Source organism: Ictidomys tridecemlineatus, chromosome 4 (assembly GCF_052094955.1).
Source record: "Ictidomys tridecemlineatus isolate mIctTri1 chromosome 4, mIctTri1.hap1, whole genome shotgun sequence".
NCBI classification, from domain to species: domain Eukaryota; kingdom Metazoa; phylum Chordata; class Mammalia; order Rodentia; family Sciuridae; genus Ictidomys; species Ictidomys tridecemlineatus.
Genome location: NC_135480.1, coordinates 22,192,140 through 22,260,882, shown reverse-complemented (window position 1 = coordinate 22,260,882; position 68,743 = coordinate 22,192,140). Strand labels below are relative to the sequence as shown.

Sequence of the window (68,743 nt, the reverse complement as noted above, 5' to 3'; positions counted from 1 at the left end):
CCCGAGTTGCATGGCAAACCACTGATTTAATCCTGCATCTTTGGGAAATAAAAAACAGCACTGCCTTTTAAATATTTATGTCAATCGGAAAGCCCATTCACATCCCCAGGCTTATTAAAACATGAACAAATTGTGCGTCTTGGTATCAAAGAAGTTCTTCCTGCCCCCTGACAAGGCATCCTTGTTCTCTGAGTGGACAAGTCCCCACCACCAGCTCTCTCATTCCTCTGTCCTTCTGGTCACAAAGGTCTCCTTTCTTATTAAGTGATGCTAAATGTGAGACCAGAGCTGCCCACTCTAAACACCTGTTTGGTGATGGAAAAACTAGACAAAGGGGCTGATGTGTCAATGAGAGATAAAACACCCCTTGTTCATTCATTCAACAAGATTAGCTGAATACGTATGTTGTGCAGGACTGCTCTGGGTGCCGAAGATACCCGGATAAAAATCCCTGAAACAAAGCGAGCGTGGGGTCTGAGCTAACTCAGGTTTTCAGAGGGGCATACAGGACTGGGTATGTTTGCCTTGACCCCGCTCATGTCTAAGTGGGCAACGTGAGAACTGTTGAGCTGTCTCTGCGGAGTGGCTTTGTCCTGTTCCTGCGTAGCCACCCATAGCAGATTCCATTTCTCCAAACGCTGAAATGGAATCTGCAGAGCCAGAAGCAACTGATTTACTTTGTTCTCCAAACTTAAGACCCTTTCTGGAGCCTTCTGAGAAGTTGTCTGGTCTGGAAAATAGCAAAAGAAAATTAAAAAATGCAACAGGGACAAGAAGTGCCGCCGTCGCTCGAGGCCCTGCTGACGCGGGAGCCAGGCGTGAGCAGTTTGCACTATATTTTAAGAAGAATTCGTAAACATGTCCACGAAGGTTACCTCCATCCCCAGGCACTGAGGGTGACTCAAGTTGGGCAAACTGTGGGATGGAAAAGCAGGGACATCAAAGTCCAAATAAGTTAAAAAATGGTGCTGCGCTCAGGGCTGTAACCTGGGGCTCTTCCAATGTTTCCACTCTTTAGCAAGCCCCCCCCCCATGAGCCAGAAACCTGAGTCCCCCACCTTTCTCTCCCCGCTCCATGATTTTACTCCCTTAGTATTAGGATCTTATACGCCTGGCCCCGCTGCCTCTCCCGTCCATGTTCCCTTCACCTCCCCCGGACATCTGTGACATGGCCCCTCCACTTTGACCTCCACCTCCCACCCCATCCCATCCCCTGGAGCCAAGTCCTCCCTGGCCAGCTCTGGCTCTTCAGAGCACTTAAGGCAACTCTGACCATGATTTATCACTGAGTTTGTGTAAACTCTGGCCGCCTCCCGGCTTCAGTATCACGTCTTGAGTCCAGGGTCTGCGCCTGGCTTTGCTCATCTCTGTCCCCTGCACTCAGCACAAAGCCAGGAAGGAGCCTGAAGTGCATTTTGACCCATGCTTTATAAATGTCACCATAGAAGTTAGCTCTTTTCCTACATTTGTCTCTGGCTCTCCCTGTCCTGATCTTAACCACTGAGCCACATCCTCAGCCCTTTTAATATTTTGAGACGGGATCTGATTAAGTTGCTTAGGGTCTCTCTCTCTAAGTTGCTGAGGCTGGCTTTGAACTTGCGATCCTCCTGCCTCAGCCTCCCGAACCCATGCTGGGATTATAGGCATGAGCCATCATCCCTCCCTGGCAGAATAAGGGAGTTTTTTAAAAATAAAAAAGATAATTTTTGCATGTATAAAATTAGTCCCCCCAACAAATGCTAAAGAAATATATCAAGACTGTGTTTGGAAGGATGAACTGGCCTATTCTAAGCTCATATGGGGTGGTGAAATATGCACACATGTGTGGAGTGAAAAAAGTGTTCCCAGGTAAGAATATAAATAGGAAGATGGCGAGGATTTTATCTGATAACTTACTACAATACAAATACATCCAACCTAGCGCCCTGGAGTCTTATAGTAAATACTTGTGCTGTGCAATGAATATTTGCACAAATGCAGGTGACCTTCTTTATCACACTCATGGTTCTATATCCACATATTCAAGCAACCAAGGATTGAAAATACTTGAAAAAAATTGCGTCTGTACTGACCATATACAGTCTTTTCCCCTTATTATTTCCTAGCCGATAGAGTGAAGCAACTGTTTATAGAGCACTTACATGAGGTGTTATAAGTCATCTAGGGGCAGTGGGAAGTATATAGGAGGGTATTTGTGGTCATTTTATATAAAGGACTTGAGCATCTGCAGGTTGTGGTATGGAGGCTCCTGCAACACCCCGGGGACACTGAGGGATGACCGTGTGGCTGAGTATTTGTGTGCCGAGTGCAGGGGTGACAAATTAGCCATGCACACATGCTAAGAGGATGCAGGAGAAAAGATGAGCACCTTCCCCTCCCAGCCTTTTCTCTGTCTCTCCTGCTAAGGGCTTCTTCTGGGTGACCCTGTGGGCTCCCCCGAGAAGGTGGTGGCCCAGGAAGTGGTCTGCTGTGGTCAGTAAGGCAAGTGTTTGGCTCTTGCCACAAGTCCCCATTTATACCCACTTTGTGTGCTCAGACTCCAAAAAGACCTGGTGCTGCCAAGGTGTGGAGAAACAGGCTCCCTTGTATACGAGGGGAGGGTGAGTTTGACTAACTGTTTGCAGGCAATTTAGCATTCTCTTTCAAACATCCAAAACATATATCCTTGAAGGTGGCAAATTCTCTTTCAGGAATATAGCTCATGGATATGCTTGAAGCTGTGTACAGAGAGGGATGTATAAAGATGTTCATCGCAGTGTTATGTATGCTAGCAAAAACTTAGAGCCATTAGATGTCCTAGGAAATGGTCCAACACATCGTGATCCAGCCGGTGGACATGGCTTTCTCCATGTGCCACCCTCTTGACTTTCTTCCTGATTCAAGAGTGTCCTTTCTCGTTGTAAAAGAAGTCAAACTGGACTGGGAATGTGGCTCAAGGGGTAGCATGCTCGCCTGGCATGCATGCGGCCCGGGTTCGATCCTCAGCACCACATACAAACAAAGATGTTGTGTCCGCCGAAAACTAAAATAAACAAATGAATAAATATTAAAAAATTGTCTCTTTCTCTCTCTCTCTCTCTCTTTAAAAAAAAGAAGAAGAAGAAGAAGAAGAAGTCAAACTACTCCACTCCCATAGCATGTTAGATGTGTTTGTAAATAATGACATAAAAAGTACAATGCCCAATCTCAGTTCATTCTAGGAAAAAGAAAAGGGAGAGAGGGTGCTCCTTCTAAGTGTTCTTTTCTATTTATCTCTCAAAGACAAATAATTATCCGGCTCTCTATGTCAACAGTGTTGGGGTTGAGAAACCCTAGGTAGAAAGGTGCCTGGAATCTACTAAGTATTTATAAGTCTGTGAAATATGATCAGGGTCTGGCACATGGTAGTTGCTCAATAAATAATTCTTAAACGATTGAAGGAAAGAGAAAAAAGTGGCTCTAAGTGCAGCAATAAGAAGCCCAAGATGCACTGTCAGAAAGGAAAGCAAGGGCTAGGGCTATAGCTCAGTTGGGAGGGTGTTTGCCTGGCATGCACAAGGCTCTGGGTTCAATCTCCAGCGCGAGCGCGCGCACATACACACACACACACACACAAAGAATCAAAGTGAAAAACAATGTATATGTTATTATTACTTTGGAGTTAAAGAGGCATAAGTAAATGAATACACTTGTCTATGCATAGGAAATTTATCTAAAAGACTATAGATAAATCCCAATAATAGCTATCTGTGAGTGAGACAGTGTAGACCAAAGAGTAAGGAAAGATAGTCACCTTTTATGCCACAGGGTTTTGAGCTCTTTTAGATTTGTATCATGAGAAGACAGTGATTCTAGAACAAGTACCACCGCCAAACACAGTTTCATAAAAAACCAAAACCAAAACCCAGGACTGCCTGGTGTCCCTCACCAATGACAAGACTTGGCTGTAAAGAGTGGCATTGGAGTCATGTGCGCGGAGCCTTCTGGGTGGGTGACAGCTGGATGTTTTCACAGCAGACAGGGGACCCCTCCTTACCTAACAAGCGCCCCTGGCTTGGAGCTCATTCTGTTGGCCATCGTGTCAGCCCTGGGGAGGCCCCTCCGGGCCCTTCTCTTCCTGCTGAGGAAATAGGCTCAGGACAGTGCCTCGCTGGGGGACACGCTGCAGGTGCCCCTCCTGCTCTGCCCACGTGGGGGCAGGTAGTGCAGTTACCTCCTGCTGGGAAACGGTGTCTGAGTGGCATTTCCTGCCTGCCAGGGGCACCTATCCTCTCCTGGTCCTGGGGCGAGGCTTAGCACGTGGTCCCGCCCCCGTTCCCCCAGGGTCTCTGTCCAGCTCCGGCCACTCCCGAGAAGGCTGACCTGGGGCAGGAGCCACTTCCCGGCTGCCCTGTGGTCCTTGGCAGGCCTTGATTGCACCTCAGTCCTCACCACGTGGCCACAGGTTGCCCACGTGTCCTCGGGATGTGGCAGCTGGCCACTCCCAGGGATGAGCTGAGGAAAGACAAGAGGCACCGGCTGTCCTAAGCTAGGCTCAGACGTGAGATGCCGTCACTTCTGCTGTATTCTCTGGCTCCTGCAGACCCACCCCGGCATAGTGTGGGAGGGGACTACACGGGGTGTGACTACCGGAGGTGGGGCCATTGGGACCATTTTAGAGGATGGTGACCACAGTTCCTGGGATGCATTACTCTGGAAGCCTGGATCCCGTCTTGGGCTGATCCCTGGGTGGGCGGGCAGGAGGACCCCCATGAATGCTCTGCTCACTGTATTCCGACTTTGCAAGGCACGACTCATGCACTCAATAGCATTTCTCCACCCTACACAGTGAGGTTGGTGGTGATATCAGCCCCATTCTGCAGAATGGGCAACTGAGGCTGGTTAAGTCCATTGCCCAAAGCTGCACAGGATACACCAAGCCTCCACTCTTGTCTCCAGCCTTGCCCTGTCTCCTACCCGCTCCCTTCCAGTGGCAGAGAGGGCTGTCCAGCAGGGAGGACGTGAGCTTCCAGGCCACCAAGTCCTTACCAAGCAGGTGGAGAAGGCGCGGTCCCAAGGCGAAAAGCGACATCGCTCCTTGAGCGAGGACAGAGCACAGACCTGAGGCTCCACTTCTGCCTGGAGGCCTGTCCTGGTGCAGAGGTTCTTGGCCATAGAATGAGGCTGGGTTCAAGTGTGGCGCTGCTTCCCAGCAGGACCGGGTACCAGAAAGAGCCTGGGCCACGGGCGATGGCATCACAGCTCTGCAGTCAGATCCACTCCTCCGACCTTGGGCGAGCATTTAGTGTTCCTGTGTCTCTGTTTCCATACCTGTGAAATGGGACAGTCACACTAAGCTTCTTTCTTTGTTTACACCTTTATTTTATTTTTTTTATGTGGTGCTGAGGATTGAACCAGCACCTTGCACGTGCCCCAGCCCAGCCCCAACACACTGAACTGCTAAGCCAGTTGTGAGGAGCTACAGGAGGATAAGAAGTGAGGGTGTCGGGCGTGCCGCTAGTTTCTTGGGCTCACTTCTTGGTTTTCTTTAGTCTTTTTTGATCATTTTCGAAAGTCTCAACTCTCCTTCTGATAACAAATGTTCTTTGGACTGAATAAAGGGACCCTCACTTTAGACTGTTCCCCCTGTGGCCTCTCGGTCCCCAGACTCCCCTTCCAGATAGTGAAGACCTTCGTGGCACTGATGGGTCCCCCACTTCTGCGTCTTGATGAAGTCAGTGCTGAGGCCCAGGAAGATGGGGCCGTGAGACCCTGGCTTGTTCTCAGCCCGTGGCTGCTCTGGGGGGCCAGGCAGGGGGCCGGGCAGGGCGAGCCTGCAGCTCTCCAGTGGAAAAACCCCGGGCTGCTGGGAGGTGGCGCAGTGCTGCTGGCTTAGTCACTGTGGGCAAGGCCTGGAGGAGGCAGGAGTCTAGCAACAGAGGTCCCCTGGGGAGCAGCTGCTGCTGTCCTGGCTGAGCTGGGGGAGGGGAGAAGAGGCACTAGTCATCAGCAGGATTGGAGAGGGTCCAAATTCCTCCCAGCTGCTCAGACCTGAGGTTTGATGAGAAATCAGGCCCTTGTAACGCGATTGTTCAAAAATATTTGCTGTAAGCAGTTATTGGCTTTATGCAATAAAGGAAGCATTTTAACTGTAAATAATAATAATAATAATAATAATAATAATAATAATAATAATTAATATTTGGTTTAATAGAACCAGAAAAGGACAGCATCTAAATGTAGAAGCCTGCTCAGGACAAAGAATAGGAGGTCTTCAGGAGCTGAAGGGTAGCTGGGTCAGGGCGTGAAGGTCATTTTTGGGGGGTAGGGGGTACCGGGGATTGAATTCAGGGGCACTCTGCTGAGCCACACCCCCAGCCCTATTTTGTATTTTATTTAGAGAGAGGGTCTCCTTGAGTTGCTTAGCACCTCACTGTTGCTGAGGCTGGCTTTGAACTTGAGATCCTCCTGCCTCAGCCTCCCCAGCCGCTGGGATTACAGGCATGTGCCACCATACTTGGTTTGAAGGTCATTTCTAATCCCCAAATTAAAGGACTCTGTGATTTGGGACTTTAGTGGAGATCAAGTAGACAAGTAAACCTGCTGTCACATTTCTGGGGAAGAAACAGGGCCAAGAACAGAGCCCCCCAGGGTGGTGAATGGAGAGAGGAATCAGAGCTCGAACAGATCTTAGGACTCCAGGCCAGTTATTTCCCTCCCCGAGCCTCAGTTTCCTGATGAATAAACTAAAAACTGCTGTTCTTCTAGAAACCCTTCCAGCTCTGAAAATCTCTGATTCGCTTCTGGGGTTTTTGTCTCATCCCTCATAATTTGGAGACCTGCCAGTGAGCAAATATTTATAGAGCCCTTGGCGTCTTGTCAGGTGAGGCGGGAGACAGGCAATTTCAAGGCCAGCCTCTGTCCTCCTGCAGCTTGTCAAGGACACTCGGATACTCAGGCACAGCACAGAGGCAGCCTTCCAATACCCAAGGGAAGGCACTTATCTGTGGAGGTCCAGAGGAAGAGTGTCCAGGAGGTCTGGGTAGAATTTGAGGCAGGTCTTCCAACATGGACAGAAGTCACTAAGTTAGGAGAAGGAAGCAGGGCCTGGTGAAAAGGCAGGGCCCACACATACAGCTGTGTAGGCTGTGCACTGCACAACTCTAGGGCACCACTTACATTGTGGTCTGTATGATGAATCTCCCTGTGTACAGTCTGCAAGACTTTATGCAAAAGCCCTGGAAAAGGAGCTGGAGTAGGTGACTGATGTCTGCTAAAGCTGCAGGAGAAGGGAAGGGTGGCCCCTGGGGCTGCCTATTTTGTCTGCTGGCCTTAGGGCACCAGCCGTGTATATTACCTGAAGAAGGTTCCAAGTGTTCGTGAGAAGGGTGCAGCCAGGTGGGTGTCTTTCTGAGCCATTGACGTAACTCTCTGCCTCGGCTTCCTCCTGGAGAGTGGGCCTCTTCAGCATTCCCCACCCTCTGGATGGAGGAGGTGGAAGCAGGTCCCGTATGTAGAGTGCTCAGCCTTGGGCCTGAGAAATGATGCACGTAATGGTGACTGACCTTGGGGACACAGAGAAAGGCGGGCGGAGTGGTTCCCGGAAGCTTCTGGGTGCTGGGGAGGGGAGGAGTGGTTGGGCTGGCAACAGCCACTGCCAAATAGTACGGATTTTGCCATAAATTGTAAATATAGATGACTCCTGGGGCACCAGCAGCGTCTCAAGGGAGGACTGTTTTGGGAAAAATGCTTCTTGAAGAACATTGAAGCTAGGGACCCAGAGGACCAGAGTTCTTTTCCTCACCCAGCAGGGACCTTGGCCACTCCCTGCCTCTGGGCCTCTGTCTGTCCACCACCCCCACCAGGGGAAGGAACTGGGTCCCTGGCCACCAGGGCTCTGGTTAAGGAGATTGGAGATCTGGTACCTGGGAGGGGAGCTTCAGCACTCTGGGTGGACACTTCAGCTGGACCTGGATGACCTCAGCCCTGGGGCCTGTGCTGGCCGGGCTGTGCTTCCACCCGTGCGTGCTGGCAGCCCAGACCCAGGGCCCAACTCGCTCCAGACCCACTCCGGTTGATCCTCCTGACCCAAGTCCTCAGGCCGCAGCTGCTGCTCAGTGAGGGCAGGGCCTTCTTCCCCAGACTTGGCTCAGCCGTGTGCAGCCTGAGGTTGAGGGGCCTTCGTCTTGGGCCTGCTGGGGTGTGCCAGCACCCTCGGACCCCGGATAGAAGGATTTCTTCTAGGCTTGGGGCAAGGATCATATAAAAATCATCATCATAAGAACTCATTAAAAAATAAGACTTTATTGAGATATCATTCACATTTAAAATTCATTCTTTAAAAGTAAGCAATTCAGTGGTTTCATCGACTCACCAAGCTGTGCGATGATCACCATTAACTGATTCCAGAATATTTTCATCACGCCAAAATGAAATTGGGTACCCATCAATGGTCACCCTCCATTCCCCGTGGCCCTAGCCCCTTGCCACCATCCATCCATGATCTGTAAATTGGACATTTCACATAATGAAGTCCTGTGCTGCGTGGTCTCCTGGGGCCACTGTCTTTCACTTAACGCAGTGTTCTCAAGGTTCATCAGGGCACAACAGGTGTCAGCACTTCATTCCTTTTTATTATCGAATGGTATTCCAATGTTATGGATGTACCCCATTTTGTTTACCCACTCATTAGTTGATGGACTAGGTTGTCTCCACTCTGGGCTATTACAAATAGTAACTGTTAGGAACATTGGTATACATGTTTTTGCCTGCATGTTTTTATAAAATTCTCTTGGGTATCTAACCTAGTGTAGGAGTTGTTAGTCGTAGGGAACTATGTTTGACCTTTTGAGGAACTGCCAAACCGTTTCAAAGTGGCTGCATCCTTTTACAATCCAACCAGCAGCCTATGGGGGCCCCCGTCTCTTTACATCCTTGCTAGTTACTAATCATTGTCTTTGCTTTTGATTCTAGCCATCCTAGTGAGCAGGACATGGAATCTGGTTTCTTTGCCCATAATTAATAATGACTAATGATGTTAAGGACTTTTTCATATGCTTATTGACACATTTGCATATATGTTTTGGAGAAATATCTCTTCATAGCATTTGCCTGTTTAAAAATTTGGTTGTCTTTTTTAGTATTGAGTTCTAAGTGTGTTACAAATACTAGATCCTTCTCAGATATACAATTTTCATTTGTTTTTCCTCTTCTGAGGTTATCTTTATACCTTCTTGATAGTGTCTTTCAAAGTACAGAAATTCTTAGTTTTGATGAAGTGAAATTTAAATGGCTCTGGGTTCAGTCCCTAAAGGGAAGGGAGGAGAGAAGAAGAGAGTAGACATCTTTTCTTGTTCCTGATCTTCCAAGGAAAGCTTCCATTGTGAAAAATAATGATAACCATGGGTTTTTCATAGCTGTCCTTTATCAAACTGAGGAAGGCTCCTTCTCTTCCTAGTTTACTGGATGCATGTTTCTTAAAATTTTATTATGATTTTTTGTTGTTGTAGGTGAACACAATTCCTTTATTTTATTTATTTATTTTTATGTGGTGCTGGGGATCAAACCCAGGGCCTCATATGTTAGGCGAGTGCTCTACCACTGAGCCCCAGCCCCAGACCACATTTTTTTTTAATCATAAGAGACTATGAATTTTCTATTTGGTGAGGCATTGTTCTCACACTTTCTTTTAATTCTTTATATTTGGCTTCCTTTAGTTCTTTGGCCATATTTATAGGAGCCAATTTAAAGCCTTTGTCTAACAAATTCAATATCTGGGCATCCTCATGGGTAGTTTTATGGGCCGTTCCCCGCCCCTGTATAGGGCATATTTTCTGTTTCTTTCTTTGGATGGGTGCATCATCATTATGCATAATGGAAGGGTTCCTTATGCCACATTTGAATATGCACAGGACGTGATTTGATCCACTTCATTCCCTAGTCCTGCTCCTCCCTTTCCACCTCCCTCCTGCAGTCCACTTCCTCTACTGTTCTATTCCTCTGCCTTCTATGGTTATTATTTTAATTATGTATATACACCATTTCTGTCTGTCTGTCTCTCTTTCATCTCTCTCTCATCATATTGCTCATCTCCTGATCAATACAGTACTTGGATTTTTAGCGAGAGCATTTAGTCAAGAGAAGAAAATAAAAGCAATACAAATATGAAAGGAAGACGTCAAATTATCACTGTTTGCAGATGATGGGATCCTATACTTAGAAGACCCAAAAAGCTCCACCAGAAGACAAACTCAGCAAAATAATAGGACATCAAATCAACATATAAAAATAAATAGCTTTCCTACACACCAATAACAGAATGCTGAAAAAGAAATCAGAGGAAAAATTCCACTCACAGTACCCTCAGAACAAAACAAAATCTAGGGATAAACCTCAGCAAGGAGATGAAAGACCACTCCAATAAAATTATAGAACAATGAAGAAGGAAACTGAAGAGGATACCAGAGGATGGAAAGACTTCCCACGTTCTTGGATACACAGAATCAACATTGTTAAGATGACCATAGTGCCAAAAGTCATCTACAGATTTAACACAATCCCTATCAAAATATCAACGACATTCTTTTGAGTCCTAAAGTTCACATGGAAGAATAAAAGACCCAGAGTAGCCAAAGCAATTGTAACTAAAAGAGCAAATGTTGGAAGCCTCAAAATACCCAATTTCAAATTATACTACAGAGTTGTAGTAACAAAAACAGCAAGATACTGGCCTAAAAACAGACACATAGACCAATAGAACAGTAGACCAATGGAATAGACTAGAAGACACAGAGACAAACCCACATGGATACGGACATCTGCTCCTTGACAAAAGTACCAAAAATATACACTGGAGGAAAGAGAGCCATTTTAACAAATGGTGCTGGGGAAACTGGTTATGTAGAATTGCATATGTGAAGAATGAAATTCCACAGGTAGACGATCCCTATCTCTCACCATGCACAAAAGTCAACTCAAAGTGGACCAAACCCTACGTGTATATGTGATGACATGACCTGTGTATGTGATGACATCCTGTATAGCCAGAAGAATGAGAAGTAGGGTGGCATCAAATTAAAAAGCTCTGCACAGCAAAGGAAATGAGAAGGTCTGCAGAATAAGAGAAAATCTTTGGCAGCTACTCTTCCAAAGAGGATTACCATTCAAAATAAGGAACTCAAAAAAACCACCAAAAAACCAAAAAAACAAGTGGGCAAATGAACTAAATAGAAAGTTCTCAAAAGAAGATATACAGATGGCCAACAAATATATGAAAAAATGTTCAACATCCTTAGCAGTTAGGGAAAAGCAAATCAAAACTACATGGAGTTTCATCTCACTCCAGTTAGAACAGCAGCCATAATAACAATAATAACAAATGCGAATGAGGATGTGGAGGAAAAGGTACACTCCCACACTCTTGCGGGATTGTAAATTACTACAACCACTAGGGAAATCAGTATGGAGTTTCCTCAAAAGACTAGGCATGGAGCCACCATATGACCCTCTATGCCACCTTGGTATTTATCCTAAAGACTTAAAGTCAGCGTACCCTAGTGACACATGCATTCCCATGTTTATAGTGGCACAGTTCACCATAGCCAAACTGTGGAATCCGCTGAAGAATCCTCGGAAGAATGGGTCAAAAAATGTGGTATAGATACACAGCGGAGTTTTACTTAGCCATAAAGAAGAACAGAATCATGTCATTTACCAAAAAATGGATGGAACTTGAGAGCATAATGTTAAACAAAATAAGCCAGACTCAGAAAGTAAAAGGTCTTATGTTTTCCTTCGTATGAGGAAGCTAGAGAGGAAAATGGGGGGGGGAGGGAAGCTGGGAAGGGGAAGGGGCCAGGGGTAGGGAGGAATGGGGGGCAGGGGAAGGATGGGAGAATGAAATTGACCCCATGTTATGTGCATGTGTGAATATGTAACAGTGAAACGCACTATTTAGGTACAATTGTAATGCACCAATAAAAATGATCCTAAGATATTTTTTAAAGCAAGCAAGAAGAGAGATGGATCCTCACAGTGTGTGTGTGTGTGTGTGTGTGTGTGTGCACGCACATGTGTGTAAATTGCACACTGAACCCAGGGCTCTGTGCTAAGGACAAGGCATATCTAAGTACTCAAGCTTAAAAAGTGAATCAACCTAAAAACAATCATTAAGTCCCTGTACAGGTGGTGTGCTGCCAGGGAAGAAGCTGGCAGTGATGGAGGCGGTGAGCGGTGACACTCTACCCACAGGCCCTCAACTCTGGCAGTGGGGCTGGGGGGCGGGGATAGGAAGGGTGGTCCTGTCAGCACGTCCAGTGGAATTTCTGTGGTAACAGAAAAGTTTTACATCTGTGCTGCCCACTATGGTAGCCAGTAGCCACAGTGAGCACTTGAAATGTAGCCAATATGACTGAAGAATTCATGTACATTGTATTAAATATTAGTTAAATATGCATTTAAACAGCTACGGGACTGCTGCACACAGCTGCTCGCTGGACAGGTCAGCCACAGACCAAATTCTTTGCAGCTGCTCAAGGGTCTGCAGCATTCTGTGGTCATCCTGGAATCCACCCTCGCTGAGCAGAGTGTGTGGCCCAGGGGCTGTCACCCAGGACTTGTCACCAGACAAGGGTCCTGACCAACCCTGAGAGTGTGGCGGAACAGCCTGGCCCTAGGGACCCTCTGTGCCTCAGTTTCCTCCTCTGTGGAAAGGAACAGCAATGGCCTCCCTCACATCTCTCACAGGCTCCTGAGGAGGACCATGTGGATGCTGGAAGAATGCTCTGTAAACCACAAAGCAGTAGAGAGAAGCAAGTGCTGGCTTAAGCCACGTTTCCATAATGGGTGCGTCCCTCGGAACAGGAATGTCGGGGCCCAGCTGGTGGTGTGGAGATGGGTGGGAGTGGATGGGGCACTGGTGTCGGAGCTATAATGCAGCCTAGACAGAGGCCACCTCTCAGCCACACAGCAGGGCGCTGAGCTTGGGTGTGGGTGCTGCATACTAAAGGCAGCGGGGAATCTGCTGGGGTGGGTTCTGAGTTGAGGCTGGTCCACGCACTCTGCCCCTCCCCCACTCACCCCTCCCACCGTCCCCCACCCCTGGAGACCGCAACTCAGTCCTCGCTCGTGCAGGCCCAGGCCCTGCGGGTTATCTTGAGGCCTGTCTCCCTCCCCTCCACCCCATGAATACTGGAGCATCAAGTCTTGGCTTGACGGCTACTCAGAATCCACTTCTCACCACACACCCTCACAGTGACCACCCTGGGCCACATTGTCACTCTGGGGTAACTGTAGTGTCCTTCTGTAGAGTCCCACCCTTGACCTCTTCAATGGTGACACTGTAATCAGAGGGAGTCTTTCATAGGAACCCCATCTTGCTCAGAAGCCTGCCAAGCCCCATCTGGGATTCAGCCACAGTCCTTCCAGGGTCTGCTGGGCCTGCTGCTCTGTCTGTGACCTCAGCTCCAAGTAGCTCCTCGCCAGCGCCCAGCTTCTTGCTACTCCTGCAACATGCTAAGCCCCAGAGCCTTTGTGCTTTCTGTCCCGGCCTGGAATGTTCTCCAGCAGACATCTGTGTGGCTCACCATGTGGCTCACCGTATCCTGCCTTTAGGTCTCTGCTCCTATGGCACCTTATCCCAGAGGCTTGCTCTGTATTCGTGACAAATGAACACAGCCTCCCACCCTCATGCACCACGGACCTGGCCTGCCGGGCACACAGCAGGCGCGCGCTCTTTGCTGTTGGGAACCGCTGGTGGCTCAGGCAGAGCAGCTTCGCTGGGTTGGAGGTCTGGGGACCTGCCATGTGACCTGGCAGCTGCTCCCCGTCGCTGGGCTTGGATGCAAGCTTCATCTGCATGTTGAAGCCTTAAAAAGGCACTGAACCCTCTGGAAGGTCCTGCTCGCATGCCTGCCTGATGGCGTGGGCCGCGGCTCTCCAGAGGCGCTGCGTGATCTCGGGGCTGGCCTCGAGATCGCTTAGGAAGGAGAAAGACGGAATCTAACTGGGGTCCCTGGGGCCAGGACAGCCGTGCCGAACGCGGGCCTCTTGGAAGTGATGCCATTACCCTGGGTTTGTTCCAAACCGTCAAGCCAGGGTCCCCTGGGCCTTGTAAATTTTTGTTTGGATTTTTTTTAAATGTTCTAAGGGGCTTCTCCCAGTCTTTCTGTTTGGTGACAGTAGCAGCTGGCCTCTTCTCAGGTCCGTCAGCGACTGCCGTCTCCGGGTGTCTATTTCTCCTTGGGTAAATCTGAGAACACAAGCAGAATTTTCTGTGTTCTCTGAGTCAAGGGCTCTAGGAGTCCTGACCCCACTCTTTCCTCCTGGCCCTCAGCAGGAAGTCCCCCACCCTGGGCCTCCCCTCCTGGCCCTCAGACCCCGCATTGGGGAGCCGCACTCTCCTTCCTGTTTCTCATGGACACATGGGGAGCGAGCCCCCCTGTCCTTCCCCTCCACTGCTCCAGTCCCAGAAGGGCGGCCTGCTGCTTGGCTATTTTTATCTCAGGAGCTTTCTCAAGGAGAGGCAGAGCCGCCGAGTCCCCCACGGCACAGGCTGGTCTCGGTGGAAAACCTCCCTTCATGGGGAAAGAATCCAGGGGATTTTTTTTGAGTTCTGGCTTGGAGCCTTTGATTTTTTGTGTGTCCCTTGCTAATTTATCAGGGTTTTCGTTGTTGATGTGCTGTGTGTGTGTGTGTGCTGTGTGTGTGTGTGCGCGTGTGTGTGTGTGTGTGTGTGTTTATAAGAATAAATGCAACCAACACTGAATTCTGACTCAGGCCTGATATCAGCTCTCCTGCGATTGGTGATCAGCTTGGAGCTGGAGCTTAAAAATAGTCCTCATCCTGCACATGTTAATTCCGGGGTGCAGACACTCGGTGTAGAGGGAAATGGACTGGCCCGGAGGTGTGAACTCCACGCTCACAGTGGCCCTGGGAGGAAGAGATGGCGAGGATCCCAGTTTGACAATCAGGGAAACTGAGGCTCAGGGGAGCCAAGTAGCTTTTCCAAAGAACCCTGACATGGCAGGGGTTCACACCTGGGGTGCTTCCCTCTGGCCTGAACACTCAGCGCTGTCCACCTCCAGGGGTCTCACCTGCGACAAGGGAAGCACTCTGCGTGTCTCAGGGTGTTTGAGAGGATTCAGGGAGGTGTGTGTCGCGTGCTTGGGGCAGAGAAAGAAAGGTCAGCATCGCTGCCAGCTGCCAGTCCTTCCTTGGAGGCTCTGCATCTGGGGGTCCTGAGCGGCCAGGTGTCTGTGGGGGACCCTGCGTCTTGTTCTTGTCCTGGGGGTTTTCCTCTCCTGCGGCCTTAGAACTCTGAGGTCGGGATGGGAGTGACTGAGGTCTGGGAGGAGAAGTGTCTAGAAGGGAACAGAGGTGCCTGGGCAGGCCCCAAGGCTGGAGGGCGGCTCCCCCACTGGGTGGGACAGAGGTGCCAGGGGTTTGCTGGAGGACTCACCATGGAGCAGAGGGAGGTTCAGAGGGGGTGGGAGAGGCTCAGGGCTGAGGCCCCACCAGGAGAGAGGGGCTGGGGTCCAAGAGTCCTGTATGGCAAGGCCAGTCCAGGAAAGTCCCTGAGGCCACGCTTGTGCTGTGCCCACTGTGCTCAGTCACCAGCCTCGGTGAGAGGACCACATGGATCTAGAGACAGTGGCCAGGGCTGTCAGTCCCTTAAGCTCCCTCCAGCCAGAGGCCTAGGGGGTGCAGGGCCACAGCCCACCCTGGCTTACTGGTGACCCCGGGAGCCTCGGGTAATCTCCCGAACCTCAGATCCAGTGTCTGCAGCCTGGGAACAATAGCAGGCATTCCTTCCGTCTTCTCTCCCGGTGTGACAAAGTGGCCCCAAACTGAATGGCTCATAGTGAGAGCCCACGGGCTCTGCTGGGGGGTTCTGCTTTGCTTGGCTTGCTCTGTGACTGGCTGTCACCCACTGGGGCTGGGATGTGCCAGGTGCCCCCATCCTCTCTGTCCCTCCGCAGGTCCTGTGGCCACTCTGCAGTCTGGTCTGAGCTTTGCAGTATAGGAGCTGGCTGGGCGGGGCCACCCTTGCACTTGTAGCAAGCTCTTCTTGTGAATGTCCCCTGGACCACAGCAAGTCCCCTGGTCAAGCCCAGAGTCAACATGCAAGGGCGTGAATACCAGAAGACTCACTGAGGGCCACCAACGTCCAGCTGCCACAAGGTGTGGGGCCAGGTGCTGATGGTGCTCCGTGCTCGGTAGAACTCCATGTGCCTCAAGAGATGTGCCCATGGACAGCGCCTGGGCACCAAGATTGCTCTCTGAAAGGCCCTGGGGGTCAGAGGAGCTCTCCTTGGCTCCCAGGAGAACACAGCAGAGTGGGCTGGGTGGGGGTCAAGGGGCAACACGGGTGCTGTCCCTGCCCAAGAATTCCTAGGGGGAAGGGAGGCTGCAGAGATGACTTCACGGTGTCTGGTTCTGGGGGAGACCCAGTTGACAGAGCCTAATGGGTCGGAGGAGGCCTGGGGGACAAGGAGATGACCTCCTGCAGAGGAGCTTCCCAGCAGAAGAGCTTGTGAACTTGGGGTGACTGGGAGCAAGCCATCAACTCCTCATGGGTCAGAGGCTCCCAGGGCTGCTGCATGGTGGAGGCTGTGGGGAGAGAGAGGTCCCTCTGGAATGTTCCCTGTAAGGGCTTCAGTCTCAGGAACCTGGCGAGAGCTTCAAGTGTGGCTCATGGAAAAGTGACTGAAAGAAGGAAAGCTTAAGAGGCAGGTGAAGAATGGTCTGGGGACGACAGGGCAGGAGTGGAGGGCTCAAGTTTATGGTCACGGTCTTTCTGCCGGCCCTCACTTTGCAGGTAGGAGAGCGATCTGGAGGGACGCTTTGTAGATCACCTGTAGCTACACAGTTTGTAAGTGACTGAGCGGGATTTGAACTTGGGCTTTGAACCCCCGACTCTCTTGACATCTCCATAGGAGACCACAGCAAACCATGGAGACGCAGCAGCTCAAGGAACCTGGGCACACAGACCGGGGCTGCAGCAGATGAGTTCAGTGCCCGCTAAAGCCAGACAGCCACCTGTCCCTGCGGGAACCAAGGCACCCAGCCACCTGTGCTGCTGGTCCCTGCTGCCTACCCAGCCCAGGGCACTTGGTGTCTCTCCCAGCACAGGGATCTCCAAGGGCGCCCCTTGGCTTCGAAGAGTGGGTGACAGGAGCAGATCGCATCAATGGAAAATGAAACAAAACCCTTGTCTTTGTGTGGAAGCAGCACACCAAGCCCTGGTCGTGGGGGAACGGGTGGCGGCAACAGACGCCTCTTTGAGGGCGAAGCTGGAGACCTTGGGGGACACAAATAGAAGAGCCCGGGAGGCTGCCGGACGGAGCCGCAGCCCTGGCAGGGAGAGGGGTTATTCATATTTGAAGAGGTGCTGGATCCTGGCAGCCTGCTGAGTGCTGGAGAGGAGGGAGAGGTTGCCAGGCAAAGGAGCGAGATGGAGGAGCCCGGGAAAAGGCAGCGCGGGAGGGCGGGGCGGCGGGCGGGGCTGGAGGGAGGGGGCGGGGCCTCCTGGGCCAGGCGGAGCTTCAGGCAGAAGAGCTTTGGGGACTTCTGATGAAAGCTCAGTCCTTACCCACCAAATGTCCATGCAGATAACATTTAGGACGGGCGAGTGGCCCCCTGACACCCCACAAACCCATCCACCTAGGACAGTGGGTCTTAGTGTGCAGTGCTTATCCATGCTCACCCCAGAGAAGGGTCAGCGGAGCAGAGGGGAGACTGGCCTTTGTTTTTGGAAAAGCTTTCACAAGAGCCCCATGTGCCCCCTGGTTGAAAATATTGCCCTGGGAATTGACAGCCCCAGATGGCTTCAGAGCACAGACACTCTTCTCTCAGCACTGAGAACCAGTGACTCCAGGCCAGGGACTATCTTACAACCCTGGCTGTCCTGACTGGTTGGAGGACTTCTAGCCAGTTCCATAAGACACTTAGGAACTCCTTTGACAATTCAGGAGAACTGTGCTGTCTTTTCACCATGGACAGAATAAAAGCCAAAGTCCTCATCAAGGTTGCAAAACCTTACAGATTACATTTCTCAAATACAACAAATATACACTCCTGCTCCAGGACCTTTGCATGTGCCACTCCTCTGCCTGAACACTCTTCCCCTAGCAATCTATGTGGGCTGCTTTTTCACTTCCTGTGGGTCTTTGCCTAACTGTCTCTAAATGCACCTTCTCTTGCTGTCAGCCCCCTATACTTGAGTGTTCTCCACAGTGCCTATCTAATTATGTTCTAATTATTTATATATGCTGTTCACTTTCTTTAGAAGGTAAACTGCAAGAGAACTGCTCCTGTTTTGTCACCTTCTGTATTGCCAGCACCTAGAACAGTGTCTAGCACATGGCAATTACTCAATAATTATTTCTTGAATGAATGAATAATGCAAATTTGCTCCTCTCTGTTGTCCAATAGGACACAGATGTCGTTTTCAAATTGGGTAAAAAATTTCCTGGAAACAGAGCACTGCTTTGTCGATCTGTTTTTCCTTGTAAACAGTAAACAAGTAAAAAAAGCAGCTATTTGGCACCTACTGTAAGCTCAGCCCCCATCAGTGAAGAGGAGGAAGAAGTAGAGCAAAGGCTCAGTTTTCCTCTCCAGGGTCTTTATGACCTGGTCCCGTGTGAGTGCCACTCCCAGAACCTCTTAGAACAGCCAGAGCTTGGGCTGTGGTGGCGGCTTTCAGTGCCTTTGCAGAACAGGCTGCAAGGCCAGTGGTTTAAGGAAGACTATTCCCCAGAGGGCAGCAGGGTTGCAACCAGCTGGGTGACTGACATTGTGACATTTCTCCTCATGCTCCCCACACTGGGTAAACTCGCATAACCTACAGACCAGGCCAGCCCTAATGAAATTATTAGGGGACTGTCCCTGTAGTCCAGGAATCTGGACAGAGGACATGCTGGGCCTGGCTTCAGATGATCCTGCAGTCCACCCAAAGCAAGTAGCCGACCTTGGCCCCAGTTTGGCCCTCTTAAGTGAGCCTCGGGGGCTTTCCTACTGAGTAGTTAGGAGGCCTGTAATGTGGGACCCTGGGCCCCATCGGAGCCAAGAGAGCCGCATCAGGTCGTGTCAGGGACCTGGGGGGACCCCGCCTCTGTCTGGGCTTCAGGTTCAGTGCTGCCCTTCTCTGAGATGGGCCGAGACGGGCATTTGCGGTCTCTTTCCACCTGCCTTCACCTGGGCCTGCCAGGCTGCTCCCTCTGGAGTAAATTTGTGTGGCCAGTCCCCACCTCCGCCACCTCCCTCCACCTTGAGCCCATGGCCGCCTGACTCAGGCCAAGCCAGGGGCTGGACCTGGGATCGTGTTTGCTTTGGGCGCGGAGATGCCACAACTCTTCTGCCGAATCCCGATGATTTCCAGTCCCATCTGGAGGTCTTGCAGTTGTGGGACCTGGGCCAAGGCTCGCCTCTCCCAGGTCCCGTCTGCAGAACCGAGATCCCAACAGCCGCCAGGGGGCGCAGCGGGTGGGAAGGGCCGGGCGCCCCGTGCGCCGCACCTGGCCCGCTGCAGTCCCGCGCAGCCTGCGCGTCCGCGCCCGCCCTGGGTGACGGGACGCCGGCTGCTCCCTGGGGAAGGGTGGCCCGCCATCGCTTGGCCTTGCCGTTCCTCGTTCCTCTCACCCGCTGCCTCTCCGCGTCTGCACCGCGGTCTCTCCCCTTTCCACGCGGACAAGAAAACGAGGTTTCAGCGACCTCTGTTGGCACGTCGTCGTGCGGCTCTGCGGTCCCAGGAAGGGTTGGAGGGTGGTCCTCCGGAACATCTCTTGTCAGCCTTCTCCAGGTCCCTACAATTGGACGATTCCCTTATTTTCATTGTTGGTCGCTAATCGATGTTGGTTACAAATGAGTGTTCAGCACACACTAACCAAGAACCCCTCTGTGACTTAGACCTGTGACAGCAGTAGACCAGAGAAGCTTCCAGAACCGAAGGGACCCAGCCTCCAGCAGTGGCACTTTGATATTCACCATCCGTCCATGCCTCATCTACTCATTCATTTACCCATTTATTCTCAGACACTTTGATATTCACCATCCGTCTATGCCCCATCTACTCATTCATTTACCCATTTATTCTCAGACCTTGTTAGTCAACGTTCTGCTGCTCTAACAATTCCTGAGAGAATCGGCTTCAGAAAGAGAAAGAGTTTATTTTGGCTCCGAGAGAGCCGAGGTCTCTACCCATGGAAGGTTGGCCTGCTGCTTTGGGGCAAGTGGGAGACTGGGGTGGGGGAAAGCCCTCTCTTCTTGGCACCCAAGAAGCTGGAGAGAGAGCAGAAGAGACAGGTCTCCCCTCCCCATTTTGAGGCACATTATGCACCCTGATGACCCAAGACCTCCCAAGGGTCCGGATATAGAGGTCTCCACTTCCCCAAAGCCTTTAATAACACATAGGTCTGATCCAAACTTCAGCAATCACCGAGCTCCTCCTTGGCCAGACGCCCTTCTTTGTATGAATATCAGTAAACAAAAAACAGTTGAAGACCCCTGTCCTCCTGTGGTTGATTTTCTAGAGATTGAAAGCGTTGGACGTCAACATTGAAGCATCTGGACAGAAACAATGACATGATGAGTCAGTCAGATAATGCTTTTGGAGGGGAAGCCAGGGCGCTGTGATGGGGAGGAGCAGTCTCAGAGTTCAGGGGTGGTGACAGTGGTCCTCTGGGAGGAGGTGAGATCTGAGTAAAGAGGAGAAGGAGGGGAGGGAGGGAGGGAGCCAGGTGGGTGTCTGGCAGAGCAGTCCAGGCAGTGGCTGTGAGCAAGAGCCGACACCCTGAAGCCCAATCTGCCTGGTTGTCGTAGGCTATGGACACGAGCAAAGATTGTGGGACCACAGGCCGTGGGCCCCTACGTCTGCCTGATGAGTCAAGAAGAAGGTTCTTTGAAGGGTTAACAAGGAAGCTTAGACTGGGCGAGCAGGAGTGGTAGGGCTATGAAAGGGCTTTCCAGACTGCACTGTGGGGAGTCATCCAGGTTCTATGTCTGGGGCTGTTAGAGGTTGGGAGGAAAATGGGGGAGGGGGGAGTACAAAGAGCAAGCCTATGAGATAGATATGTATCTTTTTTTTTTTTTTTTTTGCAGTACCCAGGGTGCTCTGTCACCAAGCTAGATCCCCAGTCCTGCTTCTTCTGAGACAGGAGCTCACTAAGTTGCCCAGGCTGGCCTCAAACTTGCGATCCTCCTGCCTCAGCCTCCTGAGTTGCTGGGATTTCCTGGGTGTGCCGCAGCACCCAGCCACTTTTTGTTTTTTAATCTGGAATGCATATAGGAGGGGTGGCAGCTGCATTTCACCAGCGTCCTCCCCAGTCTTTCCTTGTCTTGTGTCAGTTTCGTGTGTGCTACACTTTGTGTCCCTGGGGGTGTCTGAATTTGCTGCCTCTGTAAGGGAACCACTGAAGCATCTTGTGTCAAGGAAAGAGGTGACCAGACTTTAGAAAGCTTATTCGAGGACTCCTTGAATTTAGGAAACTGTCTTTCATTTTGATAATCCTAGGGTCTAACACAGTGCTTGATACCCAAGAGATGCTCAGTGGGTTGTTTCCAGTTGTATTTTTTAATGAATGAAATGAACATTCCAGTAAATGTCCTAACAGGTGACAGAGAGATGGGAGGTGAACCAATGACAGCGGAGACGGGCTGTCAGTGCAGCCAGGGTGGGGATACGTGAGGCCCTGCCTCTGGGTAGAGTGCCTGCCCACAGCTCATGCTCCCCCAAGAGTGGAGTCTCCATGGCAGGGGTCGAGTGTCCAGGGTCACCCGCCATGCTTATTTTAAAATGCAGATTCCTGGACCCAACTATAGATCTGAATTACAATACCTTAATGGAGCTCAGGCGTTTGTATTTTAAATAAGCACCTTTTAAAGTTTGAGAATAGCTGGGCACCGTGGCACATGCCTGCAATCCCAGCTACTCGGGAGCCTGAGGCATCAGTTTGTAAGCTTGAGGCCCATGTGGGCAAATCAGTGAGACCCTGTCTCAAAATAAAATTGAAGAACAGGACTTGGGATATAGCTTGCCTAGCATGTGCAAGACCCCAGGATCAGTCCCCAGTGCTTGGGGGAGGGGGGAAGTCACAGAGCACGGGATCCTGGGGCCACAGGTTGCTTTTGGCTTTGCTTCTGGCCGACCAGGAGCTGCTGGGCACAGTTGACAACCCCACCACACCCGTCACGTGGCGGTTCCACCTGCCCTGTACACAGCATGTGCACAGCCTTCCCCTGGGTCTCACATCACCTCCCAAGAGAGAGATTTTATTACCTCCATCTTTAACAAGAAGAAAGGGAAAATCAGAAGGGCTGGGTCAGCTTGCCAAGGCCACACACGTGCAGGTGGCCCTGGAGGAGGGACCCGGCCGTCCTGAGATGCACCCTCCTCCCTGGCCAAGTTTTCCTTCCTGCTTTGGGTTAACTCACTTCAACCTGCTCTCAAATCATGGCCTCCCCCGAAACAGGGATCAATTAGAAGCTCATTTGCGCTGTAATTGGGTTTCCCTGCTGCAGTAGTCCCCAGTGGTTGCTAAGTTAGAGTCACTTGGGGGCGTGGGTAAAGCACACAGGCCCAGGCCCTAACTCCTTCAAAGGGCCTGGGCCTGGGGTTTTCTGAGATCTCCAGGTGATGCTCATACCCTTCAAGCTTGAGGGCCCAGGCTTCAGGACGTGGTTCCTTGCTAAGCCATTTCTCCGTAATGGCGCAAAGAAAGGCATTTGAGGTAATAAGGATTCCCTGGGGAGACGCCCAGGAAAGGATGGATCTTATTATTACCCGTGAGACCACCTTGTGCTTAAAAGCAGAGATTTCAGGGCAGAGCTTGAGGCAAGCTTAGTGAGAGGAGGGCCGCGCCGGGTCTCAGCCCCGACCTGTAAGGACACTGTCGTCCCGAGGAAGGAGTTTAGGTTGGTGAAGGTTGAGTGAACACAGACTAGGTAAGTGTGGGTGGTGCGTGGTGCAGGCCTTGGGGTAGGCAGTGAGCGAGGAGCTTTGGACCAAGTCGTGCCTGGGGCTCAGGGGCCCAGGCATCCCAAAAGGGAGGGCCAAGCACTGAGGGCCTGTGCACTCTTCCCGGAAGAGGCCTCTGGGCGGATGGCCTAAAGGGCACCCTGGGGTCTCGGCAGCTGACTGAGGTGGCCTACAGCTCCCCCATCAAACGGGCCACTTTTGTGTACTTCACTTCATTCTCCTGAGCCTCTGGTTTCTCACCTATAAAGTGAGGCTAACAGTGGTGACTTCTTCAAAGAGCCATTTTGGAAATCAGGTGATGCCTGCGAGGGTCCTAGACCAGAGTCACGCGCCCGCACGGTAAGGAACAGGAGGGCAGCCCGTTCCTACCCGTGTTGACATGTTCCCAGCTTCTACAGTTCAAGGTCGGTCCCTCAGCGCTTGTCAGGGGGCAGTTGGCAGCAGCTGATCTCATCTGAGGCACTGCTGGTAGCTGCCCTTGAGGTCCCTGAGTGACAACCGGGAGGCAGGCGATGGGAAGCCGAGGAACACTGAAACCAAGGACTAGCCGAGAAGACTGGAGGAAAGGGCTGTGCGCCCCAGTGAGAGGCAATTAGGGCTGAATCTTAGGGGCACGTTGCCTTGTGGAACAGCGTCATTGGAGATGGATTTTAATTAGTGCATTATGATTCACATAGTTGTGGGATTCATCTTGACATTCATAAATACATATAATTTGCTCCATTCCGGTCTCCAGTGCTACCCCCCCCACACACACATACTGTTGGCGTTCCTGTTAATTGATTTTGTTTAATTGGTACATTGGTACCTGAAAGTGGAATTCACTGTGACAGTCATGCCCGCACCTGACGCTGTTCTGTCAGTTTCTTCCTGTAGCTCCTCCCCTTTCCGTCCCTCCTCCAGGCCCTCTGTTCCCTTTCCCTACACCACTCTTCTCCCTTCGATTTTCATGAAATCCACCTCTTTAAAAAAAAAATGCCTCATTTCTCCTCTAGCCTCTGCTTCTGCTGGAGGAGAAATAGAACGTCCGACCCTTGACCTCTGACTGGCTTTCCCTTTTCCTATACCAAAGGCAAGTTTGGGCAGAGGGCCGACCTCGAGGCTTCCTCCTGGTCTTGCTGCTACTCGCTTCTTTCCAGAAAACACATTTTATCAGGAAAATACATTCCTTCCCATTGCCTGCTGTGACCCCCATTTTCTGCTCTGTCTTCTGTTTGAGAAGTCCTCTAACTGTGCACAGAGCTGCTGCCGTCTCTGATTTTCTTAGGTGACGCGGGATGGAGACCCTTGATATGCGAGTCTAGGCCTGGGTGAAGGTGATGAACTCGTCCCTGTTCTGGGGGCCGCCGCTGCCATCTTGGCCTTCCTACTAGCTCTCCTCAGGCTCCGCAGAGATGATCAATGCTGCCTGTGGAAAGTTAAGGGAATTCCCTGAAGCGCCTCTCCACGCTGTCCAGGAGTCCCCAAGGACGGGTGCCTTACCCAGAGCTGAGGGCCCCACTGAGGTAACCCTCTTCCTTGTGGGAGAGCGAGTTCAGACCAGCTAGAAAGTTTTGCTTGTGGAATAAAGGGCTACTGTAGGTGTAGACACCCAGTAGTTCAAAGTCTTTCTCAACAGTGTGTGATCCCCTGGCTGGTGAACAACGGTCTTTGTTCCACTTTTGGTGAGGGTTGCACCATGAGCCTGGGCACGGCCTTGTCCTGTGGCTTCCACAGCCCTTGCTCCATCGGCCATGACCCAGGTCTTAGTTCTTGGCTCCTGTCTTCAACTGCGGCTGGGCTTCTCCTACTCGGTAGCTGGGTCTGTCGGCTGTGTGCCAGGCACTGTGCTAAGGCTATGAGGGTGATGGCTGGTCTGGGCATACACTGGACAAGTATGATATTAAGTGTCATGGAGGAAAAATAGAGGTTGCCATGGGAACATCTCAAGCAGACGACATGGTTTGGAGAGGCTGGGAGGAGTATTTAGGATCTGAAGTGCTGGTGCCATAAATCTGGAGAAGCAGCAATAAGGCTGTATTTCATGGGAGGGATGTTCGTGGAAAAAGAACTTGAAATTGTAGCACTTAGTGGAAGCGGCGTAAGTCTAGATTTTGGGAAATGGGTCTTGTTATCTGGTGATACGGACATTGTCTGGAAGAATTAGAGAGAGCTGTTTGCCTCAAGTTGCCTTACCTTCTAGATTCTTGAGATCTACTTTATTTTGATTCTTTAAGGCTTCAAGAAGATCACCTGTCTTTTTTCATGTTTTCAGAAATAATGTTGACTTGAACAGCCCGATATTCTCCATGTGTGGTCTTGGGAACTTGGTAGAGATGAGGACTCCCGGGTCTGGCCCCAGACATACTGAACCAAAGTCCAGTGGTTTGGCTCCAGCCCCTGTGGCCTAACAAGCCCTCCAGGTGATTCTGGTGGACTCAGAGTTTGAGAAGCATCTTCTCAGGCTCTGGTCACTAGTGATGTGAGCCTAAGGCAGCTTCCTAGCAAGCAGGTTGAAGTCATTGACAGGAAGCCATGTGAGATACGATGGAAGGACTGGGTACCTGGTCTGGCAAACTTGGGGGAAACCAGTAAAAAGAAGGGCTGAATTTCCACAGCAGAATCTGGTTTGGCTACTTAGAACCTGATAAAGCAGGCTCTGGTTGAAGCACAGGATGGAAAACCGAGAGCACCTGTTCAGTCCCCCTTCCTCAGTGGGCTCTGAGGCTCTTTCCCGGACCCCTTTCTAATGCCACTTGATTGAGGTGCACTAGTGTCTGTGCTTGGTCACTTGGGCATCGCCCTTAAATGAGTAGGTCATTTCCCAAACCACTCTGAACCTAAAACGGAGGCAGAGCTATGGAAAGATCCAGTGATGAGCTTGAGATCAAGAAGTTCTGACCCTACCCCGGCCTGGACCCGAGGCAGGGAGACTCTCCTTGGTGTCAGTGCATGTTCTCTTTCTCGTAGGTTCCAGTCAGTCTTCTGAGGACAATAAAATTTCCTGAAGTATGAGTAACCCATTGGATGATGACCTCACACCTTGTAACCAGAAGAGTGACATGGACTTTCGAGACAGGGGCACCTATGCTCAGCTGTTGGAGTTGATGCTGAACTTGCAGCAGACCATAGGGGATCACTTCGTGAAGCTGACAACCAGGCAATGGCAGGCCCAGTCGCCGGAAGAAGCAAATCGCATTCAAGTTGTCCGTGAGCAGGAGGATGTCATAAACCATACTGTGTGCCAGGTGATCAGCCTCCTGTGGACTGAGGCTGCAGCTGACCAGAGGCTCCACGAGTCTCTCCCTTCCCTGAACTCTCCAGAGATTTGGAAGAAGTCCCCATCACCTAGGCAACCTGACCAGCAAGTTTGGCAAAGTAGTTTTCAACCTTCGTTCGTCAGTCACATCCTGTCCAACCGCGGGGTTGACATCTCTGACTTTTACCAGTCACACTTCCAGGACTATGATGCCTACCAGCAAGACAAATACCATGAGGAGAAGAACCCCTTGGTAAGAATGGGGGACAGCTTGGAGTCCCCATCCCTGGGATTTACTGAGTCCTGTGCCAAATGCTGTCTGCCATCTTGCCTTTCACACCCGATGAGCCCTGGTTGTCTCCTTCCAGCAAGGCTGATAAGGTGGCACGGCCCAGGGAGCTGGAGAATGGGACCTGGGTTCCTACCCTCCACCATCTTTCCCTAAGTCCCAACTCTTAACCCCTAGGAGTCAGTCCCTCTGGTCACTGCGGGGACCTGTGGAATGTGGTGTGGTGGTGGCTGCGGTAGGCCAGCAGGGAAACGAACGTGAATGCTTTGAGAGCCCTAATGGGGCCCCGGTTCAGGTGGTCTGGGGAAGGGTCTTAAAGGCCGACCCAGCCAGCCATGTTGGGTCCCTTCCAGGAAGGAGCAGCAGGGTCCGTAAAAGCTTCCCAGAGGGAGGGCTTGGAAGAAGGCCCCTGTGGCCCAAGAGGGACAGTGAGTGCCATGGCAGGAAGTGCAGACAGCAGTGGGCGGGAGCTGTTAAGATGCTGCTCTACGGGTGGAACAAGGGGACAAAAGTCTCCAGCAAGGAGAGCCAGGCAGCTCTTCAGCTAAAGGTGGAGGCCAGTCCTAGGCATGCATCCCCTGTCTGTCCCCATCTCGGAAGTGTGGCCAACGGCCATCTGTTTCCCAAGGGGTTCGGTGGGCCGTCTCTCTTGCTCTGTGAAGGGCTGCATCTCCTGGAGATGTCCTGACCTGTAAGAGCAGAGATGGGGACCAGTTGGGGTCCAGGTCAGGCAGGTGGGCTCTGCCCATCACACGAGGTCACATGGCTGGTTGACTGTTCCACTTTTCTCATCTTCACTCTTTTTGCTCACTGAAGACCCTCTTCTCAGAAGTTAAGGCTGCTCACTGTGAAGCACTGAGTCCAGCACCCGGCGCGTGATAACCCAGTGCCTGGTAGATGGGACACCATACAGCTATCGTTATCTTTGTGGCTCTAAAGGGGGAAATTGGCAGGCTGTAAGATTTTGGTCCTTGGAAAGGTCTAAATGCTTAAAGTTGTCAAACATGGACTGAGTTGCCTCAGGGGGCAGCGAGACTTCCTTTGAGTTCATCTGAGACAGTATTTACTGGCGTGTCCACAGGGTTACCAGGGGCTGATCTCTACCACGCGGCCTGTACAATGGTTTCATTAATGAGGTTCTAGGCATAAAGTTAGCTAGAAGAGATCAAAATAAAACACAGACTCGGTTACCTTATTTCTATTGCTAGGTCCGAGTCGGCTCCCCTCTCTGGTTCCCTCCTCTAACCACCCGGCAGGGCAGCAAGGATTGCTCAGGATTAGCAGGAGAGAGAGAGAGAGAGAGGGCACGCCAGGGAGTAGCCTTTTATTGGGGAACAAGAGATTCAGGGGAGAATTCCATCCAATGAAGGTTGGGGGGGGTTGCACTCCAAGGTGAGGGTCAGTGATTGGGCCCCCGGGGTCAGTGGTCAGGCACACCCCCACACGGATGGGCTCTCTCATCAGGAAAGGGCCGGGAAAGCTTTGACACTGCCAAAGCGCCTCAGACCCTTAAGGGAGTCGCCCAGTCACGTGTCAGAATGGCTTCCCACACTGATCTCAGATTCCTCCACCTCCAGGGCTTTCTTAACCTTGGTGTCAGTGAGAACAAGCTCTGTGTGGATCTGATAACCGAAAGGGTAAGTCGTGTTCTGAGCTGTGCTGAGACTCGCCCCTTCAAGTCTTCTAGCATGTTCCTCGGCCTCATGGGGGAGATGAGTAGAACACGGGGAAAGGCAGTGGACAGAGAGCTTCTAGAACAGCACCCTAACCTCCTCTGGGCCTTGCTGGCGGTGTCCAGGGGTATTCTCTGGTAGGCTGCCAAGGAAGCTGTGGGGTGGGGAGGTTGTCGCCGACTTCCCAATGGGGCATCTCTGTGCATAATCTGACAAGACGGGGCGTCTGTTCACGAAGGAGTGGGCAGTGTTGGAGCCATGCCTCTTCTGGGAGGCCATGTAAATGGACAGCAGACACTCGCATGCAGACTGGGAGTGGGCCGAGGTCTCCTGGGCTACCCGGGTCGGCTGCTTCAAGCTCCGTTTGTCAACAGTTGTGTCAGAATGACATGAACTGCATTGAGGAGGACCTGCTGCAGTACTCTGACTGGAGAGGGCACCCGCTGTAAGTGACCTGCCCCCCCCAGGATCCTGGCCCACGGATCCTCACCCAGGGAGGGATTTGATGTGCCCTATTCATGGTGGCTGTCTTGTATTTCTGAGTAATAACTTCCAGGAAATGCCTACAGAGGAACCTCGGCAGGAGGCAGCCTGAGGTGTCCTAGTCTCGCCCGCAACTCCAAACCCCGGCTTTTACATACTCCCTGTCACCTGGGCTGGGGTGGGTGATGTCCTTGGTCCAGAAACCTATAGGACGAGGTTGGACTAGGTGGCAAAGATCTCTTTGAAGTCGGACACTGTGTCCTTTGAAAAAGTCTGACATCTAGACCCTGAGTGGGGAAGGTGTCTCTGGGTCTGTCCGCAGCCTGCGGGAAGAAGTCGCTCGGTTCCTGACCTATTACTGCAGGGCGCCCACTCGCCTGGATCCAGAAAATGTGAGTCGGCCTCGGGGAGGGCTCTAATCCTGGGGAGCCTCTGTATTAACTGGGGAATACGGGGGGGAGAGCCAGTGGAGGCCAGCGGGTCCCAGCTCAGGAGGCTCCTGGTGCCTGTCCCCTTCAGGGGGCGGGAGATGGCACGGCCACATCTTCGCCTTCTTCCATGGGTGCTGCTCTTCTCCCCCACCCCGGTGTGTTGTCCTCAGGTGGTGGTTTTAAATGGCTGCTGCTCCATCTTCTCTGCCCTGCTCATGGTTCTCGGCAATCCAGGTGGTAAGTCGGCGGCTCGGCTCTCCCCCTCAGTGAAATGTTGGCACATGGGCAGGAAAAGCCAGGCACTGGGGCGTGGGAGGAAGAGCATCCTGATACGAGGCCCTTCCCTCAAAGAGCTGGCCCGTCTACACTGGCTGCTATTGTTTCTGGGGAAGCGAGGGATGGAGATTCCTCATTTACTATGAAAAAGACATGTCGGGTCTCAAGGAGGGACACCCAGGAATGTTGACAATGGCTGCCGAATCATCATGTTCCTAGCTGGGCTCAAGAGTAATACAGGGAGCCTTGGTCACTGGCTTGGGCTTTATAGATCCCCCGTTTCTCAAAAAATGCGAATTATTTCTGGATCACATAAAGCGGAGAGTTCTGTTCTCAATCTCCCTTTAGGTTTGCCCAAGCAAGAGGCTCAGTTATTAAAGAGATCGGGTTACATGGAAGGAAGTGGCCAAGATGAAAGTCTTGGGTCCTTGGTTAGCTCATCAGTGAGGCCAAATGGGTAGGAAGAAAAGAACATAGGAGGTCACCAGGTCCAAATGACAGGAGCCCTTCATGGGCATGGACCTTGGCCTCTGGTGTTTGGCTGAAGCACACAAGACTTTCCTGATGACCAGTGTTCCGTCGACTAGCCAGCCCAGCATGATCCAGGCCCCCGATTCTGAGCCATTCACAACGATGACCCTTCCTCTTCTCCTTGTCTACTTCACCATCAAAGAGAAACTAGACTTTTCTTCTCCACATTATGCATATAAAAATGGATAAATTTTGCCGGGTGTAGTGGTGCAAGCTTGTAATCCCAGATACTTGGGGGGGCTGAGGCAAGAGGATCGCGAGTTCAAAGCCAGCCTCGGTAAAAGAGGCACTAAGCAACTCAGGGTCTCACTATCTCTAAATAAAAGACAAAATAGGACTGAGGATAGGGCGCGTGGTTAAGCACTCCTGGGTTTAATCCCCAGTGTCAAAAAAAAATTTTTTTTATGAAACCTGAGCCCGAGAACATCAATCCCCTGATAGAAGGGGTTGCTGTCATTCTGGGGGGCCTGGAAGGTTCTGACTGACAGAGCCTTGACTGATAGCTGTGTCTTTCTGTGCTTCCAGAGGCCTTTCTGGTCCCTACTCCCTTCTATGGTGGCTTCACCTTTGTCTCCCACCTGTATGCAAAAGTTGAGCTCTTTCCCGTCCACCTGGAAAGTGAGGTCAGAATGGGCCCTTCACTGTTCAGCCCACCTTGGCAAGGGATTGTTCTGGGGCAGTTGGGGAGTATGGGGGACCTTATTCTATACCCATGTATGTGATGGGGGGAGGGTTGGAGAAATTGGGGTGATGACATGCTGGGCTGGTGCCCTGGTGGATGGGGATGCAGGATCCAGATCCAGATGCTTTTCCATGGGCATTTCTCACTAGTGCCTCTCTTCCAGATAACTGAAGAGAACTCGGAGCCTTTCCAGCTCACCGTGGACAAGTTGGAGAAAGCCCTGCTTGAGGCTAGGCAGAAGGTAAGGAAGGAAGGAATCATTTTCAGGGGGCCACTGCTTGGCCTTGCAAAGAGTTGAGTCCCTGAGACTGATACAACCTGCTCACCAAGACCTGAAGTTAGAAGAGGCTGCCCGTGATCAGGGGCAGGTCCCCATAAGAGCTGAGAGTCCTGCTCACGGCTGCTTCCTCCAGCTCAGCAGGCAGTTTGGTAATTGCTGCTTGAAGATCCTATCTCGGCCTTATTAGGTGTCCTCTGTTGAATGTCCTGATCTGTTTTCTCACTGTGATAAGATATCTAAGAGATAACCTAAAGGAGGCAGGATTTATTTTATCTCAGTTTCACTCCATGATCACTTGTCCCCACTGTTTTGGCCCTGTGGCGAGGCAGAACATCATGGCGGAGTGTATGGCGGAGGAAATCTGTTCACCTCATGGTGACCAGGAAGTGAAGAGAGCTAGAAGGGAACCAGGGCATGAATATCACCTTTCAGGGCACACCAACAACTAACTTCCTTCCACTTGGCCACACTCCCTGAAGGTCCCACCACCTTCCCAGAGCCCCTCAGGCTGGCCACCCAAGCCTTTAGAATGGGCTTTAGGGGACATTAAAGATCAAACCAAGATGTCCAGGAAGGATCCTTGGCAGAATTTGGAGTAGCTATAAAGGACTTGCATTCCCTTTGTTGTGGTTTGGTCCTTTTTAGGAAAAAAAGGTCAGAGGCCTTGTGCTCACCAACCCCCAGAATCCTCTGGGTATCGTCTACTCCCAAGACTCACTGATGGAATATCTGGAATTTGCCAAAAGGTAACCTGAGTGTTTATTTTGTGTGCACTTCACTTTACAAAAGGTATGAGTTCTATCCCTTGATGGTGTCCCTGGAAAGGGTTCCTGTCACCTGTAGTCAGGAAGGCAGAACCAGAGGCAATCTGCCTAAACGTTCCTGGTGCACATTGTTCTTTGCAGAGTTATGTACCATGAGCAATGCATGTAACTCTGGAGGTTGGATTGGAGGCTGAGGTGCCTGCATGCTTACCATTCCCAACATTGTTGTCCTTTCCTTTCTGACTTTTCCCTTGTGTAGACATCTATGAAGTAGTCATAATGTATTTTTGTGGCATTTCTACTTATTACAGCAGAAGCATCTGTTTCCCCAACTACTTGGACTGAGGTTCCAAGGAGGATGCTCTCGGTCCTTGTGAGACGAGGCTGAATTTCTGTAGAACTTTCACGCCCCCTCCTAAGAACACACCAACATCTGTTCTCTCCAGACTTCTGAAATAGCTCTGAGTTAAGGCGGATAATCTTGTTTTCTAGAAGATGCGGACTTATTCAAACTTGAGAACTAACTGAGGCCAATTAGTGGCGGGGCATAGGGACAGGAAAAATACAAGAGTTGTGGGCAGGAACCCCACAGAGCTGAGTGTCAATACCAGCTCTTGTACCTGCTGTTTGGAGGAATTAATTTTACATTTTTAGACCTCATTTCCTTTTCCTCTGTGAAATGGGCATGACAGCATGCTGTCAGGGATTGCTGGGACAGCAGATGGGTGGTGCACAGGTGCTCACAGCCCACTAGTCCACGACTGGATTCAGACCCCAGCTGAGAACACCTGGCTGCACTAGAGCAAAGACTCTGGGACGGTTTCAGTCCGTGGTCACTTGTCCCCATGATCTTTGGCAAGGCCAAAGACGGTGATCTCTGCTTAATGGTTGACGGGTTAGGTAAGATGTTCTCATGTTTCTTTTTTGTTTTATTCCCTCTCAGTATCCCTAAGCCAGGTGTGAGGTCTCTTCTGGTTTTTCAAGACCTTTCTTTGTCTTACTGTGCCCCCTGGGAGGCTGGGATGGGCTCCTGGGGTGATGGGACCGTCTGATCTGTATCCAGAGAAGGACATCAATGAAAATGCGTTAAAATCACAGTGAGAAGCTAGATCTTGTTTCCCCCTCTTTCACCCAACTATAGGCATCATCTACATGTGATCATAGATGAAATTTACATGCTGTCTGTGTTTGATGAATCCATCAAGTTCCACAGTGTTCTGAGCATAGAACGGTAAGTTGGTCTCAGATGAGGTTAGGGATGAGGTGCCTGCTTTTCAGAGTGAGTTTGAGATATCTGCTTGCCTGGCTGTGCCCTAAGAGGTGGGCAACAGAGGTGGTAAACATGACCAAAGTGTCCTCTTCCCTCCCAAGTATCTTCTAGTTTAAATGTCGTTTCATATATCTGCTGTCTTGACCTTTGACAATGTCCTTTCTACCTTGGCCTCAAGTTAAAGTGCCTCAGAAGGTTGGTGCAGGAATTTCTCAGTAAATAGAACACAAGGCAAAAATAGACCAAGAACAGACATTTCTTAGGGGTAGTATTTGGCCCCGGGGATAGGATTCCAACAAAGCAAGGGGAGGGCATGCCAGAGGAAGGAACAGCTTCACCAAAGGTGGGACAAGAAGAAATACAGGCCAACGTGTGCTAGAAACGGTGGGCAGCAAACGTCTGGAGAGCCAAGCCAGATGTGGCTGTGGCCCAGGTGTGGGAGAGTCAGCCAGGCAAGGGTCTGGACTTCACTCAGTGGGCCCTCGGGGGCTGTCCCATCTGGTTCTTCATGGAGACCTATGTTCCTGGCTTAACTGGGCCAACTGTTCCTTGAGCTTTGGGCCCCCTAGGCCTTGTTATCTAGAAAGGGCCTTAAGTCGACTTTCCCCTTTCCACCATAGACCCTCAAGTCTCCATCCTCCAGATGGAAATAGATTTTGACTTTATTTTTTTCCCATTTCTTCTCTAGTTTGCCTGACCCTGACAGGACCCATGTGATCTGGGGTACCAGCAAGGTGAGCCCCAGCTGTGTCCTTGGGTCTGGAAGGAGTGGGATCCAGGAATAGAAAGCGAACAAACCCGCTGTTCCTTCCCCTCCTTCTCTTCCTCTAGGATTTTGGCATCTCTGGTTTCCGCTTCGGTGCTCTGTACACCCACAACAAAGAGGTGGCCTCTGCCGTGAGCATCTTTGGCTACCTCCACGGTATCTCCGGCATCACGCAGTATAAGCTGCGTCGACTGCTCCAAGACAGAGGTACCAAGCTCCACCCCAGGGCAGCATCTTGGCTGGACCTCATGGCCATGGGGAATTCTGGGTTTTCTTGGGCCTCTGACATGCCCTCTGCACACCTAGACCCGGCTCGTTGTCTCAGGTTTACCCCTAGCTCAGTATTTATGTGAACGTCTATGATCCCTTACTTCAGGCAAAGATTATAAAGAAACATCTCGACTCTTCCAATACAGCTAAATCTTGTTCTCCAAGGTAGCCAAAGGAGAATAGCCATGTGGGTGAATTGGTGTGCTTAGATCTGGGCTCCCAGATTTACTTCTCCCTGGATCCCAAGGGAGTGCCTCAGAGGAGCATTCCTCTTTAATACCTGGGCCCAAGAGTAGAAGAGACCCCCCCCCCTTTTTTAAATGGCCTGTAATAAAACAGATGCCAGGCTGGAAGATTTAAATGAATACCTGCATAAAAATAAATAAATAAAATAAAGGTATTTTTTAAAAGGAGGGAGGCTGAGGCTGTGGCTCAGTGGTAGAATGCTTGCCTAGCATTATATCCAGAGAAGGACATCAATGAAAATGAGTTAGAATCACAGTGAGAAGCGATGTGCGAGGCCCTAGGTTTCATCCTCGGCACCTCCTAAAAATAAAATGAGGTATCAAAAAATGAACACCTGCCATATGATGAACCAAACTCATGCCATTAGATTAGTAGGCTTAGAAAAAATTTGCGTTCAGATTAGTTGGGGAAATGGAGAAATCCAACTGAATGCTTCCTTACGTGGAATCGGGATTTTTGACACTTGGCCAGACCAGATCCCAGCCCCCTGAACACCATTTCTCCACCTAGGATGTAGGAGACCTTGAAGCTTAAATACTGATGTACGAGCTACATCCCCAAGCTGTTCTGATTTAGTTACCGAGAGGATAACCTAGGCATTGGGGCTTCTAAAAGCTCTCCAAGTGGCTCTTTTTGCTGTCCATGCTGAGAATAACTAGGCTAAAAGCAAACCTGAGCCAATCTAGGCTCCTCTCAACCCACTGGGTGAGGTCCAAGGCAGGAGGCAGGGGAAGTTTCGAGTTCCTGCTGACTTGCTCGCTGAGGAAAGCAGCATCAACGCCTTCATAGAAGACCCTGGCTTACCTCAGGGGTGTAAACCCAAGGGAGCATTCCTACTGGACAGTGAGAGGCCCAGAGTGTCCTCCAGGGCCCTTGGTAAGAGATGGGTGCATTGGATGTGGACACCATCAGCTCAAATATCGGATCACTCATCGTGGATAGAAATCGTTTTCAGGAAGCCCAGGCAAAGAATATTCGGGAAGCAACCCTGGGCAGAGGTCTGCATAAGGTCTGTGCCCGCACTCTCCCTCCTCCCCTCCAGAGTGGATTGACGCAGTGTACCTGCCTGCTAATCACTCCCGGCTCCGGACAGCTCACAAGTACGTCACCAAGAAGCTGAGGGCCTTGGAGATTCCCTTTGTCAATCATGGCTGTGGCCTGTACGTCTGGGTCAACTTGCAGTCGGTGAGCTCTGGGGGTGAGGATGGGTGTTCTCGGGCAGACCTGCCAGGTGGATCTTGGGCTCAGCTCCGTCCCTCTGCCTTTGCTAGTACCTGAAACCGTGCACATTTGCGGAAGAACGGGCACTCCATCGCCGCTTCCTGGACAACAAGCTGATGCTCTCCCGCGGCAAATCCTACATGTGTAAGGAGCCGGGCTGGTTCCGCATCATCTTTGCAGAAAACTACGTTCCACTCAAACTGGGTGAGTGGTGGGGACCTCCCAGGCCTGGAATCCTTTAAAGATGCCTCATCAACTGTTCTCACTCAATTCCTGAATCTTCCTCTTCTATTTTTATTTTTCCCTTAGCAGCCACTAGCTTTAGGCCTTCTGCTTTCACTGTCATTTTACATTATGCTCCTTTGTAAACAGGAAGTGATGGGCACCTTGAGCATCAGTCTATTCATTCATTACACCTTCTGGGTACCTGCCACTGGGCAAGGCACTGAGATCATAAGCTAGTATGAAGTGGTAACCTGTCCTTGTGGAGCTGGTGGCCCAGGAAAGATGGGTGACTGTGGGAGTCTCTGCAGGTTATTCCATGGGGAATGTGACATCTGAACAATTGTGATATCCCACTGCATGCCAGGCGTGGTTCCACCTGCTAGGAATATAGCAGAGTCATTCATTTCCATGTGGAAATGTCTTCTGGTCTAGTGTGGAAAACAGACTGAAGAGTTAAGAAGCAGGTAGGCCCCAGGGTACAGAGTTTGATAAGAGACCCTGAATGCCTGGCAGGCTAATGATATGACAATGAAGTTCCCAAAGAAACATCAGAACTGGGCCTGGTGGCATACCTCTAATTTCAGCAGCTCAGGAGGCTGAGGCAGGAGGGTTGTGAGTAAAAAACCAGCCTCGGCAAAAGCGAGGCACTAGGCAACTCAGTGAGACCCCATCTCTAAATAATCTTATTACTAAAATAGGGCTCAGTGGTTGAGTACCCCTGAGTTCAATCTCTGGTTCCACCCCTAACAGAGAACCACCAGAGATATAACAGGTTGCCTGGGAATCTAGCCCAAAGGAAGGAGGGCTGAAGTTTGACGTGTCTGCATAAGAGGCACTGATGACCTGGGGGCATCGGGGTCCCACCTGAAAACCTATGATGTCATTTCTCTTTGTCCCCATGTGGACCCTCTAGCCATGCACCGGTTCAAACACGCGCTAGAGGAACACAATTACGACTGGATGGTGAAGGAGCTGGAGGATGCAATGAAGGAGTAGATCGCCTGCCTTGTAGCCAGCGGCTCTGCCAGGCACACGCTCGCTCAGCCCCGATGTCGGCCTCTGGTCCAGGAGCTGACGATTGACCACAAAACAGACATTTCCTGGAAGAAACGTCTCGTCTGACCCAGTCACCCCTCTAAGCTAAGCATCTGCCATCTTGGCTGTTTTGCGTCTGTCTTTACTGGCCCTTGTGTATACAAAATGGTGTTTTTATCGGGGTTAGGGTGGGAGGATCTACAGGTACCTGAAGGGATCTGTAAGGGATCGCTTGGGGTTTCTATTTAGATGGTTTTATTTTTATAGTCAATACCTAATAAATTCTATATCCTGTTTAAATTCCATGCCTGTTTTATTTTTTGTTCACATTCTTCATAATCGCCTTTGGGAATGAGATTTTCTGTCCTAGGGCAGGTTGTAGGTGAAAAATATTGCCTGGAGCAGACCAGAAAACGAGGAAAGAAGCGTCCCTTGCCTGGTGGAGCACTAAGTGTCAGCTGCAGTGTCTCGAGGATCCCGTCTGCCTTCACGGGAGCTGCTAAGTGGTGTGGTGGGGTGGGACTGCGGGTATTTCTACTTCCAAATGCCAGAGTTCTTACCGAGTTTGCCTTTCGGAAAAGCATTTTAACGCCAATCTCTGGGTCCCACACGTGTTCGGGCTGGAGTACAGCTGCTTCGGCTGGGGTCTGTGATTGTTGGGTCTGGAGTGTGGAGTTTCTCTGTGACCTCCTGGATGTCACCATGCCTGAAGTACCAAAGGGAGGAAATACAGGACAGGAAAGAAGTCATCCATCCAAGTAGTAGAAAATCAGCTCTGAGAAAGGCCCACAAACAAGGAGAAAAAAATTAAAGAATGAAAAGGCCTTGCGTCTCCATCTTATTGGTGGGAAAAACTGCAGTGGTTTCAAAATCATCTGGATTCCCCCCAAATTGGGGCATTCAAACAAAGATGCTTGTGAATTAGTGGAAAGGTACTTACATAGATTTAGCAGTGAGCTGGAGCAGATGGAATTACACGCCAGCATCAGGGACAGGTGGGGAAGGCGGCACTTTTCCGTTATCAAGTAGCCAATGGAGCACAGTGACCGCAGTCTGAAGGATGTGGCCTTGAGATGCCAGGCATCTTAAATGCAAAGGATCTGAAGAGTTTTAGGGAATGGGATTTTGATCGGAAGAAACTGCCAAAAATGAAAACGCGAAAACTCTGTGCTAATGATGCAGTTCCTAAGAAAGGCAAGAGGGAAAGTATTTTAACTGTAGACAAAAAATTTAGGGGACTCGGAACTAAAAGGTGAATCAAATGACTCAGCCAAAGAAATGACCCCAATAGCCTGATTGTCTTAAGTTGAAAATAATTTGAGAGCTTCATGTCATAAATAGCAAATTCTTATGTCTAATTATTTAAGTCATTTTCTTACATAATAGCACCATTTGTAGTTTAAAAAATGGTGTTATAATTTTTATTTAGAAATGGTTTGCTTTTTATTTACATTAAGTTGCTAAAATAGAAGTTGTATTAGTCTGTTTTCAGTTACTATAATGAAATACTCAAGGCTAGGTTATTAAGATGTTTATTTAGCTCAAAGTTTTGGAGACTGAAAGTCCACCAGTAACTTAGTTCTGGCTCTGGCAAGGGCCTCAGGCTGTAGCACTTCCTAGTGGATGACATCACAATCCATGCAGGAAGGTGTGACAGGGTGGTGAGACTGGACACCAGAGGGTGGGGAAGGGCCAGTAATGACCTCTCACTAGGTCGCCTGTCAAAGGTACCACTACCCCTTAACATCGCCACAGTAGGCACCAGGCTTCCAGTACATGAGCTCTTGAGGGACACATACCAGAAGTGGTCATTTAAAGACATTTAATCTGAACTTGGTGCAGAGGAAAAAGAATGTGTGAGGACAAAACATGTTTTGAAATATTTTTATGTGGATTTAGGATTGCCTAATCTCCTAGGGTGAATGGACAGTGACCTGTTTTCTAAGAGGTTCCTGTGGACATTTCTTAAATTCTGATAATAGCAAAATTGTGTTAAATTGATTCCTTTCTTCAGCATTAAACCTAATTTCTTTCCTTATAAAACAGGGAAGAATTTGATAGTGAATTCATATTTACCAGTGGATTGTGCATGATCATTGATTTTTTTTTTTTTTTCCTGAGCCAGAGGTAAAGGTTAGAAACAGAAGCAGTCTGTCTCTATGGTTAGGTTGAACCCCACATTTAACCTGTTATCTTTTGACAAAGAGAATAAATGACTCAGGCTTGTTCCTTTTGATTACATTTTGTTTTCTACTTTCTCATTGTGAAAAGTAATAAGTTTTTAAAAGGTTAAATTGACGTATAACAGTATCATGAAAAACATGGATGTATTTGAATTTTGCTATTCACAGAAATTGTTAATAAGCACAAGTATCTTTGAGTTTGTTTTTTAAAAGATGTGATATTAAATACATTCATTTTCAAGGAAAGGAAAATACATTCATTTTTTTCAAGGAAAGGAAAACATTAATGAATGGAGTTACTTGATATCAACTGTCAGCAGTTTATAGTAAGTGTTATGACTTTTTTACTCCTGAAAATTAAAAACAAAATTTAATTTAAAAATGTGGAAAAAAAAACCCCAAAACAAATCTCTGGTGACAATCTTGGTATCTTAGTCTGTCAGGCTGCTATAAAAAAATACCAGAAACCAGATGGCTTATAAACCAATGAAGATTAATTTCTCGTAGTTCTGAAGGCTGGCAAGTCCAAGATCGAGGACCTAGCAGATATAGTATCCTGTTGAGGACCCATCTTCTTTTTGTAACTTCGTGTGGCAGAAAGGGTGAGGGGTCTCCCTTTGCCTTCAAGACATAATCACTTACCAACGGCCCCACCTCCTATCATCATCTTGGGGTGAGGATTTCAACATGAATTTCTAGGGAAGATATTCAGTCTCTAGCACCTGGGGCCTTCCATTTCCATCCCTAAACTTTTCAGAAATTCAAGTTACACCCCCACCTCTGAGTTCTCTGCAAAGCCCTGTGTACCTGAGTACTGAGGCTGGGGAGTGGCCCAGCAGGGGGCTGCTACTATTTTAAAGCTAACGAAAATGCTTTCAGTACCAACTGATGGCTTTTGTCGGTCACTTGGATTTGTGACTGTACTCTCCCGGCCCAACCCTAGATTCCTGGCTCTTCAAGGAGTTTCACACCAGACAAGGTTCAGAAACCAGTTGTGGCTCATGGAAACAAAGGGCGTTCCCTGGAAGGCTGCTGGAGCTCGTGGAAACCAGGGATGCTCTGGGGACCTCCGCAGTGGATCTAATAGACGGCCTCATTGGCACTGGCTGGAAGGATGGTGCCTTCCTCGGGAGGAAAGGCTGTTTCTATCGTCTCTTCAAGATTCAGATGGAGAATGTCAAGCCAAGTGTGGGCCACAGGCTGGAGTAAACAAACGAGACACAGCACAAGAGGAGAATTCTGAGCAGCATTCCGTTTTTACCAGGAGAAGAGTAGAAAAACAGCAAACCCACGTTCCTCAGGGCTGAAGGTGGTGTTGGGGTTTTCCCAGATTGGTGAGGTAACCCCAAAGTGCTCCCATGCAGGAGAATTCGTGCATGCTCTGTGAAGTAGAGAAGGTACCAGAGAAGGTACCAGAAGATCTGACATGCAGATTCTGTACATGTTTATGGGGTCAAGAGCTCTGAGACACATTTGCAGATACAATGCCAGAGGTCCTGGCTTTGACTCAAGATAAGTTAGGATGATCCGAGTCAGGTGGAAGCAATAGCGTCCCAGAAAGTGACTACACAGGTGATAAAAAGCTCTTTTAGTGGAACAAAAAAATCAAGTTATACTTTATATAATAGAATTTGTGTGAGAATGAATATATCTTTTTTTTTTCTTTTGGTACGGGAGATTGATTGCAGGGATGCTTTACCATGGAGCTACATCCCCAGTCCTTTTTATTTTTTATTTAAAGACAGGGTCTCACTTAGATGTTGAGGGCCTTGCTAAATTCTGAGGCTGGCCTTGAACTTGCACTCCTCCTGCCTCAGCCTCCCAAGTCACTGGGATCATAGGCATGTGCTACAATGCCCAGCTAGAATGCATCCACTTAAGTTTTAAAATTTATACTCAAGTAACCCATGCCCTAATCAAGGTAGAGAACTCCAGGAAACTCTTTCTTATACCCCTGGCCAATCCCTGCCTCATGTGCTCCCAGGGATTAATCCTGCCAGGTTCAGAACTCCATGTACATGGAATCATAGAGGTGTGTCTTGTGTATGGAGTTTTGTACATTCAACATGATATTCAGCCACGTTGTCATATGTATTAGTGGTTCATTCTGCTTCATTGATGCCGTGTAGCCTATCAGATAAATGTTGCAATGTATCCATTTACCATTGATGGACATTTGTTTTTTTTTAAAAAAATTTTTGATGTGTAGTTGGACACAATGCCTTTATTTTATTTACTTATTTTTATGTGGTGCTGAGGATCAAACCCAGGGCCTTGCACATGCTAGGTGAGCGCTCTACACCCGAGTTACAACCCCAGCCCGACATTTGTTTTTTTTTTTTTTTTCTGGGTTTTGACTACAGGAATAAAAGTTACAAATATTTGTGCACAACATATTTGAAGTTATATATTTCCACTTCTCTCAGGTAAACACCTAGGAGGAGAATTTTTGGAACATAGGTAGATGTGGATTTAATTTCATTAAAAAAAATCAACAAAGAGTTACCCAAAGTGGTTGTACCATTTTACCTTCCCACCAGCAACATATACGAGGTCTGGATATTTTACTCTCTTGACAGCATCTGGTGTGGACGATCTCTTCAACTTAAGCCCTGGGAGGTGCACAGATTTTACTCTGTTTCATTTTGCATTCATCTGATGAATGTGAGGAGCTTTTGTGTGCGATGCTCAGAATACAGCAGGGCTGTTAGCCAGGCTTAGTAATAATCACTCTGCATTTATTGAGCCCTGATTATGTTTTATGCATTAGAAACTACATGCATTCTCTGTTTTTAATCAACATAACAATCCTCAACTTAAGTATCAAGTATCCCAATATTAGTATTGCTAACTATCCACTAGTTTTACCTGGTGACAGATGAGTTTGGAAGATGCTGATAGTCTGAACAGTGATGTAAATGACAGTTCTCCAAGAAAGGAATCTACGGAGAATTTTCTAAGCTTACTTAGTCGTGGAGCAACTTGGAGTAACTGGGTATTTTAAGGAACCCAAATTTGAAGCTTGAGCAGATGGAATAGAAGTGAATCAACAGAAAATATGGTGTCCTACGAGGAGTGGCCTAAGAAGTACTTGGAGTAGGCAGGGTTTATCCATCATGGTGGAACTTGTGCCCCTGTCTTTGAAGATGGACGCTCATCGTACACACGGAATGGCCAGTGACACCTGAAGGTAGCTGTGTGGCATCCACTTTAAAACTCTCCAAAAAGGCTACAGTGATATCACAGGAGCAAGGAGCTGCACCTGCTTCTCACTCCCAGTCACAAGTGCAAGGAAGAAGGATGCTGAGCCACTGATGTTCCCAGGCTGCCCCTCCGCTGTGTCCACCTTCTTCAAGGAGGTGGAAGGCTCTCTCCTGGGTGCAGCACTATATGGGCCCAGGACCAAAGCCACTAGATAGATGGACACCCCAGGACCCATACAAGCTGCAACCTGACCCTTGCTGTGTGTGTTTTTCTGAATTTGTATCCTAAACACACCTTCTGTCCTTTTCTTCTCCTGATGTACTCAGAATATTTCAGTCTGTTTTTGCAGCATGTATACATCTTTTATACAACTTCATGTTCATTCCACCAAATGCCATTGGAGAACTTCCCTTGGTGATTCAAATACTTCACATCTTCTTAACTCCTAGTGATTCTGATCAGATGAACGTGACCCTATGTTTAGGACTTGGGACAGGTCAGGAAGGAAATTTCATCACATAAAGTGAAGATGGCCTTGGTTAAACTCAACACTTTCCCCAAACCAGGTCTTACTTTGAAAGTGATGTAATCATTGGAGTTAGTTTTTTCATTAGGTTACACAGGCATGAACATGTGTGGGACGGTGGCCAGCATGGGTCTAGGACAACATCCGACTCTGAACTTCAATTGAGCCTTCGGTGGGACCTACTGCTGCCCACCTTTCACATTTGTGAAAATGAGGCACAAGGAGGGTAAAGCAGGGATTTGGGCTCAGCGGAGTAGCTTCCCGGGTCTTCAGCAAATAAGACCTTTTACCATTGCCATTTGTGTGACCGAGGGCTTGAGAAGCACATGGCATTTTCTACCAAAATAGCACGTGGTCTGTGATGGGGCTGCCTTCTTGCCAACTGCTCAGGAGATCCTTGGAAGCATTTCTTCCTGGAGCCATGTTGTTATAGGACTAAAGTTTTAACAAACTGGACTCTAAAACTTGGAGTTATTTAAGATGAGTCCAGCCCAAATCATTATTAAAATGCTACAAAAATTAAAATTCTAGAAGCTATATTTATATTTTTCTCCAATATATATATATTGGAGAAAATCTATTATATATGAACCTGATAATACTGATTCTCTTCTCTCCTGACTCTTACAAAATAATATATATGGTTAAAACAGCATGAGAAGGGGCTGGGGTTGTGACGCATTGGTAAAGTTCATGGTATACGTGAGGTTTCGATCCTCAGCACCACATAAAAAAATAAGCAAAACAAAGGTATTATGTCCATCTACAACTAAAAAAGAAATAAAAAAAAAAAACAGCCTGAGAGAGTATTTGTACATTAAAACTTTCTTCTTGTCTCAAGATGAAAACGGGGAGAGTGTTAAGGTGACACACAGGACACCGTTTTGTTAGCCATGTCAAGTTCTGACCGCTGCAGGGAAGGGCGGGAAGAGCTGCCAGAGCAGCCGTGGGCGTCCAGAGCGCAGAGATCCGGGGCTGGAAGGTGCTCGAAACCCCCTGTTCTAACCTGAGCGTCTCTGACTTGTTATTTGTGTGCACTTCACTTTATAGAATTCTCCGTCAACAGACCCCAAAGATAAGAGCCATTCCACTCAGGTGCACCATGCTTTTACCTAAGTAGCATCCCTGTCTCCGCTCCCTGAATCCCATGTGTCCCCTCTCCATGACCTTTAGCTGTGACCAGAGGAGCTCTTGGCTAGGCACCTAGCCCCCACTGCAGAGAGGCCCACCCCTGCCCACTGGCCCAGCTCTGCTCCCTGCACATGGGATGGTGGCCAGGAAGCCACAGAACACTCTGGACTCTCCAGCACCTTGCCACAGATGTCCTCTCCAACAGCTGCAACCCACCCTCCCCACACTGCAGGGAAGGGCCTGAAGACCCAGAGAAGGATTCCTTCTGGCTAAGGCGACCAGCTCAAAGTGAATCAAGTCTACACTGGCTCAAGAGGAGAATCTCTGTCTACACTAGGTCAAGGGGAGCAAGTCCCCATCGCCGTTGGCTCAAGGCAAGTGAGAGGAGAGGATGGCTGCTAGGCTCAGGCCTTTGTCCTGAGGCCTCCCCTCTTAAAAACAATAAACAACAAAACTACCTTTTAAAAAATATTTAAAAGATCAATTTTATTAGACAATTTGTGAAAAAAAGAAATTAAAAATAAATTTCCCCCAAAGCATGGGAGAAAGGACCAAGGGCAGGGAAAAGTCTCTATGATGTGTCTTCACAGCTAGGGGCAGAGGAGACTCCTGGTGGATGCAGAGGTGCTCCTGCCTGCCTGGGACCCGGGCGGGCGGGGAAGCTGGGGCCAGGTGGCACTGAGGTGTTCTGGCTGTCCGTCGGTTCTGTTGGTTCTGTCTTGGCTCGGAAGGTCCTTTGGAGCCACTGTGCTCCTGATTGCTGTGCGACTGAAGCATGGTACGCAGCACAGCTGCTGGGTGCAGGTGACAATGCTCCTCCTCACCCTCTTCCAACCCCTGACACGGTGGTGGGATTGCCCCATCTCAGGGGTCCCTTGGGAGGATGAGGGCTTGGGTGAGCTGGGCACACAGTGGGGCTGGGAGGTGAGGCTGGGAGGGGGTGTGTCCATGTTGAGGAAGTGCAGCTGGATGGCAGGCACGCTGGCACTGCCACCACCCTTGTGCTGGGTCTGCTTGGCCTCCCCAGGCTGGTGCAGCTGCTCACGGGGTGAGGGAAGGGCAGGCTCACTGGAACGCTTCTTGGGGAGGACCCAGGGGGGATCCACAGGCCCCAGGGGAGGCCCAACCCCGCCATGACTCATGCACTTCACCTGGTGCTTGCAGCCCGCCCCCTGGATTCTCTGGTGTTTGAGCAGGAGGTACGTGGCCATCGCATTGTCATACTTTTTCTTGGCCAGGGACATCCAGGTGTTATAGGGGTCGTAGCCCATGTTGACCATGGTTGCTATAATTGTGGGATCTGGGAGTTCAGGGAGCACCTGGACAGAAGGACTGGGTGATGCTGCCTCACCCTGGCTCAGCCACCGGTGCCTCGTTACCTGCTCTAGGGTGGGCCTCTGGGTGGGGTCCACCGTCAGGATCTCACGGATGAGGCTCTGGGCTCCCTCGGAAACATTCAGGGGAGTGTCATAAGCTCCCTCCAAGATCAGCTTCTTCGCCTGCTGAGCAGTGCTGGCCATAAATGGGCGTCTCCCCGTGAGCATGAAGTAGAGAGTGACACCCAGGCTCCAGACGTCGGCAGGGGGGCCCTCGTATGCCTCCCCCAGGACAATTTCAGGGGCAAAGTAGAGGAGAGTGCCCCAGAACCTGTTCAGCTTCTGCCCAGCTGTGAACCGGGCGCTCAGGCCAAAGTCGATGAGTTTCACGTTGCCGCTCTCATCCAGCGCCATGTTCTCCGGCTTGAGGTCCAGGTGCACGATGCCCTTGATGTGGCAGTACCGCACGGCCCGCACAGTCTGCCTGAACAGCCTGCGGGCCTCCTCCTCCGGCATGCCACCAGGTTCCGCGATGAGTTTCCGTAGGTTGCCCCTACCTGCATATTCCATGACAACATAGACATAGTTGATGGTCTCGATGACCTGGAAGAGCTGGATCACGTTTGGGTGGTCCAAGCCCGCCATCAGATCTGGCTCAGATAGGAAGGGGAGGTTCCAGAGGACTTTTGCCAAGGCCTTCACTGCAACCTCTGCCCCAGTCAGGCGATGGCGGGCAAGCTTCACCGTGGCGAAGCCCCCTTCCCCGATGCCCCGCACAACTTCATAATGGTCTGTGAAGGCGGGCTCATAGGAGTCCAGCTCTGGGGGATCTAGGCTGCTCTCACTACTCTCACTGCTTATCCTAAAATGGAACACCATCTTAGGATGCTAGCTAAAAAAATAATAGTAAATAAAATAAATACCCCCCCCCAAGAATCCCAAAACACAAAAGGGAAAAAAAAAGAAAGAAAGAGAAAAACAATATTCAAAGACCACAACCACCAGCCAACAGCCACCAGCCACCATCCACCAGCCACCAGCCACCACCCACCAGCCACCACCCACCAACCATCAGCCGCTACCAAACGTGCTAACTTTCTGGGAGTCCAACAGGTCACCACCAAGAGCTTTCTGTTCTTATGGACAAAACCCAACTGCAGCCACTGTCCTATATACAGTTTGAAATTCCCTCATTGTGGCCGTGCTGAGCCTAGGGCTCAAACTTCTCCTTCTAAGGTCGCAGGGCCCCGCTGGGTCAGGCATGTTGGGTTCTGCCCAAGCTGTTTCTGTCTTATTCAGGCTGAAAAAAAAAAAACAAAAAACGCATGGTGTTAGATATCTTAACTATCTCTTATGGGGACATCTGTGATATTATAAAAACTAAGTGTTGAGTTTACATTCCCGATAACTCTGATAATGTAACTAATATCCTTAAAGATTTTCAAGCCAAACAGAGGCCACATCCACCCCTGCATGGCCATGAAAACAGCTTCTCAGCTCTTGCACCTCTTGGTAAAAAAAAAAAAAATTATCATCACATTCAAATGTTTGTACTCATCTCATCCCAGCACTCACAGCTTCTTGTTTCTTAGAACACCTGCCTCTCAGAAGACTTTACAACCTGCTCTTTCCAAACCCTACTTTTACCAGAGACCTCTTGACCAACCCAAAACATTCCTGAAAGGGAAATTTAAACCGCTTACCCCATGTCACCCCTTCTCAGCCTGAAGCAGCCAGAGTGGTCATCACCCATTTCCCCTTACAGCAGGCAGGGTTCCCTTAATCAGAGGGGGGAATGAAATGGGGACAAGGGACAGACAGTCAGCATAGATAATGAATGATTCCTAGGGAAGATGGGGCTGATTCAAAGACACGGAAATGAAATGCTAACACCTCCACAGCACTTCCCACCCTCTCGGCCAGTTACCAAAGTTACCTATACCTCCAGGAACTGCTCCTCCCAGCATGAGGAGTTGCTAATGAGCACCCCTGGGCGGCTCTTTTCCTGCCTCTTGGTCATGGAGGCAAGATAGGAAGAAAACTGAGATCTAGAAACATATACCCCCTCCCACGGGCACCGGCTTTGGGTCCCCCACCCCCAAGTCTTTCTCTACCTCTCTCTCTCCTCTCTTCTGTCTCTTAAATAAACGTTGCTTCGTACACTTGCCTCAGCATTTCTTGGGTGTTTAATTTTCAACACCAGGGGAACAAGAACCCAATCCTGATTTTTCCAAGACCAGTATCAATTTCATCAATTTGAAAAGCTCCTTTTTATTTGGGGAAATTCTTTTGTCTTGAAGTCTCCCATGTCGCACTTACTATGAACACTTCCGTTTTTCATTATTGCTATTTGCCTGGCCTATTTTTCCATTTTTACCTTTAGCTATTTGTCTTTAAATATAAACTAGGTCTCTTGCAAACGCCATCTTCTTGATTCTTGATGATGACATGGTGATCTTTCAGTTGGTCTTCAGTCCATTCACATTTAATGTAATTATGGACACGACTGGCTTCAGTTGACTGTTTCCTGTTGGTGCCACATGCTCTTTTTCTCTCCTTTCTTTTAGATTAACCAAGTGTTATTTAGTATTATGGGCTATTTGGCTTTGCCTATTCCTTCTGATTTAAAAAGAAAGTTTACCCTAAGGTTTACAGTACATGTATTTCAAGGGGACCAGACTGAGCTTGAGATGGAAAAGGCTAGGCATTGGAGACTAGGAAGGGACAGTACAGGTTGATGAGAGGGCAAGCACAAGGGCAGCCATCTTAACTTGCTGCAACATGTTATAAGACAGTTCCTGCTTCTTAGAAAGGTAGAAGTCTCCATCTTGTCCAAAGTGACTGCATCATCCATAATCTGGCCCATGCTGGCTGTGGGACAGTTGCAATACCAAAACCAATAAAGAGGAACTTATCATCTTCTCCTTATGTGCCTTGAAAAGGAGGAGCGCTGCAAGACTTAAAGGGCACTCTTGCTCCTCCCAGGTGCTCTGTGCAGGGAGTTCTAGATCTTTCTCTCACTTTCCTTTGTAATAAAATTCCTGCTTCCTTGCTTACCTCCAGGGCAGTGTTCATTCTTCGACTCCATGGAACACAAACCCTTCCCGACTCTGCAGGTTAACAGGCTGTGGAGCCCTGAGGTGGCCATACCAGTTTGTGTAGAGTGAAAGAGTTCAATAAAAATGACAAGGGGCCTTATTGTGGACTGAACTCCTGCATTACCGCCGGAGAGGCCTAGTTAAAAATAAAAATGGACTTATGCTAAAGTTCCAGTCACCAAGCTGAAACTAACCTGTTTATCTCAGAAACCAGGATTTTAAAGATAGTCCACTTTCCCAGAGGCCATTTTCAACTGGAATGATAAGTAAGTTCCCTTGGCTCTCATCTTTTCACAAAAAATGATAAAACTAAAGTGACTTGATGTTCATAATGTTTTCGATTTTTCTGCCACCCCCTGCCACACACATAAAGGAACTTTGCAAGACCAACTTGCTTTTCAGCCTGGCGTGTTGCTGCTCCCCTCAGCCCTCTCTGTCTGTAAAGGTAGCTGCCTCTGCTCATGTCATCAGAACACTTATTCAATTTTGTGGAATGACCTATTGCCCTATTCTAGAATGGAAACTAAAGCCAAGAAGTATACTTTGGTTTTCATCCGTGGTCCCTGGTTCAGAACTCCTTGACCAAGGCAGGCGCTAGAAACCAGAACTGCTCTTCTCCAGCCCGGGCGGTGGAGACTCCTTTTCCCCTGCCTGCGGGTCTTAGAGTGACTGAACGGACATTCTCTGACTTACCTTAATGGAAATTGTCTGACAGTAGGTGATGAGACCCCTGCAACGACCACGAGAAAGGCAGGCTGCCAGAGGGGCCAAGGGGAACCTGCACACGGGCCTTGCCGGGAGTCCCACCTGTCCATCAGCATGGACCAGGCCCTTTTCTGTCCACTCACACTTCTCCACAGTTGCTATGCTTCAGTCATGTCAACGCAATGATGTGTCCATAAGGGGAGGGGTCAGGAAGCTTCTGGCCAGCTGAAGATGTGGAAGCTTACGGGGGGGAGGAATAAAACCACATCCACATCCCGGGAGGGTCATGTACCCCAACTCCCTGGCACACAGGCCCCTGTTCTGGGGACCCTTCCAGACCTTCCCCTGTTTACCCCTTCATCTGGTTACCTATTTTTATCCTTTGAAACACCTTTTATTTTTACTTGTTGCAGTCCGGCCTCACTCATGCTAGGCAAGGGCTCTACCCCTCAGCCACATGCCCAGTTCTTCAAATATCCTTTCTAATAAGTGGTTAAATGTATTCCCCTGAGTTCTGGAGTTGCTCTAGCAAATTAAAGAAGCATAACGTGGGGGTCGAGGGAACTCCAAGTGACAGCTAGTTGATCTGAAGTTCCATGAGTTCAGACTTCTGGTGACAGAAGTGGGAACAGACTTATGGGTGTGAGTGGTCAACCTCAGGGAGTGCATTGCTATCTCCAGGCTCTGTGTTGAGTGTAGTACTGTAGGAGAAACTGATCCTGAGTCTGTTTTTTTCCTCCAGCTTGGAAAAGTTAATTGTGATTGTGTTATTTGACAAAAGTTAAAAAAATCTCTATATATTACACACATATATATATATGCATATATATGTATATATGTGTTTTATATATATGTATATATATGTTATATATATGTGTGTGTGTGTGTGTGTATGTATATGTGTATATATATATATATAGCACTTTAAAAGTTCTCCACACTTTTGTCCTCAGTGAGAAGTTCACAGTCGTTATCATGAATTATTTTCAGGGATTCATGGTCTCCCTCCTGTTTGTATCTCCAGCCTTTCCACCAAATTCCAAAAACCCCAGTAATGTTGGACGTCTTCAAACCATCCCCTCTGCTTCCAGCACCTCAGGCTCCATCGTGCTAGGACTCATCCTTCAGAACCCAACCATCTCTTCCGAAGAGGCAAGGTGTGTGTACGGGGTGGGATGTGATGCCAGTGTTTGTAGGGGTGGGGTTAACTACCCCTTATGTCTATAGAACCCCCACCGCCACACTCCTTTTGAGATGGGCTATTACTATGTTGCTCAGGTTGGCCTTCAACTCCTAGACACAGGCATCCTCCTTCCTCAGCCTCCCAAGTGCTGGGACTACATGCATGTCACTTTTTTGGGGGGGGGGCGGTGATCTACTACTGAGCTACATCCCCAACCTTTTTGAGACAGGGTCTGGAACTTGCAATCCTGCCTGGGCCTGCCCAGCCGCTGGGATTACAGGTGTGCTCCAGCGCTCCCAGTTCCTGCCCTTTTAAAATAGTCTTCCCACTGTTCTGCAGTCCTGTGGGTAGCCTTGTGGTTTGTTTTGCCCATAGAGGTATCCCAGCATTCTGCAGAGATCTACCACAAAACAGGCCTTCATTAAGACACCTTAGCTGAATTAAACAGAATTCTTTACATGGGGGAAGTGACTTCTTCATCCTATAGAAGAAAAGATGGAGGGCCAAAAATTCCTGAGACATGCACAAGGTCACAAAGTTACTGAGTGGCAAGGACAAAGTGAAGACAGGGAGTGGCCAGATGACGATGTTCCCAACCACACCTGTGTGGAGGGAGTCTGCTTATTTCCTTTCCCAAGAAAAGGAGACTTTCCTGTTGAAATCCCTCAGAGAGGAGTGACTCTATCTGCTTGATGCACCCAGGGCCAGAGTATTCAGGGTTCAGGTAGAGGTCAGAAAACATTGCATCAACGAGTGGCAGGCCAGCATATGCCTCCTCAAAATATAGATTGTAGGGCTGAAGTCATTAAGAAGTAGATGCTGGAGAGCTCGCTGCCCTCCCTCTATTTGCCTAAATGCAGGACACAGATTTACAAAGACAAGGTCCCCCTCCCTTCTACAGGGAGAAGGACAGTAACCACTGCAGGCACTTTGAACTCCCATTGGCTGAGAGATGGTGCTACAGGAATCTACATTAACTATACCAGAGGTGAATGCCTGTAATCCCAGAGGCTGAGGCAAGAGGACAGAGAGTTCAAAGCCAGCTCCAGCAACTTAGGGAGACTGCCAAGCAAGGCGTGAGACTGTCTCAAAATAAAATATAAAAAAGGGCTCGGGTAGGCTGAGATTGTGGCTCAGGGGTAGAGTGCTTGCCTAGCAGGGAGGCATTGGGTTCCATCTTCAGCACCGCATAAAAATAAATAAAAATGAAGGCATTGTGTCCATTTGCAACCAATAGGTAGTTTTAAAAAGCCAGGGCTGGAGATGTGGCTCAGTGGTGAAGCGCCCCTGGGTTTTCTCTCTCATCCACGCTCCCCCCCACGCCCTCTCTCTCTCTTTGCCTTTTCTAAAGTGCAGTTTAAAGAGTCCTTTTCCTTTGTCATGTCTCTAAAATTCCGTTTTTTGTTGCATTCCTTGGGTGGCTCGCGTTTGTCTACTAAGTACAATGTCAACAAACTTCGGTTTTTCTCTTGTTGAACAACCTTCTTTGCCCGCTTCCGTTTCTTCCTTCTTTTCCTCCCTCTCTTCCTTTCTTTCAGCAGGAGTCTGTTCCCACTAAGGACCTAGGGGGCTGAGGAAACCCCACACAGATCTGTCACGCGGCTGGGAGGCGCAGGAGGAAGGAGGTTTTCATGATGCGCCTACCATAATTCGGGGAGGACGTTTCGTGGGTCGCGACATTTGCCAAGAAACGCCTCTGTGCCGCTAAACGCCTCAGGGAACCGGGGGACTAGGGCGGGATGCCGCAGGTGGCGCCCCACGTGCCAGCGTGGATGGATCTGCTCCAGCGTCGCGCGCGCGGGCCACCGAGGGCGGAGGTGGGAGTCGGCGGCCCGCCCCTTCCTGGAGTAGGTCTGTCCCTTCCCGGTGTCCAGCTGCTCCTCAGCCTCTCGCCGCCCATAGAGCCGTGCGGGGGAGGCCTGGACTCGGCGGAGCGCCCACCTGTGCGGCCATCGCCGCTCCGGCCCCACCGAGGGTGCCTCCCGCCGGCGTCGCGAGGGGGCGAGCTGCGCGGAGCAATCCCGGAAGCCCGGCCCAGGTGCTGGGTCCCGGTCCCCGAGGCCCGCAGCCGTCTTCCCCGCGCGGGAAGCTCGGGAGGGCGTTTTCCCCGCAAAGAAAACGGACACGGATCGCGAGTCCGCCCCGCGCCAGCGCCGGTCTCCAAGTAGGTGCCACCCGCCGCTTTGCAGAGGAGGACGCGGCGGGGCCTCTGGGCGCTGAAGCCCCGGGCACTGGTCGCGCTTCCTTTTCCTGGAAAAGCCCCGGCCGCCCCCGCCCTGCAGGGCGCCCCACCAGAGGGGTTCCCAGAGCTGATCCCGCGCGGGTAACCACAGTCTGTCCTGGGACTCGCTGGACGCGGAGAACCGGCCCTGCGCTCCAGGACGGCTGGGACAGGAAAACGGGCGGCCCCAGGCCCCAGGCTGTGCAGCTGACCAGGCCACCACCCACCGCGCTGTCCTTCCTCAGACCCCTTTGTCTGGTCTAGGGAAGCTCCTCCGTGAGCCCCGCCAACTGGGGGAGGAGCCCGAGAAGACATCATTCCCAAACCAAAATTAAACCACGGAGGGCACCATGGTCTCTGGGTTGCCCACGGATCACCCGTCATTTGATGTCAGGAGGCTTATACTTTAGGACGGGAACATAGGTGAGGACTATTTATTATCTAAGGACCCATATTCTATAGAACTGTGGCCTTGAGCCAGGATTTGGTCTAAGACCTTGATCCCCTGACACCCTCACTGGTGTCCAGTGAGGTGGCTGCTGGTACAACCACTGTGCACATGAAACTGGCTCAGAGAAGTGGAGGCGCTCACCTCTGCTGGTAGCAGGACCCTTTCCTGGTGCCCCTTCCTGCTTCCAGCATGAAGACCTGGACCTGGGCCTCTGCCCTTGTTGGAGACTCCTACCCCTCCTTCCCCTCAGTTCCCATCACCATCTGCTCCAGACACCAATAATCCCATCCCACCCTTTCCACCACAGGACATCTAGACTCCCTGGCAGTGATGTGTGCGGAGAATTTTAGCCTGGATGATGATGATGATGATGATGATGATGATTTTGTGACGAGGGATTGAACCCAGGGGCTCTTCACCGCTGAGTCACATCCCCAGCTCTTTTCATTTTTTACTTTGGGACAGGGTCTCATTCAGTTCTGAGGGCCTCACTGAGATGCTGAGGCTGATTTTGAACCTGTGATCCTCCTGCCTCAGCTTCCTGGGCCACTGGGATGACAGGACTGTGCCACTGCACCCAGCTTAACCTGCAGTTTGGCGACCCCTTAGGCTGGACAAGAAAAAACGTACGCAGAAATGAAATGAGCCAAAGCGGCAATCTATTGAAATGACTCAGGTGTAGCCAGCACAGGCCCTGGCTCACTACATGTCCTTAACAGATTCTGCTCCTTGGAGTGGTGGCACATATGGTTGCAGCTAGTTAGGGACACAGGAAGTGCTGAGTGCATGAACTTAAAGGAAGGGGCAGATGACCAGTGGGTGTAGCAGGAGGATCACTTGGGCCCAAGTGTTTGAGACCAGCCTGGACAACACAGGGAAACCCTGTTGCAAAATAAAGTGAGGTGGGGCGGGGATGGGGGCGGGGATGGTGACTGACTGTTTTTCTGGGTGGTGCTCCCCAGGGCCTTGAGCAGCCCTGGGCACTGAGCGCTTCTGTCTTTTGCAGATGTTCCCCCTTCCTCAGAAGGAATGCAGGGAGCCTGCCACCTGTCTGGGCTCGGCCTCCACCCAGGACATGGGCCGATACTGTCAGGGTGACGTGGAAGGAGAATGCTCCAGAAGAGCAGAGCTGAAGCTGCCGGAGCTCTGTGGAGTTGGTGATCCCATCGCCATGTTCTCCTCTGCCAGCTCCTGCCTGTCCTCCAGAGGCAGAGTCATCAAATGGTTCTGGGACTCGGCGGAGGAGGGCTACAGGACCTACCACAGGGATGAGTATGACGAGGACAAGAACCCCAATGTGAGCAAAGCCCTTCCCAGGCCCAAGAGGGAACTGCGGGGCGGGTACCTTCCTTGACTGCTGGGCAGCACCCAGCTGGCACCTGTAGGGGAAAATCACGGTCCTCTGCCTCCAGGAGGGCTTCTGATGGAGGTCCTAGAGGTCCATAAGCAGGGGCCTATTATAGTGACCCCCCATTTATAATTAAGGGGACAGAGACTTTGAAGGAAGAGTTCAAGAGCTGTAGAGTGATCCTGCGTGGATAGCCTGACAACCATTCACCTTGATTTTGTTTTCTTTTTGTGGGGCTGGGGTTAGGATCAAGCTCTCCCTCATGCCAGGCAAGTGTTCAACCCCAGAGCTGCATCGCCACCCCCAACCCTTCAACTCTGGAGCTAGGACAGAGCTGGGTTCAGTGCAAGATGGTTCCGTTTCTTTCATTCTCTGCTCATCTCCAAAATAGGGTAATTATACCTGCTGCAGAAGAGTGGAGATTAAATGGGATTTATGATGGGATTAGCCCAGGACTTGCTCTGGGGTACAGGGAATAAATGTTGCTGCTATTATAGTGATATTATCTGCCCAATTATTATGAGGTATTACTAACTACCGTTAGTAATACCTGCACAGATCAGAGAGCTGTACAAATTACTCTTTAATAATCTTTACTTCTTCAGCAGCTTCAGGTACCAGCCGCTCTTGTAGGTGCTGGCATTTTTAACAGTGAGCAAGAACAAAGTTTTTCTCTTCTATGCATTTATGTTCTGGGTGGGAGACAGCGGACAGACAAAAGCATCTCTATATAATATAAGGCTAAAATAGCTGTAGAGAAAAATAAAGCAGGTGAAGTGGATAGAGAATGGTGTTAATGTTGCTATTGAATAAAAGTGGCCACAGGAAGCTACTTTAATAAGGTGACATTTGGACAGAAACCAGAAAAAAAAAAAAAAGGGTGAGAGGTGGTATTAGCTATCAATTGCTGTAACAAATTCCTTCAAATCTCAGAAATTCAGGTAGGAAGAGTTTCAGTTTCTGGAGTCCTGGTGGGTGCCTCACAGTCAAGATCTTCTGTGGAGTTGCCCTGAAGCTGGGGCTGTGGTGACATCTCCCGGGGGAGGGACAGAGAGAGGGTGGGGAGGTGCCATTTGCAAGCTCACTCACCTGGTGACTGGAGGGCCTCACTTCCCTCTACAGGGTCTTTCCCACCAGCCCACTTCCTACCTGGCAGCTGCTTTTCCAGGGCAAAAGACCTGGGAGAATGGGGCCAGGTGTTCCCAAGATGAAGCCACAGATTCGGTATTACCCAATCTCAGAAGTGGCATCCCGTCATGTCTGCATGTTTTATTTTGATCATCAGAGATGAGTCGCTAGGTCCAGCCCACATTCAAGGGTGTGAACAGCAGGAGGTGGGGATCCCTGGGAGGCACTGTAGAGGCTGCTCACCAACGGGAGTGAGCCATGTTGTACCTGGGGAAGAGCCCAGAGGGGAACCATGCTGGATGGTTCAAGGGACAGAAAAGGGACCATTGGTCTGCAATGAAGCTGTGAGGTTTGAAGGTCATGAGGTAGGTGTGGTCATAGGTCCCATGGGTGTCACGGACCACTGTGAGCCTTCTCATTTTGGATCAAGTGGGCCAGGAGGTGCTGCAGGAGATGCGATATGGCCTGATTTCTGTTTTTAAGAGATGCCTTGGACTGTGCATGAGGCTGGATGATAGGTGAGGGAGTGGGGAGGACAGGAAGTGGAGAAGCTGGCGGGGTGATGGGGTTGGGCCAGGATCTCTGCAGTGGAGCTTGGAAGGCAGAGCTGTCAGGGTTTGCGTGTGCATTGGCTGTTTGTCCCCCAGGGGGAGATCACAGCCCCTTAGGTGTCTTCATCTCTGCTCATTCCAGGTCTATGTTTCATCTTTCCTTTTCCTTTACTCCCTTTGCCCCTCTTAATTTGGAAGTCGGGAGTCAGCAGGGTGGGAGTCAGCATTGAGTCCCTGGGGATTCTAAGGGAGAGCTTGGGCTGGGCCTTGCATCATATCTCTCCTATGAGAATAAAGGCCTTCTGCAGTGGGGATCAGGTGTTGGCTGGGTCTCCAGGGGGAACATTTACACTGACACGAGGCCGTTCTTTATCTGTGGGGAGGTTACTGGGGACAGAACCCAGGCTACATCCCCAGCCTATGAGGGCTCATTTTTTTGGGGGGGGTACGAGGATTGAGCTTAGGGGTGCTTAACCACTGAGCCATATCCCCAGCCCTATTTTGTCTTATTATTTAGAGACAGGGTCTCACTAAGTTGCTTAGGGCCTCTCTAAGTTGCTGAGGCTGGTTATGAACCATGATCTTCCTGCCTCAACCTCCCAAGCTGCTGGGATTACAGGTGTGTGAAGCTGCTGGGATGACAGGTGTGTGTCACTGCAAGTGGCCGAGGGCTCATCCTTTTGACCTCCACCTGGTTTCTGATCCTGGAGAACATGGTTCTGTGTGTACATTCTTTCATCCTATAAACATGTATGGATTCCTGCTAAGCGGCTGAGAGATACTATAACGTCCTGGGTGAGCATCTGCCTTTGGGAGTTCGCCTGCAGCAGGGGAGTAGAGCATAGACTTCTGTCCCCATGGCCTGGAGCAAAAAGTCAGCAGTGCTCTAGAGGGTGACAGATCAAGAGCCATGGAACCCCAGAGAAGAAGAAGCCCTTCTAGGTGGGATTGCGGGGCAGGCTCCTGGAGGAGATGGCACTTGAGCAGAACTTAGAAATGGGAAGAGAGAGCCTGGGGCCAAGGGGGCAGGGATGGAGTGAGACCGGGAGGGGTGGCGGGAGCGCAGGGTGGCAGAGCTCCCCATTGCTGACCCTGTGGGCTCCTTTCGCGGGCACTCCTCTGCCATGCTCACGTGGCCCCGTTCCTCTCCTCTCCAGGGCATCATTAACTTGGGCACCAGTGAGAACAAACTCTGCTTTGACCTGCTGTCCAGGCGGGTGAGTCCAGGGGATCCCTTCTTTGGAACACTTGTCCCTAAAGGACCTGCTGTGGCCTCTTGGCCTGGCCAGGGAGTCAGGGGACCCAGGTTGCCTTGGGAACCACTTTCTGGGTGATCTAGGCCCATCTCTTCCCTGAGATCCTCATTCTTCATCAGTTCAGGCTCTGCCCCTTTGGTCCCTCCTGCTGTGTTGGGTCCCTCACTCCAGGGGACTCAGTGCCCTGCTTTTTTTGTTTGTTTGTTTGTTTGTTTGTTTTTGCACCAGGGATTGAACCCAGGGTGCTTAACCACTGAGCCACATCCCCAGCCCTTTTTATATTTTATGTAGAGATATAACTCGCTGAGTTGCTTAGGGCCTTGATGAGTTTCTAAGGCTGGCCTTGAACTCTCAATCCTGCCTCAGCCTCCCGATTAGAGGCATGTGCCACTGTGCCCTTCAGGGGAACCCAAAGTCCTGATTCATGACTTTGGCAATTTCAAGCTCCAGGTGTGCCATCCTGGCTCAGCAGGATTGGAAGAGAGATATGGTGGCCCAAGCTCATTTGTATTCCCACCATATGGAACGTGACCCCAAGAGTGGGGTGGCAGCACAGTGCAGGACAAGCGGGAAGTGACTATGTGCACGTCCTCATTCCCTTGCTTTTATAATTCTTTGCTTGGTCTATTTTAAATTATTTCTCAAAAGACTGTTTCCGGGCTGGAGTTGTGGCTCTGTAGTAGAGCTTGGACCTTGCCCGTGTGAGGCTCTGGGTTTGACCCTTAGCACCACATAAAAATAAATACAAGTATTGTGTCCATCTACAACTTAAAAAAAAATGACTGATTCCAGCATAGCTTGCAGCATTCCTGGAAATCTGGGAAGTTCCTGGATGTCATAATCCAGTTCCTTGAGCAGGGGGTCTCCAGTTGGAGCTTGGGTTTGTGGAGGCAGCAATGCTTCCCCAGAGGACAGCTTTCCAAAGGAGAAAAATCCAAGCCGCCGGGGGTGGGTTGTAGGGAGGGTCTCAAACCGGTTTTCCCTAAAGCCAGCTCTTCCTGAGACAGCTCAGCACTGAAAAAAAATAGAAGCCGAGTCACATATGTAATTTGAAATTTTCTATTAAAAAGCTAAAAGAAAGCTTGGTAAAATGAATTTAATAATTTATTTCATTCACATGGTGTAACTAAGACATGACCATTTCACCATGTAATCAATAGAACGACTGTCAACATAGTTTACATACTTCCTCATAGTAAGTTTTCAAAATCCAGTGTCTCATTTAGACTCACCACGGACCAAGAGTTCAGAAGCCACAGTGGGCCATGGGGACATGTGGGACCAGCTCTGAGGGATGCCAGGAGGAGGGAAATGGCTGGACACGTGGCTGATCCCATTCCTCTGCTCCCACCACCCAAGGACCCTGCGTTATTAGTCCTTCTTTGACATTTGGCCTGTGATGCCCTAGAGGTCTAACCAGCACCTGGTCACAGAGGTGATGGTCCAGAAAATGCCACCTTTTCCACAGCGTGATACTAAGCCAAACCTGCCAGAGAACAAGTGGTCTTGAGTCCTTCTAGAAGTTGGAGCCAAGACCGAGGTGACAGCACCCTGCTCCCTCTCCTGGCACTGTCTGTGCAAGCCACACCTTTTTTTTTTTTTTTTTTTTTTTGTGGCAATGTTGTATGAAGAGACTCGACCAGAGTCCAGATTTCTGGGTTTGGGTCTCAGCTGTGCCACTGAATGGCTGTGGGACCTTGGCAGAGTCACCTCACTTTTTTGATCCTCAATATCTTCATCTGCAAAATGGGCATGGGACATGCTGTCCCTCTGGGGTTTCTCTGGGACCTGCTGCTGTGTGGAAGCAGGAGGCAGTGGGTCCCTCAGCCCCTCCCTCTCCTCTTTGTCCCCAGCTGACTCAGAGTGACATGCTGCGAGTGGAGCCGCCCCTGCTGCAGTACCCTGACTGGAGGGGGCACCTGTTGTAAGTACTGCTGTGGGACAGTGGATCTCAACATGGGCGGTTTTGCTCCCCCAGGGATGTTGGGCAAGGCCTGGACACAGGTTGGAGGGTCATAACTTGGAGGTGGAGATGCTCCTGGCCTTCAGTGGGTAGAGGTCAATGTCTTGGCTGGGCACAGAATCACGAGCCACCACACACCTTGTAGATTCAAACAGCAATTCTTTATTCCCGAACTCACACCGGCCTCTACACACGTTCTGGGGAAATCCAAATTCTGCCCGCCAATTCATGTTCCAAAATACTTTCTGAATTCCATGAGAACTCAATGGGAACTCAGGCAGCAGGAACGCCCTACTCCCAGCAAGAATAACCTTCAACCTGCAACTTCCCTAAACACGGATTATCTTAAACCAGAACGCCCTAAACCCATGGAGCTGGATACTTCCTCAAACCTGCAGGATACACCTTAAACCTGGATCCACCCTGGTCCTTGAGCAGGGTCACCTTTCTCAAAGACACAGGCAATGTCCATTTAACATGGGGTATGCTGGCAAGGAAATTTCGATGCGTCATTCCTACTTGGCAATGGCCCTCAGCAGGTAGAGGCCAGAGATGCTGTTAGACCTACTATGCACAGGACTGCTTCCCCAACAAAGAATTGTCCAGCTCCAAATATCAGGGGTGGCAGGTGGAGAGAGCCTGCTGAAGGCCAAGGGCCGAGTCCTGGAGGCCTGGAGATCCTGGGGTTCCCTGCCTGTCCCCTCGCAGCTCAGGAGCTCCCAGTTTGGTTTCCATGAACCTGGTCTGACGTACAGGCAGGGCCTTTGGGTGAGGAGCCTGTTCTTCTTGTCAGTAGCTGATAGAAGCCAGATCCCATGTCGGGCAACACTGATGCTTGGCTCTACTGCCTGAGCAGACACCAGGGACCAGAGGAGAGGGGTTCAGTGGCTGAAGACTTGATCCCAAGACTGATTCCATGTTCTTAAACACAGTGGTTAGCGTGCTGAGCCTGGAGACAGGCCGCTGGGCTTGGGCTTGTGTTCTGTAGTTAACAGCAAGTGGCTCCATTTCTTCAGACCAGTTCTCTTTTGTGCTGGGGATTAAACCCAGTGACCTTTAACCATTGAACTGCATCCCCAGTCCTTTTTATATTTTATTATGAGGCAAGGTCTCACCAAATTTTTGAGGATTTCACTAAATTGCTGAAGCTGGCCTTGAATTTGAAATCATCCTGCCTCAGCCTCCTGAGTTTCTGGGATTACAGTGGCTAAACCTATTTCTTTGTCTGTAAAATGGAAATATTAATAATTATAGTGTTCTGTTCTCAAAATAACATCTGGGTGTAGGATAAATGTAGAACCACAGGGAAAGAAAACTCAGCACATGTGGGAGGGCACCTGGGAGTGAGGACAGGTGCAGAGCATAATGCCCATGTGGGACATGAGGGGAGAATAATGGCAGGGGCCTGAGAACTCCCCAGAGGAGCTTTGGGGTGGCCAGTGGTTTGAGGACCTTCTGGTAAGCACGGGCTATCTGTCTGTCTGATCTCTAGCCTCCGGGAGGAAGTGGCTAAGTTCCTGTCTTACTACTGCAAGAGCCCAGCACCCCTCAAAGCAGAGAATGTGAGTAGCCCCCTCCTCTGCTCGTTCCTGCCCTTTTGCTCTGCTCCCACTCTTGGCTGGCCAAGGACAAGGTGGGTGGGGATCAGCCTGTTTTTTTAAAAAATGTTTTTTAGTGTAGATGGACACAAGACCTTTTTTAAAAAATTTATTTATTTTTAGGTGGCAATGGGGATCGAACCCAGTGCCTCACGCTTGCTAGGCAAGTGCTCTACCATTGAGCCCCAGCCCCAGCCCAGCCGTCAATCTTGATTAGGTTCAAAACAGAATGAGCAATGCCTGCTCCCTTCTTGACCCCTGACCCTAGATGCGTTTTAAAAATTTTTAGGTTTTGGTATTGGGGATTGATCCCAGGGTGCTACGTCCCCAGCCTTTTTTATTTATTACTTTTATTTCGAGACAGGGTCTTGCAAAGTTGCTTAGGGTCTCACTGAATTGCTGAGGCTGGCCTCATCTTATGATCTTCCTGCCTCAGTCCCCAAGTTGCTGGGATTGCAGACGTGCACCACTGCACTCAGCTGCCCTAGATATTTAGAGTTGGGGTAGAATCTCTGCCCCACATTGTGCTGTGAGCCCTCTTGGCCCCCTCACCTTCAGGCAAGACCCTCTGAGTGACCGGCTCCTGGGTCTTGCTCAGGTGATGCAGAGCAGGGTGCCCTCAAATGACTTTGGCTGTAGGGGAGGAGGGTGTTTGTCTAGACAGAGCCCCAGGATGCTGAGGGGGAACCTGACTGTCTTCTGTGCTGAACTGGGACAGAGGCTATGGGTTTTCACTCCCTCTTGGAACTCCGTCATCCTGTCCCTTTATGTCACCCCCAGGTGGTGGTTCTGAATGGCTGTGCCTCTGTCTTCTCTGCTCTGGCCACGGTGCTGTGCGAGGTGGGGGGTAAGTGAACTCAGGGTCTGCTCTGAACTGGGGTCTACACAGCAGGACCCCCAGTTGTCTGGCCTCACGGGCTGCCCAATGTGCTTAGAATAGAATACAGGAGGCCACTGAGGTCTTACATCAATGGCTTGAGGAGACTCCCAGGGCGTGGCCATACCAGGGGGGGGTGGAGGAGCTGGCTCTGGGCTTTCTGCCTCCTCCTGTGACACCATGGCCCAGAGCAGGAGGAACAGGAGGAGGTTACCTGGTGCCATCTCTTTTACATCGGGGGAGGGGAGTGGGGGAGAACTTCCCAGAAGGGTCTCCACAGAGCCCCTTTGTACTGACCTACAATGACTGAACCCATTGCCAGAGCAGTCCTGGGGCAAAGGGGAGGAGGGAGCCAAACTTAGTTTGTCCCCGACGGCTGGGGAAGGCCTGCCATCCCCTCGTGTCTTAGCAAGGAGGGACACTGGGATGGCCGTTGAGTAGGCACCAGCCAGGCCTGCTGCACAAGCCGTGCTCTTAAGACCTGGCCTTGGTCAGGGGTGTCTGTTGCCAGGGACAGAGGCCTGTTCACCATGGCTTCACCAATACTGGTAATGGCCGGGGTCTATTGACCACGTTCTACATTCCAGGCCTTGGCATAAGGCTCCACACATCCATAATATCTCATTTAACCCCACAGTGTCCCAGGGAGGTTGGTTCTATGGCAAACCCATTCTATAGGTGAGGATCCTGGGGCCCAGAGGTTAAGGAACTGTCACAGAGAAAGAGATAGTCACCAGGAAGATCTCTGGTCAGAATATAATAGGCAGTTGCCAACCCTTTCTAGAATAATCAAAGCAAGGGACCTTCCCAACAAAAGTTCAGCACAGTCCCCAGCATAGTAAGTGCTCAGCAATGTTAGTCATTAATTGCAAAAGATCTTGACTTACAGGTTTTCGCCTTGACCATGGTGTGAAGGTGTGTACAGTCAGTGGGAACTGTACTTCAGATTTTGAACTATGGACCTTGTCCTTGCTGGCGGTATGTGCTATGCTGGGCAGTGGAGTGAGCCCAGCTCCCAGGCAGCCACGAGATCATGGACCCCACACATGGGCCATGTGGCTAAGCTGGGAGGTTTGGCAGGTCAGGTGGATTAAATGTATCTTTGACTTAATGACATTTTGGACTTACGTGGACTTATCCTAACAGAACCCCCATAAGCACAGGAGCACCTGTATTAGGAAGGGGACCAATGTCAGTGGGCTGAGTTTAGAGTTTTGGGAATTGAGCTGGAACGTGTTCCAGATGATCCTCTAGGATGCCCAGGGGGTCAGGGGTGTTGCAGCCAGAGGATGACAGGTCCTGCCTCTTCCTGTCCCCAGAGGCTTTCCTGATCCCCACCCCTTACTACGGAGCCATCACACAGCATGTCTATCTCTATGGCAACGTCCGACTGGCCTATGTCTATCTGGACAGTGAGGTGAGAGTTCCTGCGTCCCAGGTGGGCCGGGGCCTTCCCCTGGCCAGGGGTCTCCTGGGCCTGAATTGTGGGTGGGCACGGGAGGAAGTCCATGCCGAGGGCTCTGGAGCTGCTGTGGAAAGGGCTTGGAGCCCTCCATTGCCACATGGCTGCCTGTGCCTGGGTCCTGGAGGGTCCCCTGCTCTAGGCTCTAAGATTCCTGGGGTCCACACAGAAGACAAGAACCAGCCACCAAAATAAGGGTGATGGACAAGGGACAGAGACCTTTCCATGGAAGCCCTGGGATCCTACCAGAGGACCCCTGCGGGCCTCTGCTGGAAACCTGAGAGCCATAAGAGGTGTCCCTGCTGTGACTTGTGGATGGAGGACAGGAAGAGGAAGTGGCCCCACCTGTTTTCCAGGGACTGATCTGAGGCGATGGGGGGTAGGGACCTGAGAACTCAGGGTTGGGGGGTCCCTGAATTTGGCTGGAGACGTTGGTGGGTCTTCTTCCAGGTCACCGGGCAGGACACACGCCCCTTCCAGCTCACGGTGGAGAAGCTGGAGACGGCCCTGCAGGGAGCTAGATCTGAGGTCTGCAGATGAGTCCAACCAGGGCTGGGAGTGGGTGGGTCTGGACACAGCCTGGACCCCTCTTCCCGTGGCTCATCTCCTGAGAGCTGCTTGGTGGCCATGATGGGGACACATGGTAGTGTGGTAGCACAGAACCTGGAGCTTCTGCCCATTGGAACAAGACCCTCATGCCTCTGTGTAGAGAGTCAACCCGGGAGCTTCGTGGAACGTGCCCCCTCTCCCCACTGCCTCTGACTCGGCTTCTAGGGGTCAAGTATGGAGCTGGGGGACTGTGGGTTAGTGAGTCTCCTGAGAGGTGGAGGGGTGGTCCTGTTCACTTAGAGGGGATTGAAATGCAGAGGGCCCCCTTCTCTGGTGGCTCTTTTTTGTCCGCTTTTCAACCGTCTGTCTACTTGGGTGATTTTACCTTGGACCTTAGAGCGGTCACGTGTTCACTGTAGGAAAGTTGAAAGTTGCACCCGTGCCCTTGAGTTTTGCAACACAGGCCCTCTCCTGGCTCGTGGGCACATGCCCCTCTGTGCTCTGTGTTGGTTTCCTTGTCACAGTCAGCCCGATGCTGCAGATGTCATTCTGTGTCCTACTATGCTTCAGTGGGTCCTGACCATGTTCCCAGGACACTCACTTCCCTGGGAGCCACCAGGGATCAGCCCCATCTAGTGGGTCTGCCTGGCCTTGGGGAGGAGCTGAGGTCTCTGCCTGTGGATGGTTTCAGGGTGTCAAGGTCAAGGGCCTCATCCTCATCAACCCCCAGAATCCTCTGGGGGACATCTACTCCCCGGGAGAGCTGCAGGAGTTCCTGGGATTTGCCAAGAGGTGAGTAGGTCCTGGGTCCATCCAGGCTCTGGGGTGGGCTCTGCTGTACCCCACCGCGGGCTTCTACCTGCCTTGGCCTCTCCCTGGCAGCGCAGCAGTGAGAGGGTAGGGCTTTGCTGGATGCCATTTCTCTCTGTTCCATGTTATTTCTAAAATTAAGCTCTTTGTTGTTGTGGAGGTGCTAGGGATTGAACCCAGGGCCTTACACGTGCTAGGCAAGTGCTCCACCACTGAGCTTCATTCCAGCCCTTTTCAAATCTTTATTTTGAGACAGGGTCTGGCCAAGTTGCCCAGGTGGACCTTGAACTTGCCTCCTCCTGTCTCAGCCTCCTGGGTGCTGGGATTACGGGGGTTGCCACTGCACCCAGCGTCTCTTCCACGTGATAGTGATGGCTTCACTCACTGCACGGCCCAGCCCTTTGCTTGCTGTTTCTTTTAATCCTTATAACGACTCCATAAGAAATAGACACTTCATGATCCCAGCCCTGGGAGCCCTGGAGTGGACACGTCAAGAGTCGGGCCAGATTTGAACGTGGGTCCGTCTGCCTTGAGCCTCCTCCTTAACTGTTCCTCTCCAGGGAGGACCCGAGGTCAGGCTCTCCCTGACAGGGCTTCAAGCTCCTCTCCCCTTTGCTTTGTAAGGCTGCTTCCTGCTTGAGAAAATAGGCAAAAGGAGGGTGTTCCTGGGGAAAACGGGTCTGGACACCCTGGGTAGGCGGGTCCCTCTGGGCTGTGACACGCTGCTCCCTGGAGCACATGTGGCTGTAGCATGTGGCCCAGCTCTCCTCCCGCCCTCTGCTCGCGGCAGGCACTCGCTGCACGTGATCGTGGATGAAATCTACATGCTGTCCGTGTTCCAGGAGTCGCTCGAGTTCCGCAGCGTCCTGAGCCTGGAGAGGTGAGGCTGCTGGGCTCCGCTGACCGCCAGCCCCACTGGCCTCTCATGGCTGGACCCACAGGGTGTGACCTGGCCAGGGCCATGCTGCTCACACCTAGCTGACCCAATGGGTCCTTAGGCCCCAAGAAGGTGGTGGCTGGGCTGCATCCGTGGGTTTGAGATTGTTCTGTGGAGACCCTGAGACCTCCAACCCGGGGCCCTAGGACTCCAGAGGGCACATGGGAAACTGGCTGCTGGCCGTTCCTTCGTGTCCAGTGGAGCTGCGGTTCCTCCCCCCTCCCTCCATCCCTCCCTCCCTGCCTCCCTTCCTCCCTGCCTCCCTCCTTCTTCCTTCCTCTCATTCATGGAGCAAATAAGTGCTTTGGGCTGTTTAAATTCGTGGCCTTATCCATTAGATTGAGTCTGAGCACAGAATTTATAAACAAGATACCTTGGACACACTTGGACCAGATCGTCTGCAAAGTCTGTAATCTGACCCCGAGGCAGGATGACAGTTCCTGATGTTCCTACCGACTTTTCTGCCCTGCTGTGGCCTTTCTGTCACTTGTCTCTCAAAAGCTCTGTGAGGACGATGGCATGTGGAGTGTGACTCCCATTCATTTTATGCATCAGGAGAGTGAGACACAGAGAGAATAGAGATTTGCCCATGAGCCTTGGGTAGTCATGGGAACAATATCTATGGGGCGTCTCTCTGGGCCTGGCCCTGTGCTAGTGCTGGGGGACATCAGTGATCGACCAAGACCTTGGCCCTACTCATGTAGAACCTTTGATAAACCCCAAACCCTAGCAGCACATCACCCAGGTAGTCATTTTGACCTCGGTGGTGGCAAGTGCTAAATGGAGAATTCTGGGGAGCTCTGGGATGGCCTGCTGGGGTACCCCACTGGCTGGAGTGTGTTGGGAGGTCTTTGAGGAAGTGACCCTTGAGCTGTGTTCTAGATCAGAAGTTGGAAAATTTCTCCTCTGAGGGGCCAGATGGTACATAAATTTAAGGCTTCACAGGCCTCATGGCCTCTCGCTCAACTCTGTCGTGCACATTCTGTCAGCCAGTGAGCACGGCTCTGACCTGATGACTCGTTATTTAGGAAAACAGACCCCAGGTAGATTTTCCTGCAGGCTGTTGTTTGCTAACCCTGCTCTAAAGGATGCACAGGAATTGGTGGTTCTGAGAGATGGAAACAGGGCCAGGACCCAGGACCAGATCCGTGCATCCATCTCCTCATTCGTTCGTGGAAATGGGCCTGGGCGCCCTGGTTCTGGCTGCCTCTGTTCCCACACTGTGCCCTCTGTAGGCTGCCGGACCCCCAGAGGACCCACGTACTGTGGGGCATGAGCAAGGTGAGTGTCTGGCTGGCTCGGGGAGTCAGAGGGATGGGAGGCAGACAGGTGGGTGGAATCAGCTCTCTCTTTGGAGGGTGGCCACGGCCTAGGCTGTCTCATCTTGCAGGACTTCGGGATGTCCGGGCTTCACGTTGGCACACTGTACACAGAAAACCAGGACGTGGCCACCGCCGTGGCTTCCCTCTGTCACTATCACGGTCTCAGTGGCCTGGTCCAGTACCAGGTGGCACAGCTGCTCTGGGACCGAGGTGACTGCCTGGGTTTGGTGCCCTGAAAGGGGGAGGGGGAAAGGTTGTGGTCTGTCTGGGACCCACCAGGGATCAGTGGCTGTATCCTGCTTGCAGGTTCAGAAAGCCAGGTCAGATGGCAAAGGGAACTGCCATGGCCACCATTTACTGAGCCCTGCAGGTGCTCTTGCTGTGTCTAATTTGTAACTCCCCAGGACCCTAGAAGCTCAAAATCTTATATTTTCTTCATCATGAGGAAAAGAAAGGCCACATACCCCACCTCCACAGGAACACCTAACATTGTTAAAAACACAGGCGACGTCACCGGCTGAGCAGGAGGCAGAGCAGCTGGAACTCTCATGCATTGCTGCTGGGAATTCAGATGGTTCAGCCACTTTGACAGCCATTTGCCAGTTTCTCATAAAAACACTGACCAAGTCCCCCAGCCATCCCACCTCTAGATAGTGCACACACATGCACGCAAAAACCCACGTGGAAACTGAGCTGGAAACAATCTGGATGTTCTTCCCTAAGTGTTTAGGTACAGACACCACCACATGGGCACATCCTCGCCATGAAGTGCTTCTGCAATAAGATCCCAACAACACAGATTCGTCCTGGAGGTATTAGGCTGGTGAAGGAAGCTAGTCTCAATGGATTACATACCATAACGCTCCACTTCCTGGGCATTTTGCAAAAGGCAAACTAGGGTGATGGAAGCAGATCGGGTTGTGGGGCAGAGGCCAACGTGGCTGTAAGTGGCATGAGGGTGTTTTCTGGAGTGAGGGAACCATTTCTAATCCTGCCTACAGTGGTAGAGGGGGCCTTACAGGGACCCCTGAATGCCTGCCCCTCCTGATCCTCCCTCCTCCTCACCCCATCAGCCAGCCTGAAGGGCTCCATGGTCTCAGCAGCTGTGACCTTCTGCTCTTGAGACTAGCAGGGAGAGAGGGCTGAGGGAAGACCTCTCTTTGGTTGCCCTTTCACTCAGACTGGATCAACCGCGTGTACCTGCCTGAAAACCTTGCCCGGCTCAAGGCTGCCCACACCTACGTCTCGGAGGAGCTCAGGGCCCTGGGGGTCCCCTTCCTGAGTCGTGGGGCAGGTCTCTTCATCTGGGTTGACCTGAGGAAGGTGAGCTGGGGTGCAGGCTGGCGGGGCACAAGCCTTCCTCCAGCAGGTGAGAGGCCTGGGGGTCTCCTCTGTGTCCTGAGCCTCTACCCACCCCTTTCCAGTACCTGCGCAAGGCCACCTTTGAGGAGGAGATGCTGCTGTGGCGCCGTTTTCTGGACAATAAGGTGCTGCTGGTCTTTGGCAAGTTCTTTGAGTGTAAGGAGCCCGGCTGGTTCCGCGTGGTCTTCTCAGACAGGCCCCACCGGCTTCGCCTGGGTGAGCAGCCACCTGTCCCCGCCCCTCGCAAGGGTTTTCTGGTCCCCACCTGTGCAGCACCAGCGCTCACAGCCCTCACTTCTCCTTCTCAGGGATGCAGAGGGTCCGGCAGGTGCTTGAGAGCAACCCCAAGTGACAGAGGAAGCCCCTCCCTGGCAGGCCCGGGAGCCCAGGACCAGGGCAGATGGGCTGCTCAGTGTCTGGTCAGCAGCCACTGCCTCCCACCTGGACCACCTGGATCAGGGCTGCAAGACGGGCTGGACTTGCCCCGAGGACCTCTTTCCTGCCCGTCTGGGTGGCAGCAGGAGACTCCTTAAGCCGAGCTTCATCTTGGCCATTGCTGTCCCCTATTAAAGAACCTGGGACCCCCTAGACGTCTCTGTGTCTCTGTCGTGAGTCATTTGTGGAACAGGGGAGTGGAGAGGGCTCCTGGCCACCGCCCTCAGCTCCAGGAGGAGGGCAGAGCCCACAAGCCACCTGGACCTTCTTGGAGATGGCGTCTGCATGCTTCTTTGTTGCCAGGAAAACAAGCCAGAGGAGCAGTGCACACAGAGTACGCCAAGAAGGAAAAGGAAGTGACAACCTGCTAGGGGAAGGGGGCGAAGTCAGTCTGTTCAGATCTGAGCACATCAGGAACCTAGTAAGGTCTCATCTGGGGACCAGAGGACAGGACCCCAAGGTGGGAGTCAGGAGGGGCTTCTCAATGGGCATTGAAGTGGCCTCTCAGGATTGGGGA

The 68,743-nt window shown here is 50.7% G+C and overlaps 3 protein-coding genes, 1 long non-coding RNA gene and 1 pseudogene across 11 annotated transcripts; 3 read left to right on the top strand and 2 right to left on the bottom strand.

The window, feature by feature from the left end:
• Positions 1 to 1,409: 1,409 nt before the first annotated feature.
• On the bottom strand, positions 1,410 to 7,526 carry LOC144377047 (uncharacterized). 2 transcript variants are annotated; one of them, XR_013437605.1, is made up of 3 exons: positions 7,316 to 7,523; positions 5,008 to 5,289; positions 1,410 to 3,022 (listed from the first exon to the last, which is right to left on the bottom strand). It is a non-coding gene; the product is annotated as an uncharacterized LOC144377047 (long non-coding RNA). The 2 variants fall into 2 exon arrangements; XR_013437606.1 differs by lacking the exon at positions 1,410 to 3,022 and adding an exon at positions 3,600 to 4,473 and having other exon boundaries at positions 7,316 to 7,526.
• An 18,394-nt stretch (positions 7,527 to 25,920) lies between these two features.
• Positions 25,921 to 36,915, top strand: LOC101962408 (putative inactive 1-aminocyclopropane-1-carboxylate synthase-like protein 2). Of its 2 annotated transcripts, XM_040284473.2 has the most exons (14): positions 25,921 to 26,421; positions 28,035 to 28,094; positions 28,505 to 28,575; positions 28,936 to 29,005; positions 29,215 to 29,281; positions 30,377 to 30,474; positions 30,697 to 30,774; positions 31,459 to 31,559; positions 32,719 to 32,808; positions 33,536 to 33,581; positions 33,679 to 33,820; positions 35,172 to 35,314; positions 35,401 to 35,554; positions 36,489 to 36,915. In XM_040284473.2, exons 1-14 carry the CDS (start codon positions 25,921 to 25,923, stop codon positions 36,569 to 36,571), a joined length of 1,704 nt encoding a protein of 567 aa, XP_040140407.2. In that variant the 3' UTR covers positions 36,572 to 36,915. The 2 variants fall into 2 exon arrangements, with proteins under 2 accessions (XP_040140407.2, XP_077902326.1); XM_078046200.1 differs by lacking the exon at positions 28,035 to 28,094.
• A 397-nt stretch (positions 36,916 to 37,312) lies between these two features.
• Positions 37,313 to 37,906, top strand: LOC101962111 (translation machinery-associated protein 16 pseudogene; annotated as a pseudogene).
• A 6,215-nt stretch (positions 37,907 to 44,121) lies between these two features.
• Positions 44,122 to 46,261, bottom strand: LOC101961833 (sperm motility kinase Z). The gene has a single exon (XM_005330088.2). It carries the CDS (start codon positions 45,847 to 45,849, stop codon positions 44,245 to 44,247), a length of 1,605 nt encoding a protein of 534 aa, XP_005330145.2. The 5' UTR covers positions 45,850 to 46,261; the 3' UTR covers positions 44,122 to 44,244.
• A 5,280-nt stretch (positions 46,262 to 51,541) lies between these two features.
• Positions 51,542 to 68,381, top strand: LOC101961547 (1-aminocyclopropane-1-carboxylate synthase-like protein 1). 6 transcript variants are annotated; one of them, XM_078046195.1, is made up of 16 exons: positions 51,548 to 52,120; positions 52,442 to 52,600; positions 53,635 to 53,925; positions 56,813 to 56,872; positions 58,765 to 58,835; positions 60,367 to 60,436; positions 61,253 to 61,319; positions 62,669 to 62,766; positions 63,262 to 63,339; positions 64,052 to 64,152; positions 64,961 to 65,050; positions 66,343 to 66,388; positions 66,498 to 66,639; positions 67,610 to 67,752; positions 67,854 to 68,007; positions 68,100 to 68,381. In XM_078046195.1, exons 3-16 carry the CDS (start codon positions 53,635 to 53,637, stop codon positions 68,141 to 68,143), a joined length of 1,455 nt encoding a protein of 484 aa, XP_077902321.1. In that variant the 5' UTR covers positions 51,548 to 52,120; positions 52,442 to 52,600; the 3' UTR covers positions 68,144 to 68,381. The 6 variants fall into 6 exon arrangements, with proteins under 6 accessions (XP_077902324.1, XP_077902322.1, XP_077902321.1 ...); XM_078046196.1 differs by lacking the exon at positions 52,442 to 52,600 and having other exon boundaries at positions 51,547 to 52,120; XM_078046194.1 differs by having other exon boundaries at positions 51,548 to 52,600.
• Positions 68,382 to 68,743: the final 362 nt, after the last annotated feature.

Bases quoted from the DNA above. Each gene is read 5' to 3' on its own strand.
- LOC101962408 (XM_040284473.2), top strand. From the start codon at position 25,921: ATGAGTAACCCATTGGATGATGACCTCACACCTTGTAACCAGAAGAGT. The intron at 29,006-29,214 runs GTGAGTCGGCCT...TGTTGTCCTCAG, and splicing joins CTCGCCTGGATCCAGAAAAT to GTGGTGGTTTTAAATGGCTG. The intron at 31,560-32,718 runs GTAACCTGAGTG...ACCCAACTATAG, and splicing joins TATCTGGAATTTGCCAAAAG to GCATCATCTACATGTGATCA.
- LOC101961833 (XM_005330088.2), bottom strand. From the start codon at position 45,849: ATGGTGTTCCATTTTAGGATAAGCAGTGAGAGTAGTGAGAGCAGCCTA.
- LOC101961547 (XM_078046196.1), top strand. From the start codon at position 53,635: ATGTTCCCCCTTCCTCAGAAGGAATGCAGGGAGCCTGCCACCTGTCTG. The intron at 66,389-66,497 runs GTGAGTGTCTGG...CTCATCTTGCAG, and splicing joins TACTGTGGGGCATGAGCAAG to GACTTCGGGATGTCCGGGCT. The intron at 68,008-68,099 runs GTGAGCAGCCAC...TCTCCTTCTCAG, and splicing joins GCCCCACCGGCTTCGCCTGG to GGATGCAGAGGGTCCGGCAG.